At 42.4% G+C, this 61266-nt stretch overlaps 2 protein-coding genes across 4 annotated transcripts; one reads left to right on the forward strand and one right to left on the reverse strand.

The window, feature by feature from the left end:
• Positions 1-17077: 17077 nt before the first annotated feature.
• Positions 17078-30775, forward strand: LOC106606950 (hepatic leukemia factor). The gene is made up of 4 exons (XM_014203446.2): positions 17078-17427; positions 20502-20849; positions 26806-27023; positions 27577-30775. Exons 1-4 carry the CDS (start codon positions 17313-17315, stop codon positions 27790-27792), a joined length of 897 nt encoding a protein of 298 aa, XP_014058921.1. The 5' UTR covers positions 17078-17312; the 3' UTR covers positions 27793-30775.
• Positions 30776-31955: 1180 nt separating this feature from the next.
• On the reverse strand, positions 31956-51981 carry mmd (monocyte to macrophage differentiation-associated). Of its 3 annotated transcripts, XM_045720256.2 has the most exons (8): positions 51394-51980; positions 49706-49803; positions 43939-44020; positions 43533-43693; positions 42821-42895; positions 35029-35130; positions 34748-34817; positions 31956-33630 (listed from the first exon to the last, which is right to left on the reverse strand). In XM_045720256.2, the coding sequence occupies exons 2-8, from the start codon at positions 49717-49719 to the stop codon at positions 33427-33429; spliced, it is 708 nt and encodes a 235-aa protein (XP_045576212.1). In that variant the 5' UTR covers positions 49720-49803; positions 51394-51980; the 3' UTR covers positions 31956-33426. The 3 variants fall into 3 exon arrangements, with proteins under 3 accessions (XP_045576212.1, XP_045576210.1, XP_045576211.1); XM_045720254.2 differs by lacking the exon at positions 49706-49803 and having other exon boundaries at positions 51394-51981; XM_045720255.2 differs by lacking the exons at positions 49706-49803; positions 51394-51980 and adding an exon at positions 45560-45965.
• Positions 51982-61266: the final 9285 nt, after the last annotated feature.

The following is a 61266-nucleotide window of genomic DNA, read 5'->3' on the forward strand; positions in this document are numbered from 1 at the left end:
ATCTACTGCAGAGACAGCCTGCAGCGTTCTGTCATGCTAACCAGGTCTGTGCCCAAACAGTTAGAGCTTCTACTTTTAAAAATCCACCTTTCCAGAAATAAGTCTCTCACTGTTGCCGCTTGTCACAGACCCCACCCCCCCCAGCACCCAGCTGTGCCCTGGACACCATATGTAAATTAGTTGCCCCTCCCATTTATCTTCAGAGTTTGTACTGTTAGGTGACCTAAACTGGGATATGCTTAGCACCCCGGCCGTCCTACAATCTAAGCTAGATGCCCTCAATCTCACCCAAATTATCATGGAACCTACCAGGTACAACCCCAAATCCGTAACACGGCACCCTCATAGATATCATCCTGACCAACCTGCCCTCTAAATACACCTCTGCTGTCTTCATCCAGGACCTCAGCGATCACTACCTCATTGCCTGAGTCAGTAATAGGTCCACGGTCAAATGACCACCCCTCATCACTGTCAAACGCTCCCTAAAACACTTCAGCGAGCAGGCCTTTCAAATCGACCTGGCCCGGGTATCCTGGAAGGATATTGACCTCATTCCGTCAGTAGAGGATGCCTGGTTATTCTTTAAAAGTGCTTTCCTCACCATCTTAACTAAGCATGCCCCATTAAAAAAATGTAGAACCAAGAACAGATATAGCCCTTGGTTCACTCCAGACCTGACTGCCCTTGACCAGCACAAAAACATCCTGTGGTGTACTGCATTAGCATCGAATAGCCCCCGCGATATGCAACTTTTAAGGGAATTTAGGAACCAATATACACAGGCAGTTAGGAAAGCAAAGGCTAGCTTTTTCAAACAGAAATTTGCATCCTGTAGCACAAACTCCAAAAAGTCCTGGGACATGGAGAATAAGAGCACCTCCTCCCAGCTGCCCACTGCCCTGAGGGTAGGAAACACTGTCACCACCGATAAATCCACGATAATTGAGAATTTCAATAAGCATTTTTCTACGGCTGGCCATGCTTTCCACCTGGCTACCCCTAACCCGGTCAACAGCTCTGCACCCCCCACAGCAACTTTCCCAAGCCTCCCCCATTTCTCCTTCACCCAAATCCAGATAGCTGATGTTCTGAAAGAGCTGCAAAATCTGGACCCCTACAAATCAGTTGGGCTAGATAATCTGTCACCTTTCTTTCTAAAATTATCCATTGCAATTGTTGCAACCACTATTACTAGCCTGTTCAACCTCTCTTTTGTATCGTCTGAGATCCCCAAAGATTGGAAAGCTGCCGCGGTCATCCCCCCTCTTCAAAGGGGGAGACACTCTAGACCCAAAGTGTTACAGACCTATATCTATCCTACCTTGCCTTTCTAAGGTCTTCGAAAGCCAAGTTAACAAGCAGATCTCCGACCTTTTCGAATACCACCGTACCTTCTCCGCTATGCAATCTGGCTTCCAAGCTGGTCATGGGTGCACCTCAGCCACACTCAAGGTCCTAAATGACATCATAACCGCCATCGATAAAAGACAATACTGTGCAGCCGTATTCATCGACCTGGCCAAGGCTTTCGACTCTGTCAATCACCGCATTCTTATCGGCAGACTCAACGGCCTTGGTTTCTCAAATGACTGCCTCACCTGGTTCACCAACTACTTCTCAGACAGAGTTCAGTGTGTCAAATCGGAGGGCCTGTTGTCCGAACCTCTGGCAGTCTCTATGGGGTTGCCACAGGGTTCAATTCTCGGGCCGACTCTTTTCTCTGTATACATCAATGATGTCGCTCTTGCTGCTGGTGATTCTCTGATCCACCTCTATGCAGACGACACCATTCTGTATACTTCTGGCCCTTCTTTGGACACTTTGTTAACTAACCTCCAGATGAGCTTCAATGCCATACAACTCTCCTTCCATGGCCTCCAACTGCTCTTAAATGCAAGTAAAACTAAGTGCATGCTCTTCAACCGATCGCTGCCCGCACCTGCCCTCCCGTCTAGCATCACTACTCTGGACGGTTCTGACTTAGAATATGTGGACAACTACAAATAACTAGGTGTCTGGCTAGACTGTAAACTCTCCTTCCAGACTCACATTAAGCATCATCAATACAAAATTAAATCTAGAATCGGCTTCCTATTTCGCAACAAAGCATCCTTCACTCATGCTGCCAAACATACCCTCGTAAAACGGACTATCCTACCGATCCTTGACTTCGGCGATGTCATTTACAAAATAGCCTCCAACACTCTACTCAGTAAATTGGATGCAGTCTATCACAGTGCTATCCGTTTTGTCACCAAAACTCCATATCCTACCCACCATTGGACCTGTATGCTCTCGTTGGCTGGCCCTCGCTTCATATTCATCGCCAAACCCAGTGGCACCAGGTCATCTACAAGTCTTTGCTAGGTAAAGCCCCGTCTTAGCTCACTGGTCACCATAGCAGCACCCACCCGTAGCACGCATTCCAGCAGGTATATTTCACTGGTCACCCCCAAAGCCAATTCTTCTTTTGGCCGCCTTTCCTTCCAGTTCTCTGCTGCTAATAACTGGAATGAATTGCAAAAATCACTGAAGCTGGAGACTCATATCTCCCTCACGAACTTTAAGCATCAGCTGTCAGAGCAGCTTACAGATCATTGCACCTGTACATAACCCATCTGTAAATAGCCCACCAGACTACCTCATCCCCATATTGTTATTATTTATTTTTGCTCCTTTGCACCCCAGTATCTCTACTTGCACATTCATCTTCTGCACATCTATCACTCCAGTGTATAATTGCTAAATTGTAATTATTTTGCCACTATGGCCTATTTATTGCCTTACCTCCCTAATCTTACCTCATTTGCACACACTGTATATAGACTTTTCAATTGTGTTATTGACTGTACGTTTGTTTATTCCATGTCTAACTCTGTGTTGTTGTTTGTGTCGCACTGCTTTGCTTTATCTTGGTCAGGTCACAGTTGTAAATGAGAACTTGTTCTCAACTGTTCTACCTGGTTAAATAAAGGGGAAATATATATATTTTTTAACAGATGCTGTATCTTAATTTGATCGTCCTGTTGTTGCAGACGTTTTCCTGCACAGCAGAAAATGCAAGCATGTTGTGTATTCAAGGTTAAAAAAGGCTTATAAGGTTTGTAATTTACACTTTAACATTTCTGACTTGATTTGCCCTAACGGAAAACATTTCTTAAAATATCTTCCATTAATTATAATCCACATTATAATCAGTGGTGACAGTTGTACAACTGACTAGGTATCCCCCTTTCCCTTTCTCTGACACATCATTCAGGGCAGGTGGGGCAGAGCCTGTTTTGAGCCCCACCTGTTTAGCTAAAAAATACATATATTTTTGCATTAGTACGTGTCACATGTCAGTTTGCAAACAAAGTATTTCGCTACACTCGCAATAACATCTGCTAACCATGTGTATGTGACCAATACAATTTGATTTGATTTGAAATAATCTTTGAGTTAATAAAGCCGCATATAAATATGGTCTCTTTTTTGCTTTCTTGAGTAAGGCAGCTCCAAAATGCAGGTGTTTCAGGCTAGCTCAGTGCTTTCTGTGGTGGTGATGCAGCCAGCAGAAAATACAGAGTGTAGCGGTTGGTAATGTTCTCTAGTTGCGCTGTGATTGGCTCAGCGTTCTGTCACTCATGGGGACACTACTTCACCGCAAAATCTACAGGGACAGGGAAATCTAGCTCTCCCTAGATTTACATTAGAAGTGCCCATCCAAGAAGGCTCAAGGTCATTGGCCACAGATAAAATGACATCAAATTACATTATATCTACCATAGCTTTGATTGGACTGATCATGTCAACATCATACTTTCAAAATGTTAGCTAGCAAGCTGGACAAGCAGCCATTATCATGAATCAAGTCGACAATCTACTGGCAAATCCTTTTTAATTCTTGTCGTATGGAGAGAAATTATAGATAAAACATATCAGGGCTCATCAGCCATTGGACATAAACATTACACAACAAGTTGGAAATCGCAAATTAAAAAATGAGTGGTTTGGAAGGAATCAGTGGCTAACTGCAGGCGTTGCAAAGCAATCACTAGCCTGCTATTCAGTGGAAAGGTTGTATGGCATGCATCACATTTTTGTTGTTGTTGAATTTGCCCCACAAGATTTACATGCTAAAATTGCCACTGATTATAATTCACATTTCCTGTTTCTGCAGGATTCTTTTCCTGCTCTGAGAAACTGGATCAAATTAAGATATGGCATCTGTATGAGTGAACTCAGTGTATTCACCATAATTTACAATATCTGTGGAGTTTGCTAAAACTTCTAAATATTATTCATGAAAAATGTAATAATTTCCATAGTGATTGTCCGATTGGTGTATGCCTGGTCATTACTATTTAGTCTGTTGCTTGTTCTCCTTCTGACATGAGTGTCTGTGAGAGCACTTCACACTCTGTACTGTAACTGGGTCTAAAGGGTGGCTGGAATCCATCCAAGGGGCTTCCGTGACAAACGCAGACGGCTGGGGTCCACTTCCTCCGGCACAGGCTGTTCTCTCAGGCGCCGGCCGGGCCGCCCTTCTGGGGCCAGATTAGGGGACGTGGACCAGGGAGCACACAGGCCCGGGCCTGCAGGGGAGCCATCCCTACCACTGGGACAACATATGTTGTCGTTGTCCTATCCTAGTACACAGGAAATAACAGAAATCTATGGAATGCCTTTCACTTCATACACTAAAATGCATATCAAGATGCCCTTTGGGGATTCCTTTAATAGGTTGGATGACCTGTGTCTACAATAACTTTGCCATTCATAATGGCAAAGTAGCTCAGTTGGTAGAGCATGGTGTTTGCAACGCTAGGGTTGTGGGTTCGATTCCCACGGGGGGCCAGCAAAAAAAAATGTATGAAATGTATGCATTCACTACTGTAAGTCGCTCTGGATAAGAGCGTCTGCTAAATGACTAAAATGTAAAAATGTAAATTTCAGAGGGTTATATAATTGAAACCTTCACTGTATTACGACATGGCTGAATGTACACATCTCTGTAGGCCTAAATCAATTTCACAGTGGAGGCTGCAGACATTGGGTGTATCTCCTCTCAGGCTTGCAGAGTCACTGCAGATGGTCATGGTCCCTTACCCTCTATCCTTCTCCCCTACCCTCTCCCCTCTACCCCCTCCATCCTCTATACTGTACTCATGTTCAGCTAGAGCTGCAGGTCATTTCTTTCTCTGTCAGATAGAGCATTGTGTTTGGCTGATGGTAAAAGGACTACAGTGCTGTCAGTGCATGAGTCTATCACATCTAAACAGTGCATGATTCTATCACATCTAAACAGTGCATGAGTCTATCACATCTAAACAGTGCATGAGTCTATCACATCTAAACAGTGCATGATTCTATCACATCTAAACAGTGCATGATTCTATCACATCTAAACAGTGCATGATTCTATCACTGTCCCAGTGGTCCAGTGCTGCAAGGAAAGACCTAATTAAGCTGCAGCTGGCCCAGAATAGAGCGGCAAGTTTTGCTCTTAATTGTAATCAGAGGGCTGATATAAATACTATGCATGCCAGTCTCTCTTGGCTAAGAGTTGAGGAGAGACTGACTGCATCCCTTCTTCTTTTTATAAGAAACATTAATGTGTTGAAAATCCCAAATTGTTTGCATAGTCAACTTACACACAGCTCTGACACACACACTTATCCCACCAGACTTGCCACCAGGGGTCTTTTCACAGTCCCCAAATCCCGAACAAATTCAAGAAAGCATACAGTATTATATAGAGCCCTAATTGCATGGAACTTCCTTCCATCTCATATTGCTCAAATAAACAGCAAACCTGGTTTAAAAAAAAACAGATGAAGCAACCCCTCGTGGCACAACGCCTCTCCCCTATTTGACCTAGATAGTTTGTGTGTATGTATTGATATGTAGGCTACATGTGCCTTTTAAAGAATGTATGTAGTTCTGTCTTTGAGCTGTTCTTGTCGATTGATGTTCTGTATTATGTCATTTTGTATTGTGTTTCGTGTTTTGTGTGGACCTCAGGAAGAGTAGCTGTTGCTTTAGCAACAGCTAATGGGGATCCTAATAAAATACCAAATACCAAATCTGAACAGTGCATGATGCTCACTTAGCACTTTTTCATGGTGTGAAGCCGCGGGGCCACACGGATTACCAGAACGTGTACTCAAAGCATGCGCGGACCAACTGGCAAGTGTCTTCACTGACATTTTCAACCTCTCCCTGACCAAGTCCGTAATACCTACATGTTTCAAGCAGGCCACCATAGTCCCTGTGTCCAAGAAAGTGAAGGTAACCTGCCTAAATGACTACCGCCCCATAGCACTCACGTCAGTAGCCATGAAGTGCTTTGAAAGGCTGGTCTGGGCTCACATCAACAGCATCCTCCCGGATACCCTAGACCCACTCCAATTCACATACCGCCCCAACAGATCCACAGATGACGCAATCTCAATCGCACTCCACACTGCCCTTTCCCACCTGGACAAAAGGAACACCTATGTGAGAATGCTCTTCATTGACTACAGCTCAGCGTTCAACACCATAGTGCCCACAAAACTCATCTTTTAGCTAAGGACCCTGGGACTAAACACCTCCCTCTGCAACTGGATCCTGGACTTCCTGACGGGCCGCCCCCAGGTGGTAAGGGTAGGCAACAACATGTCTGCCACGCTGATCCTCAACACTGTTGCCCCTCAGGGGTGTGTGCTTTGTTCCTTCCTGTACTCCGTTCACCCACGACTGCATGGCCAAGCACGACTCCAACACCATCATTAAGTTTGCTGACGACACAACAGTGGTAGGCCTGATCACCGACAACAATGAGACAGCCTATAGGGAGGAGGTCAGAGACCTCTCCAACCTCTCCCTCAATGTGAGCAAGACAAAGGAGCTGATCGTGGACTACAGGAGAAGGAGGGCCGAACAGGCCCCCATTAACATCGACGGGGCTGTAGTGGAGCGGGTCGAGAGTTTCAAGTTCCTTAGTGTCCACATCCCCAACAAACACACCAAGACAGTCATGAAGAGCGCACGACAACACCTTTTCCCCCTCAGGAGACTGAAAAGATTTGTCATGGGTCCCCAGATCCTCAAAAAGTTCTACAGCTGCACCATCGAGAGCATCCTGACTGGTTGCATCACCACCTGGTATGACAACTGTCGGCATCTGACCGTAAGGCGCTACAGAGGGTAATGCGTATGGCCCAGTACATCACTGGGACCAAGCTTCCTGCCATCCAGGACCTATGTAATAGGCGGTGTCAGAGGAAAGCCCAAAGAATTGTCAGAGACTCCAGTCACCCAAGTCATAGACTGTTTTCTCTGCTACCGCATGGCAAGCGGTACCGGAGCACCAAGTCTAGGACCAAAAGTCTCCTTAACAGCTTCTAACCCCAAGACATAAGACTGCTGAACAATTAATCAAATGGCCACCGGACTATATACATTGACCCCCCCCCCCCCCCCCCCACACACACATTTGTTCTGTACACTATGCATAGTCACTTCACCCCTACCTACATGAACAATTACCTTGACTAACCTGTACCCACGCACATAGACTCGGTACCGGTCCCCTCTGTATATAGCCTCATTACTGTTATTTTGTGTTACTTTTTATAATTTTTTCCTTTAGTTTCTTTGATAAATATTACCTTAACTCTTCTTGATCTGCACTGTTGGTTAACGGCTTGTAAGTAAGCATTTCACTGTAAGGTCTACACTTGTTGTATTCGGCGCATGTGACAAATAAAGTTTGATTTGATTATATATCTCAAAATAGCACTACAGTCACTACCCTCAGTCTATAATCTAACGTTAACCTTCAGCTACTCTCCCTCCTCTCCATCTCAACCTGTCAACTATCATACCATTGCAGGGCCAAAGACAAGCGCACACCGGTAGACTCTAAGCAGATTGGTGTGTTAGGATGGCCAACCAACCACACTTCTCCATAGAGAGAGAGAGAGAGAGAGAGAGTTTGAGTTTGAGATTGAGTTGCAATGCTGTGGTAAAGAACAAGCTCCCTGAAGTGCTTCCATTTGGAGAAGGAGGAGCAGGGTTCCAGGTAGGTCAGATGTCTCCATAATCTGGGATTATCTTTGAGGACGCCTCACTCAAATTGACTCAAAACTATATATAAGCACAGAACATCTTGACGACTACACTCCTCTAAAAATAACCAACCCTAAATAAGGTTTATTTTAGCGTTGGCCCAGGCCACTTGGATTCCCCTTGGGAATATAACGAAATCCGAAGGATTAACATCAGCCACTGTACGTATATGATGTGCCTGAAATAGCCAGGGGTCGAGAGATCAACAATGTCACGTCATCTTTCTGTGAAAAAGGATAATGTGAATGAATAAACACGATGAGATAAAAAGCTGTACTGTAATACCCCAGCAGGCCAGAATGTCTAGGGTAGCATACTGCAGAAGCTGAAATTAAGCTGAAGCTCTTTTCAACAGAAAACTATTCATGTTATGTAACATTTCACAGAGTAATTACATGCGGACTCAGGCCGTTATCCCTAGCTCACCGTGCTGCAGGATTCTGTGTGCCACATCTTGCCCAAAACCACATCTGAACCCTCAGTGTGAATTCTTGTCAGGGGAGCATTGGGAGGGGGATGTTGCATTGAATTAGACTCTGCATGTATTTCACAGAACAGTACTGTCGGGCACTTACATAACAAAATAAATAGAAAATGGAGGGGACCAACACTTTATGAACAATTAATAAATTATATATTCCTTGAGTAACATGCACTTAAGCCACAGCAGTGACATTGAAAATACACGGTGGCATATCTGCATTGCATGGAGCAGAGTAAGGAGGGCCAACTGTGAAATGTAGAAGTCTACTCTCAGCTGTACTTTAAAAGCCAGTCAAATTGACTGCATTTATCAACACTTACACTTGTATTACTGGTAATCCATCACTTTTACTTGTAAAAAAACACAGAGGATAGAGCTATGCTATGGTCCAGTTGAAACATAACAAAGAGAATGTTGAAATGTGACCCTTCTCACAGGCTCAACTTCAAGTTGAAGTGCACTGCATATTTAAAAGTACAAAATACACAGTGCACAAAGAAGTTGGAATTAAAACAATGAATACTTCCAGCTTGAGTAGCTTGCCACTACTGAGGAGAGGATTCTAAACCCTTCTGGGCTTAGTCTCCCATCTAGCTCCTCAGACAGGCCGAGTGAGATCTGTCATGTTTTCTTTTTCAGGCCCAGTAGTTTCACAGGAAGCCTACGCCCAGGTGGGGAGCCATGGGGAACATGACACAGCGAGCACGTAAGGCGGAGGTCTAACCATCATGACCAGAGCTTGTACAGGGTTGGTAGACCTCTATGAGATCAAATACACACAACATCCTTCGAGATGGCAAGTGCCCCTCACTGATTTGTAATATGTCTACACTAGGCCACTGAAACTGATTTAAATGTATAATAATTGCAAATAAAATCAATAATTTTGAATGGTAAATATACTGCTCAAAAAAATAAAGGGAACACTTAAACAACACAATGTAACTCCAAGTCAATCACACTTCTGTGAAATCAAACTGTCCACTTAGGAAGCAACACTGATTGACAATAAATTTCACATGCTGTTGTGCAAATGGAATAGACAACAGGTGGAAATTATAGGGAATTAGCAAGACACCCCCAATAAAGGAGTGGTTCTGCAGGTGGTAACCACAGACCACTTCTCAGTTCCTATGCTTCCTGGCTGATGTTTTGGTCACTTTTGAATGCTGGCGGTGCTTTCACTCTAGTGGTAGCATGAGACGGAGTCTACAACCCACACAAGTGGCTCAGGTAGTGCAGCTCATCCAGGATGGCACATCAATGCGAGCTGTGGCAAGAAAGTTTGCTGTGTCTGTCAGCGTAGTGTCCAGAGCATGGAGGCGCTACCAGGAGACAGGCCAGTACATCAGGAGACGTGGAGGAGGCCGTAGGAGGGCAACAACCCAGCAGCAGGACCGCTACCTCCGCCTTTGTGCAAGGAGGAGCAGGAGGAGCACTGCCAGAGCCCTGCAAAATGACCTCCAGCAGGCCACAAATGTGCATGTGTCTGCTCAAACGGTCAGAAACAGACTCCATGAGGGTGGTATGAGGGCCCGACGTCCACAGGTAGGGGTTGTGCTTACAGCCCAACACCGTGCAGGGCGTTTGGCATTTGCCAGGGAACACCAAGATTGGCAAATTCGCCACTGGCGCCCTGTGCTCTTCACAGATGAAAGCAGGTTCACACTGAGCACATGTGACAGACGTGACAGAGTCTGGAGACGCCGTGGAGAACGTTCTGCTGACTGCAACATCCTCCAGCATGACCGGTTTGGCGGTGGGTCAGTCATGGTGTGGGGTGGCATTTCTTTGGGGGGCCGCACAGCCCTCCATGTGCTCGCCAGAGGTAGCCTGACTGCCATTAGGTACCGAGATGAGATCCTCAGACCCCTTGTGAGACCATATGCTGGTGCGGTTGGCCCTGGGTTCCTCCTAATGCAAGACAATGCTAGACCTCATGTGGCTGGAGTGTGTCAGCAGTTCCTGCAAGAGGAAGGCACTGATGCTATGGACTGGCCCGCCCGTTCCCCAGACCTGAATCCAATTGAGCACATCTGGGACATCATGTCTCGCTCCATCCACCAACGCCACGTTGCACCACAGACTGTCCAGGAGTTGGCGGATGCTTTAGTCCAGGTCTGGGAGGAGATCCCTCAGGAGACCATCCGCCACCTCATCAGGAGCATGCCCAGGCATTGTAGGGAGGTCATACAGGCACGTGGAGGCCACACACACTACTGAGCCTCATTTTGACTTGTTTTAAGGACATTACATCAAAGTTGGATCAGCCTGTAGTGTGGTTTTCCACTTTAATTTTGAGTGTGACTCCAAATCCAGACCTCCATGGGTTGATAAATTGGATTTCCATTGATTATTTTTGTGTGATTTTGTTGTCAGCACATTCAACTATGTAAAGAAAAAAGTATTTAATAAGATTATTTCATTCATTCAGATCTAGGATGTGTTATTTTAGTATTCCCTTTATTTTTTTGAGCAGTGTATAATTTTCATTGGCTGTGGTGGACAATAAATCATGTCAAGTGGTTCTAAGCAATAGCTGCACATGATGCTAAGTCCCAAAATAGTTGGTCAATATCAAGGGTTCTCAAGGAATGTTTTAAGACCCATATTATCCATATCATGTATATTAAAGGTACTTAGTGGGCCTCACCCAGTAGTCCCTTCCACAGGCCTTTAACTGCTGTACTGTGGCTCGTTTCAGTCCCTTCCACAGGCCTTTAACTGCTGTACTGTGGCTCGTTTCAGTCCCTTCCACAGGCCTTTAACTGCTGTACTGTGGCTCGTTTCAGTCCCTTCCACAGGCCTTTAACTGCTGTACTGTGGCTCGTTTCAGTCCCTTCCACAGGCCTTTAACTGCTGTACTGTGGCTCGTTTCAGTCCCTTCCACAGGCCTTTAACTGCTGTACTGTGGCTCGTTTCAGTCCCTTCCACAGGCCTTTAACTGCTGTACTGTGGCTCATTTCAGTCCCTTCCACAGGCCTTTAACTGCTGTACTGTGGCTCGTTTCAGTCCCTTCCACAGGCCTTTAACTGCTGTACTGTGGCTCGTTTCAGTGAGTTGTTATTTTTCCGTCCAGCCCCTGAATTCTTAATCACATGACTTCCACGGCTAAGTGAGACAATCTTCTTGAAAAACCATAGTCTCCTCTCTGTCGGTACAGTTCAAATTAAGCTGTGGGTTTCATTTTACACATTTCAACCAGCTGAATCTTCAATTCTATATTTTGGTTGTGGGGGAGTGAGGGGGAAAGGTCCATGGTAGTGTGTTTGGATATACTGATCATACAACCCTATTCACAAGAACCCTAAAAACGGCTGCAGGCAAAGTCAGGTTCTCACAAACAGTATTTGTGATCTCTATACTCCCACTCTGGTGTGCTGTGTAGAATGGTGCAGTTTTAGTCAGAACTACTCTATCTGAGTAATACATCCATCTCAACCACCACCACCACTACCACCCACAACAAGCCATGACTGAAATATGGCCTGAATTTACTTCTTTTTTTTAAGCAACTTAGCCAGTAAAACAAAATATTTATTTATGTTTTATCAAGTTGTTAGACTCAGCTCCTCTGTTGAGGTGAACTGAGGTTGTTGCCCTACTTTCAGATATTGGGATCCCAACATAGGCCAATCATTCACTTGATATGGACCCAATTTGGGACATACATTTGACTTCTAATATACAGTACCAGTCAAAAGTTTGGACACATTTACTCATTCCAGGGTTTTTCTTTATTTTTACTATTTTCTACATTGTAGAATAATAGTGAAGGCATCAAAACTATGAAATAACACATATGGAATCATGTAATAACCCAAAAGGTGATAAACAAATCAAAATGAATTTTATATTTAAGATTCTTCAAAGTAGCCACCCTTTGCCTTGATGACAGCTTTGCACACTCTTGGCATTCTCTCAACCAGCTTCATTAGTTAGTCCCGTGGAATGCATTTCATTTAACAGGTGTGCCTTGTTAAATGTTAATTTGAGGAATTCCTTTCCTTCTTAATGTGTCTTAGCCAATCACTTGTGTTGTGACAAGGTAGGGGTGGTATACAGAAGATAGCCTTATTTGGTAAAAGACCAAGTCCATATTATGGCAAGAACAGCTCAAATAAGCAAAGAGAGTCCATCATTACTTTAAGACATAAAGGTCAGTCAATCTGGAAAATGTCAAGAACTTTGAATGTTTCTTCAAGCGCTATGATGAAACTGGCTCTCATGAGGACCGCCTCAGGAAAGGAAAACCCAGAGTTACCTCTGCTGCAGACTCAGAGGATAAGTTCGAGTTACCAGCCTCAGAAATTGCAGCCCAAATAAATGCTTCACAGAGTTCAAGTAACAGACACATCTCAACATCAACTGTTCAGAGGAGACTGTGTGAATCAGGCCTTCATGGTCGAATTGCTGCAAAGAAACTACTACTAAAGGACACCAATAATAAGAAGAGACTTGCTTTGGCCAGGAAACATGAGCAATGGACATTAGAACGGTGAAAATCTGTCCTTTAGTCTGGTGAGTCCAAATTTGAGATTTTTGGTTCCAACCGCCGTGTCTTTGTGAGACGCATAGTAGGTGAATGGAGGATTTCCGCATGTGTAATTCCCACCGTGAAGCATGGAGGAGGTGGTGTGATGGTGTGGGGGTGCTTTGCTGGTGACACTGTCTGTGATTTATTTAGAATTCAAGGCACACTTAACCAGCATGGCTACCACAACATTCTTCAGAAATACGCCATCCCATCTGGTTTGCGTTAGGTGGGACTATCATTTATTTTTCTACAGGACAATGACCCAACACACCTCCAGGTTGTGTAAGGGCTATTTGACCAAGAAGGAGAGTGATGGAGTGCTGCGTCAGATGACATGGCATCCACAATCACCCGACCTCAACACAATTGAGATGGTTAGGGATGAGTTGGACCGCAGAGTGAAGGAAAAGCAGCCAACAAGTGTTCAACATGTGGGAACTCCTTCAAGATGTTGGAAAAGCATTCCAGGTGAAGCTGGTTGAGAGAATGCCAAGAGTGTGTAAAGCTGTCATCAAGGCAAAGGGTGGCGACTTTGAAGAATCTCAAATATAAAGTGTATTTTGATTTGTTAAACACGTTTTTGGTTACTACATGATTCCATATGTGTTATTTCATAGTTTTGACTTCTTCACTATTAATGTACAATGTAGAAAATTGTGAAAAATAAAGAAAAACCCTGGAATGAGTAGTTGTGTCCAAACTTTTGATGTGTAACCCTCCAAAAGTCTGGTTCATCCATGGGAGCAATTTCCAAACGCCTGAAGGTACCACGTTCATCTGTACAAACAATAGTATGTTTGTTTAACAAGAAATGTGTGGGTTGGTTGAAAAATTCATTTTAATGACTCCAACCTAACTAACTGTATGTAAACTTCCGACTGTACATAGGACTGCGGTCTCTAAGATGCATGGTAGAGTAACCGGGTGGTAGTCGGCTAGTGACAGTGACTAAGTTCAGGGCAGGGTACTGGGTGAGGGCCGGCTAGTGATGTCTGATGGCCTTGAGATGGGTGTTTTTCAGTCTCTCCATCCCAGCTTTGATGCACCTGTACTGACCTCAACTTCTGGATGACAGCAGGGTGAACAGGCCGTCCAAGCACACCAAGACAGTTGTGAAGAGGGCACGACAAAACCTATTCCCCCTCGGGAGACTGAAAAGATTTGGCATGGGTCCTCAGATCCTTAAAAGGTTCTACAGCTGCTCCATCGAGAGATGTCCTGGGCATTTTTTGTACTAACATCATTTTAATTGATTGGTTTTAAGAAATGCAATGAGTGTAGATGGCTGTTGTAGACCATAGGTTAAATGTTTTTAGGACATAATAGAGAGATAAAATAAATGTTTGTATAATTCAATTACTCTGTGGCCAATAGTAGGCCTATAGATCTAAGGTTAAGAAATGTGCAGTTGGCACACCTGTTATAAGCCTACTCATTTTAGTAGCCTAGCGGTTAGCACGTTGGGCCAGTAACTGAAAGGTCACTGGTTTGAATATCTGAGCTGACAAGGTGAAAAGTCTGTCGCTGTGCCCTTGAGCAAGGCACTTAACCCTAATTTACTCCAAGGGTGCCGTACTACTATGGGTGACCCTGTAAAACAACACATTTCACTACAACTATAGGGTGTGTGTGTGTGTGTGACAAAAAATTATTAGAGTTGAATAGTTACCAGTTTGGTGGAAACAAGCTTTAAATTATCTATTGAATGTACAGGAGAGAGAGCTATGATGGGGGCTTGATCCATATCCTATTGCTGAGCACCTAATAACACAGGACTCTGTGTAGATGTATATGTCCAACGAAGCTCACTACACCACATTGCAGTAGGCCTAAATTACAATATTCCCCCTCTTTAAAGAAGGGTTGTATGTCCTCACACTCAAAACTTCACATGCTTACAAGGCCCTGAGAGAACACCACAATGATCCCACTGCTGCCACCAGTGTTTTATTTATTTCACCTTTATTTAAAGAGGTAGGCCAGTTAAGAACAAATTCTCATTTACAACTGCGACCTGGCCAAGATAAAGCAAAGCAGTGCGACACAAACAACAACACAGAGTTACACATGGAATGAACAAACGTTCAGTCAATAACACAGAAGTGTAGCCTAACAGGGAGAGAGAGAGAACTGTATGGGGGCTCAATCTATGGATCTTGCACTACATACCAAGGATAATGGATGTGGGCAGGGGCGGAAGTCGCGGGGGGGACGAGGGGGACACGACCCCCCCATCCTGGGAAAAATATGATTTGTCCCCCCCCAATATATCACTGAAACATAACTATGTAATTTAAATAATATTAATAATACGCAATGAAAGCAATTGTGCTGATTATAGACACTTAATAGCGCGTTTTTAAGTTTCAAAAGATTGCGACCCCCCACCCTTTTCCTCACAATGGTTTGATCCACTGGCAAGGTAACAGAGGGGTCGTATCTACTGTCTGAAAGGCACTCAATGAACGTAACTGACGTGAGGTTAATCCAGTCAATCGCGCACACACACTAGCTGAATATGCAGAGCTAGCGCGCAAATATGAACTATTAAGCTAGCTAGTACCTATTCCATTTATGTGGCCTCGTCAAAGATGGAATCTTTGCTATCGTCAATTTATTCCGAGATCAGCATGCAGATGATGTAAGTTAGTGCTTCAAAGTCCCTGTGATAAGGTTAGCGATAAACTGAAGTCCAAACTGAACAGAACTACACTCTCTTCTACCATTGTCTTAAATATATTTAATGGTCTCGTTGCAAAAGCTAAATTGTCGCAAGGGAACTTTTATTTATTTATTTTATTTAACCCGGGTAGCAAAGATTATAGCAAACACCACTGAAACTGAATTGGTGCTCGCTAGCTTTGCAAATTCAACTATTGTTGGAAGCCAGCCAATATGAAACAAACTATTAAAATTACAAAAGGTTGCAGCATATGTTGTGTAAATGGTGAACTCATACAGCTGTCAACTCTTGTCATTTTAATCCGTTTCACATTTGCTAGCTACCTTTTAGATCGAAGCCCAAATAGAATGATAAAAGATAAGATGATAGACGCCCATCTCCTACTGTAAATAGCCTACACACTGTGTGTGTGTGTAGCCAGCCAGCCAGGTAGAAAAATGGCAGAAAAATAAAAGACGGACATCAGAGTATTTTTCAGTACACCAAAACGCAAAGTAAGAACCCTAGTAGCCTAATATCTCAAAGACTAGTTGATAAAATGTTCATAAGAAAGAAATGAAATTCTAATGGAAATGTTTCACAATGATGTCATTAGGCAGATTAGGCAACAGCTGGCACACAGACAGCAGAGTTGGGGACAGATATGCAGGGACAGACTGGCAGAGACAGGGAGTTTCAGGTAAGTTTGTTGAGTCTTTGTTTGGCAACATTATGAAAGGTTCTCCATTTTTTTAACTTGTAAAATAGGAACATAATTGGAAAATGCCATGGATACCCCCACTCTCAACTTAAACTGGTGACTGAACTAAGATTTGTTAAAGGCAATGGTATTGCTGTTGTGAGTAGTTGTGTAGTTTTGGGTACCGGTAGTTAGGAGTACGGCAAACACCTTATTTCTTTGGTTCCTCAATATACATTTACCATATTACAATGTAGGCTATGTGTTACAGCACTACTTTTGGTGTCCCCCTCAGGAATTGCTCTTGAGAAAATTTCATGTAATTGTCCCCCCCAAAGTTGATATCAGATTTTCGCCCCTGGATGTGGGTAGTACAACGATCACATACGCCATGTCGGAGTAATCTGTCAATTAACATGATTGACATATATATTTTCAAGGAGAAAAGGGCTGAGAAAAAAATGATAGGGAAAAAAACGTGAAACAAATAAGTTCCCTATTCAGCAGTGGTCAGTCCCTCCTTCCCTCCATCTCATTCGCAGAGTCGGTATTCAAGTGTTTGCCAAAGGTTTGACGTCATGTACATCGGTTTCCACAAATGGATTGTGAACCATCTTGAGCTTCACATCCAGTTAGTGCTCTGCCTTCTCGAACTAGCGTCGTTCGACGAAAACCGTAATTGTTATTTTCTGCGCGGATATCAATTTCTCGGTCAGAACTCCAGGTTGGGTCAAGCATTGAGGTTTGGTGTTTGTTTAACATATTTTCAAACGTGGGTCTTCTTTTGGAATAACAGCAATTGTACGCTATACTATCGTCCTCCAGACCAATGGAGAAAATGGCCAGACCTGTTCCTTTAAACTCATCTTTCCAACCTCCAACTAATGGCGTACTGAAATCCCTGTTGGAGAATCCAATGAAGCTGCCATTTCATCATGAAGAAGGTAAACAAAACGCAGACATCAAATCATTTGTTACGTTGTAGTTTACATTCTTTTTTTGAGACGATTGTTTTGTCGTTCTCGCTTTCAAGCATGATCTGTCAGTGTTGCAGCGCGTTAGCAAACAAGATACAATGCAGAAAAAACAGAACGTCTCCGATGGCTATAATATTTCGGTAGCCCGGTGTTTCTCACCTTTGGTTACTAAGAATTGGCGTTGATTCAAGTGTAAATTAAAGGGACAATCACTTTCTACATCCATTTTTGGACTTATAAATTAATTGATTCTTGAAGAGTAGAACTTATAAATGCCTCATAAGCTTAGTTCAACTGTCATACCCAAAATATAAGATTGTTTTACTCCAATGTTTGTAAACAATGAAAATGTAAACACAATATAGTCTCAACATGGTTAAAACTATAATTTTGATATCATGGACGGTCAATCCTTGTATCCATAACTCAAACTCTCCATGTCTATGCATTTGAGTGGTTACATTTCTCTAGCCCCATCCCTCAGCTTTTTACCGAACCAGTGTCGGGGGATTCGCTTTGTTATTGTTTATACTGCTGATTGCCGCATTAAGTGTAATGGATTAGTACTACTACATCTAGCCAGATCGGGAAGGAGTACAGTATGATCCATGATGGTTGCAATTTGTCGTTAAATGTACAAAAAAAATACATTCCTGGTATGCCAGCTCCAGCCTGATAAGGATACAGTGTAGCAACTATCCCATTAATTCATGTGACTCACGACAGAAAACGTCCCACTGTAAGTGTTTGTCATACATTTATTATTTGGAATGCTATTTTTCGTACACCGTTTAAGCTAGAAACGTCATTCAAACTTTTTTTTTAACGTGCAGAGTGGTCAGGACCAGTGTGCTTGTATACAACTTTTGGATGTCCTTTACACTTTATAAACTATAAAGCTTGTTGCCCTTCGTTTTGTCCTCCATCCACTTTAAAGGGATTTCAACATTCTAAAGGTCCCATTGTGACATCATTACATCCAACATTCTATGCACTGTGAACAATGTAACTTGTGACAACAATCAGCTACATTGATACTTTGCCAACCAGTTAGACAAAAGTTAGGACGTATGGAATCTTCCTCTACTTCTCTGCTATTGAAATCTGAACTCGTAACAAAAATATATTCTTGCGATAAAACGGTATAGCTGATTTAGTAACCGCATCAACTGCATTTTCTGTATTTAAAAAAAATAAAATAAATTGCCGACCTCCCCAGCACTTTAGACAAAAAACGTAGAGGGTATGAGATCTTGGTCTACTTCTCTGCTATTCAAATGCGTGTTTCACGATATGCCGAAATGTCAGTACTTTTTCTATACTAGAACCTGAAAAACGGCTGGGTACCAGAATTGTTGTTTTATTTTGTACTTCTGTCAAATGTCTCACGTCGTCTACGAATTGAGAGAGGATCAAGTCTGTCTATCAGCGTAGCCGATGTCCCCTTATAGCGCTAGCCCAAGCCTGTCAGGAGGAACCACTGGGAGTCTGTGCTGCATCACCACTTATGTTGCACATAAGTTAACACACTTGAATAATGAAAAACAGCATGTAGAAATGTTGAAACTGTTAATAAATGTTTTCAAGTGTGTGTGTGTGTGTGTGTGTGTGTGTGTGTGTGTGTGTGTATGTGAATGACGTCATGGGTTTTAAAGAGAACGCGCATACTTTAAAATAAGTCCCAAATGGAAGGGGAACAGATTGGTTTTCATCTGTAGCCCAATGAAATCAGCCAAAACAAGGTCAATAACTCAATGCATGCACACACTCCTATTGAATATGCATTCACTTGTATTGTAAATAGGCCTAGGCTACATCTTGATTTACCCAGTTTATCAATAGACTAGAGATTTACCATTCAAATAAATGATGACCATAATGTTATGTAGTTTGATTGGTTAAAAAAAAGGTGACATTTATTTGATAATTTATTAATTAATGGATACATTAAAACATTTTTCAAATGTAATGATAATGAACTCAAAAGATCCATCTGGATCAATTACCATTCTGTGACTTTGGCTAATACGCTTTCTTTTTTTCAATTGGTATCATTTTGGTATCGAGTATCGTAATACTAAACCTGGTATCGAAATCAGAACTCTGGTGTCGTGACAACACATTGAAATCAGAACAGAATTATCTTCTTCTGATCAAAAGTGGCAGATGTTTTAGTAACGGTTATCCACTGCATTCGTTAAGCTAACTTCCCACTGTTGAATTAACTGTCATATAACTTTCAGAAATGTAACATTTATAGCACTGGGTGAGCACATTTCTAGCATGAGACAATGAGTAAACATTTAGACTTTTGACACATCAGCTACTTTGACCACTTTCCCAACAACTTAGGCAAAAACTTAGAGGACGATATGGCATCTTGGTCTACTTCTCTGCTATTTAAATCAGAACAGAAATATCTTCTACCAATCAAACAACCGCTGTTTTATTAACCACATCAACTTTTAAAAAGAACTGACATTTTGACAACTTTCCCAACAACTTAGACAAAAATCTGAACACTATTACAAAAATACTTTTAAAGGGCAAAAGCAAGTCCAACAGTAGTACATTGTGGAAAGTTTGTAATCTACTGTAAATACACTATAATTAGTATTCCGAAGACTAGCCAGTCTAGAAACCATTTAGTACTTATTTGTCAACAACTTGATGGGGAATATATAGATAAAGTTTTTTCAAATCTATTTTAAAACTTCTGGAAATAGGTAGAAGAGAAATGAAAATATATTTCCTGAGACTGGAGGTTGTCCCCTAGAGGGTGCTTTTGCTATTGGAGTTGATGGGGTGTTTACTGTAGTTTGGTTATTTATCTATTTGCATCAAGTATATAAACATTCAAATACGCCTCAAGTAAGATCTATGTTACACGTTTTAATCAACAATCAGGGGCTGTAGATATTGTGTGTGTATATAAATAAATTAAAACTTTGGCCTTTTATTGGCTTAGCCGTTTTGATATTGTAAAGGCATTGTTTGGCTGTTTTGGTCTAACAGTGATGTGACTCTCCAAATATTTGCAGGTTTTGGAAAAGAGAAGAATGACAAAGAGAAAAAGTTGGATGAGGAAGGCGGTGCCAATACTCCACAGTCGGCCTTCCTAGGGCCAACCCTGTGGGACAAGACCTTGCCATATGATGGGGACAACTTTCAGCTAGAGTACATGGACCTGGAAGAGTTTCTGTCAGAGAATGGCATCCCCGCAAACTCAGCTCAGAATAACCAAAACCAGCCCCGGCAGCCCACTATCCAGCAGGTTTCCCCTGCACCCCCCTTACCCTCTGTGGTCGACCTCAGCAGCCATGCCACTACCTCCGTTCATACAGCCATGGTCTCCCAGAACTGTCTCCAGAGCCCCCCAGCCAGAGCAGGTAAAAGACCATATCACACACACTCAACACACAGCACAGGAACACTCTCAAATGAGGGCTAACATCTGCAAGGTCAACCAAACGCACACGCACAACCCTCCTATAGCTCTCAAATTAGGGCAAATCTCTATGGTCAAAACCTTAGTTGTTATGCTTTCTAATAATATGCCCTGGGCGCTGTTTGTCCACCTGGTGTACTCAGCACGCACATCATGACCAGGTTGTCTTCTCAACACTGAACTTTCTCCTTTACTGTATACCCCATTCCACTCTGACAAAAAGCACAGATAGAGGTTTCTCAGTATTTAGGCTACTTCAGGGGCTTTGAGTATGATAGGACATTTCTTCTACAATTCTGGCCCTGGACTTTGGAGCTTGAGTGGCATTGTGCCAAGTACTAGAAAGTTAAACTGGAGGAACAGTAGTTGTACAACTTGGGTGGGTTATAGTTTTGATCCCTCAACTGTGTAGTTTTTGTCAACAAACATTTACAGTTTTACTACATACCCGATGAAATTCCAATATTGATTTAGATTAGGCTCATTTTGTTGCTTGGCCCGCAATGCTCCATTTTGCTTTGTTTGCCTAAGGTGAATCCTGACGTATCTGTTTCTGCCTACTGAAGAGACAACCAGAAAAAAGTAAAACGTTCCTCCTTATTGAAACACACATTCCTGGTACCCAGTTATTTAGAGGTGTGAGGATAACATACCTTATTTACAGGCATCACCAAGGCAAACATCTTTCATAAGGCTAGTTGTCATGGTTTCAGCCTCTTGAAAGTGGGGGAGTGAATAGAGGTTCAGTGTAATTGGTGTGTTTGTTGGAGCAGGCAGATGTGATCTGGTTTGTGCTAGCCAGTTCTTTGTTGCTAAATAATGGACATCCTATCTGAATCTTCTAGTCGAGGGCAAAACAGTGATTCTATTGCCTGTAATTGTTTTATTTTGAAACTAGTTAATTAATGATGAGGATGGTAGTTGTCTTTATGACCCTATTTTATTTAATCAAGTATATGTAAATAAGGTGTTATCACATCAGTTATAAGTATGTTATATGTTTTAAAGGGAATATTTCTGTGTGCCCATTGGTTTGTGTTATATAGTAACTTTTTGGAATGTATTTTGGTTGGTATGTGTGATATCTTTTCATTACCATAGTTGGTAGAGCACAGTGTGTCAAATGCTGGGAATTGCCAGGTCTCCTCACGATACAATATTATCACGATACTTAGGTGCCAATACGATATTTATTGCGATTCTATGTCTATCACGGTTCTATATGTATTCTGATTTGATACTGCGATTATTATTATTTTTTATTATAATTTTTTTTTTTTTTGTGATTCGATGTTCATGACATATTGCTCACTATGTCTGCTGCAGGGGGACACGAGAGAGCCATGATAAAAACTAGTTTTGATCCATCATGGAAATAAGTGCTGAAAACATGTTGGCTCACCATTTTTAATAGAAGATTGAGGCCAAAGCTATAGGAGAAATACCAACGTTTTGGCACAGGTACAGCCGACTAGCGCCAGCTAACGTCAACTAGCTAGCAGGAAATATACAAAACGTTTGTTGTTGAGAATCGATACTTGGAGTCATAAAATGTATATAATATTGTCATAAATAGTATTAATATTACGATACTCTACTGTATCAATTCCCCCCCACTTACTCTGATCCACCCAGCATGCTTTTACTGTGATTTGCAATTACATTTGAAGGAATTGCAAATGCCCTAAATTCCCATCCATTACAAAAATTACCTCACAATTGCCATGGTAAAAAAGAAACATTCACAACTTCTTTTGATATGTGGCATTCTGTTTGACACATTTTAATATGATTTAGCTTGTACCTTGAAAGTAGTCGCAGACAGAAGTGTAATAGTTTGTTTCTAATGATGACATTATTACTCATGCCAAATATACCCATATGTATGTCCTTCGTCAGTGTACGTACAGTTACCACAATGTTTCTCTCAGTATTTATTTCCCCACTGCTTTCACAAAGTGAAAAAAAAGCTGGGAACAAACCTTGGCGTGGTACTGTAAGTAGTTTTTGGCCTCACCACAGGGAGTAATAGTACATCCAGACACAAGTCTGTCACTCAGTCTCAAAGAATTACATCTACATTTACAGTACACAGAATCCCAGCATGTGAGGGTGTATGTGTACGTGCGTGTATATTTGTCTCAGTGCGAGTGTGTGTGTTTTGTCTGGTACAGTTTCACAGGGCCTGTCCTCTCGACGTTATGCACATCCCCTCTCACGAGAGTACGGCTAGGTCTTTCTGACAGACACATGCATCCGCCATGTGTAGCCCCAATGCTAAAGGGAGCTTGTCATGGCATGAGCATCTCCTCCTTCCTTTAATTCTCCCTCACCAGACAGATCCCAGTCGGAGCCATAGCAGAGGCACAGGCTGAACCCTGATGAGATCACATGGTCAAGGCTATACTGCTGTCACATACACCTCCAGCCTAGCCCGCCCCACCAACCTCCCAATTTCATATTGCATGCAAGCACAATGCAGCCTGAGGTATCTTTGTTATCACAGCAGATATCCAGTGGAGTTAGCGATGGGCTGGTCCCACTGCTGGTTCAATAAGGGGCCTAAGGTGTATTGTTGGCAGGGGCCAAAAGGGAAGTGGAGCGTAGACAAGGTCAAAGGTCATGTCTAAACTTGTGTGCCATGGAAGTGACTGTCTGATAAGGTGTGTGGTACCTATGGAAATCCTCTCCCTATAGTAAACAGATAAAGGGGAGGCGTGGTTAGTTCTCCTGTTGACTCTATGTTTAGCATCACATTCATATACAGTAAACACTTAACACAATAATATGAATCCCCGACTAGCTCACACTTCATTTTGAAGATTGGTTGGAAAAGGCACAGACTCGATGTTGTTATTCCTTAGGGTTCGAGCTTAAAATGTTAATGAAAATCAAACCAGTTTAAAGAGGGTTTGAGTTTCTTTCCTGACTGTCCAGCGGTCAGAGGAAGAACATGCAGGTGAGAGTCAGGTCAGAAGTCATCTTAGCCCGCCGTCCCATCTGCACTGGTTCTACTACCACCCCACACAATGCAAATCTGATCATTTACCTACAGGAGAAGGAACAAGACGCAGAGCTCTTACCTTCTATCTATGTTTGGTGGACGTTGAACATGTTGTCAGACGGGTGTGTGTTGTCTCTTCCTATTGGAGGTTCGTAGAGGAGAGGTCACAGCCAAATACTATAGGGCACTATCAGCCAGGCTTTTCACCAGGCCACTCTTAGCCAGTAAAGCATGTCACTGTATTTTTACTCCAGTAATCTGGTCAGAATGAATGGTTAAAGTGATAAGACGTTTGGGCCACAGTGCTTGTTATTTATACAGGTGATATACTTTTGACAGATTGTTTTGGACAGCGTCTGATTTAGCCCTTGTAAGTAGCTTGGCACTAAGCTGACAGTGTTAGTCAGTGGCCTGTCGTTGTTGGGGACTAACATGCAGCCAACGTGTTCTTGACAATTCGCTAAAATGAGGCATTGAATTGGACCCCTGCTGAAGTACCACTTTGGATGGCCAGCCATTTTAGCTTAATGTGTCAGTGACTACTGATGCAATGATTCACTGGTGACGCCAGAGTGTAGTTGTCACGCTTGCGTGTCTACATTTCAGTAATTTAGCAGATGCTCATATCCAGAGCGACTTATAGTACTGAGTGCATTCATATTCATCCACATTTTTTTTTCTCTAAATTCATACATGTGTTTTCTCTTGTGAAAGGGCTGGAGTAGCTGTCTTACCTCCTTCTGCATAACGTACAAGCAGGTCAGACCTGTATGTTGGCCTCGGCTTAAATCTCAACCAGGACTGGGTGGAGCTAGAAATGCTGCTGTGACCAAAGGTCAGAAGGCTTAAGGCCGTAGCCAGCTTAAAGCACAGAGAAGCTGGGTCATGACGTAGGAAGTGACCTAAAATGTCGGCCTTTGAATTCTGTTTGAGTGAAATGTTTTCACCGCCAGCAGGAAGAATTTGTATTTCTTTCATTCCTCATTAAGTTTTCAAACCAACTACAAAAGACTACAGTCTTTTGATTGTGATTGGTTGTAATTGTCAAGCTGTTTTAAGTGGATGAATCTCAGGTAAATACACTGACATTGGGCTCTATTAGCTTACTGTCATAAGATGCTCACCGCCAGCCACCAATCAAATTACAGCTGATTTGATGAAGCCATCCAATTAAGTTCTTCAGTTCTGCTTGCTAATCCACTGAATGATGAAGGGTAGAATGTGAAACCGTGTCAACTGCTGACCTGCTGCTCTGTGCCATAGAAATCTATTAGGTGTTACGTAACATCCACAGAGAGATTGCAGAGGCACATGTTGAGGCTGGCTGACGAGGAGGTTGCCTTAAGTCAATTTACAGACAAAATGTTGTTGTCTGCCTGAGCTCAGCTGACTAGAGGCACTGATAACAGGGCCCCAGAAAAGCTTAAATAACACATCTTCTGTGTTTGTGAGAGTGTCTGTCTCTGTGTGTCGTGTTCTCTGTGCTCCACCTGTTGGTTAAAAGGTGCAACCACAGTTGTTTTGCTTCCCTGTGGGCAAGGCCAGTTGTAGAATTATTTAGATGAAATAGTCATTGACTTGATGGGCATGTATAGAATAAGACGGACATAAGAATATAGTCCGTCTTCACTTGCAAGGCTGGTATTGATTCTAGAGCAGGGGTGTCAAACTAATCTTTCCCCGGGGGCCACATACGGTCGTCAACGAGGTCCGGAGGGCCGCAAATTTTTTTTTGTTATATTTCCTTGCTGTCAAATAAATAGTCTTGTAGTACTCTGTTTTCTGAAATTCCGATGCTCCCTGACTGTCAAGCTTTCATTTCGGTGATTATTAGCGAGCTGGACACAGTCAAGAAACTATATGAATGTAGGTCCATTATCATTTCTACACATTTTCAATTTGGTTTTAGACATTTTAAAGTGTGTATACATGCATGCATGCATGCATGCATGCATGCAGACATGCAGACAGACATACAGTTCCAGGGTTTGTCTTTATTTTTACTATTTTCTACATTGTAGAATAATAGTGGACATCAACTATGAAATAACACATGGAATCATGTAGTAACCAAAAAAAGTGTTAAACAAATCAAAATATATTTGAGATTCTTCGAAGTAGCCACCCTTTGCCTTGATGAAAGCTTTGCACACTCTTGGCATTCTCTCAACCAGCTTCACCTGGAATGCTTTTCCAACAGTCTTGAAGGAGTTCCCACATATGCTGAGCACTTGTTGGCTGCTTTTCCTTCACTCTGCGGTCCAACTCATCCCAAACCAGTTCAGGTGATTGTGGAGGCCAGGTCATCTGATGCAGCACTCCATCACTCTCCTTCTTGGTCAAATAGCCCTTACACAGTAAGGAGGTGTGTTGGGTCATTGTCCTGTTGAAAAACAAATGAGAGAGATTTTTTTTTTTTTTTTACTCAAACCACCCGTAGGCCGCATTGGACCTGGCTGTATGTTTGACACCCCTGTTCTAGAGGATCAGCTTTGTAAAGCACAACCATGTTAAAGAAGAGAATGGCACAATACTATGATGTAAACAGGCACACGTGTGTTAGTTTCCCCATAAGTGCCCTCCTAGGGACTTTTTAAAGGGGGCTTTCTAGAGAACTCAAAAGTACCCCTAGTATGGGGTAGGAGATGAGGGGGGGGGTACTAATGACTGCCACATTTGTCATAGCTTTTATATTACATTTAATGGCAGATTCTAGAACCTTCATTTTAAGGAAACCAGTTGATCTAATAAGGCCTAATTTCTAACCATTACTTTCTCAAGGACCATTGCACCTCAAAGCCTGCTCTTGCAGAGAGTACAGTCTCTTCTAAACATTTCCCAGACGTAATTCAGCAGACCCTCTAACCTGTTTTCCTTTGCCTTTCTCCTGCAGTGCTGCCCTCAGCTGCCAGGAACACCCCCAGCCCCATCGATCCAGAGTCTATTCAAGTTCCAGTGGGCTACGAGCCCGACCCTGCAGACCTGGCTCTGTCCAGCGTGCCCGGACAGGAGATGTTTGACCCCCGAAAACGCAAGTTTGCCCCAGAGGAGCTCAAACCACAGCCCATGATCAAAAAGGCACGCAAGATCTTCATCCCCGAAGATCTCAAGGTAACCTACCTGGAGCCTACTTATGTGGAAGGTTGAAAGGGTTTGCCACTTGTTTGGCCAAAAACTTTAAGCACCATGTTGCCTTATGTTATGTAAGCAGCAAGTGGACTTATTCCACCTAAATAACCAGAAGTATTTTTAAACCACAATATAAGGAGGAGCGTTGGTGCAAACCCAAACCGGCAGCTTTTTCAGTATTGATAGGGAGGAGGCGAACTTGGCCAGGATTTAGCTTGACAGGTTTAGCCGTGGTCATTCACCCTTAACCCGAGTCATAAGATGTTGTTGGAAGAGGTGTATCACATGTACTATTTTGTTTGTTGAGGTAAGATGGCTTCCTGCAGGGTGCAAAGGAGGTTGAACGTTTCAGGCAGTTATAAATAACATTATGGAAATGTAATAAGTGAAAATGAGATACATGATGACATAAATAATAGGTCACATTCGGAATACTGTTTATTACTCAGGTGAATCACTTTATATTTTTACAATACCACAGGTAGTGTGAAAAGAAAATATGAATCACATCAGTGTGTTTCACATCCCTTTCCAGGATGACAAGTACTGGGCCAGACGCAGAAAGAACAACGTAGCAGCCAAAAGATCACGGGATGCCAGGCGACTGAAGGAGAACCAAATTGCCATCCGGGCTGGATTCCTAGAGAAAGAGAACGGTGCGCTTCGCTCAGAGGTGGCCGACTTGAGGAAGGAACTGGGTCGCACCAAGAACATTGTGGCCAAATACGAGGCTCGGCATGGGCCCCTGTGAACCTCCCCAAACCAACGTCCACGCCACACCCTTCCCTCTCACCCCCTCACCCAACAGTTTGAAGGACAATGTGCCTCCCTTTTGGCGGCACTGGCCCCCCCACACACCAACCCCTCACCCCTGTACATGATAATCCTATAGGATTCTATCATTTGGAATTTGAATTCTGTCACTGGCATCCGTTTTGTTTGTTCCTTCTGTTTTCTCACTCATCCTTTATGTACAAACATGTACATGGGGTATGAGTATGTATGTACAGTATGCACACACACTTTCCTCCAAGTACTACAAGGCACTTTGAGTATTAATGAGCCAACAACCTACTCTCCCGGATCCCTACCCTGTCCCCTCCTTCCATTGTTCATTTTGTAAATGATGCCATTGTGTTTTGTTTTTTTCCCCCTTTTCTCACCTGTTTTATACGTGTGATCAGGACTGAGAACTGTTGTAATGTATCTCCCTCCCCATCCTTCTAGTGCTGTTTTCAGAGGGATCATCCTCCTACCCAAGACCCTGTTCCTGTCTGTTATGTCCTGTACCTTCCTGTAGCATCCTTTCTCAAACGGTTTGTACTGCGCCTACATTCATATTGCAATTTTTTTTTGTTATTGTACTTCCGTTAATATTATACATTTTCGTGTCCATTGTTCTATTGCAGCGCTGTAACATCAGTTCATCACATCAGGACTATAAGCTACTCTTGTGATTTTAATATTTTCTTGTTAGCACTTAACCTCTCTCTCAAACCTCAGTATAACTGTACAGTTGAAAAGAAAAACCAGTGATTCTTTTCTATCACACATTGAGCAATAATCTTTTCCAAATCTATATTAATTCATGCTACCAAGTATTTCCTCCCACACCGATCCCCCAATCAGAGCACCTCTTGGTCTCCAGTAGAACCCACAACCCTCTTGTCTCTCGTTGCATGATCATTTTCTGTTGGGAGTTGCGCTAGTTAGCATGGTGATGGTGAACAGATTTCCCACCCCGTGCTCAGTGGTTTCTCTGCTGCAGCCTGTTCCACAACTCAGCTAACCCTCTCTGCACTAATCTTCTAACACGTGTCACAATCTGACCTGGTGCAATGATCCTCAGTCTAATCTGCCTGATATTTATGTATCTTTTCTGTTAAGGACAGATACATTTTTTTTAAATATTCAATTGTTATTATTATGACTTCTATTTGTCTCGTTGATATTGTTATTCTTATTATTATCATCTCATTGTTTTTATTTGAATATTTCAGCATGATTTCTCAGAACACAAACCTCAAGCTAATCGCAAAATGGTTTAATTATTTCCTTTTTATTTAGCATGATTAACAAGAGTGGTTCTTCTTTTAATAATCAATAGAGATATCTGTATTTTTGTAGCTATGTGTTTGCCTTCTTCTGTAAGATGGCTGTATGACTGTAAAAGATGTTGTAAAAATAGTTGGATGGTGTTGTCCAGTACTGTGGTTATCCCAAACAATTAGTTTACTACAAACCAAAATATTCAGTACAGAGGTGATATATTGGTTATAAGAGATGTTTATATAAAGCTATTCTATATGGGGTTTTTTGTACAGTATTTTTTCGATACATTACTGGCTATGTATTTTAAAGGCACAGAATCCAGAATATTATTATTAAAGAATACAAATACATTACTCAAAGAAAACAACCAATATAGTAGTGTTTTGATATCTTAACCATAATAATGTGGTAGTTTTACAGAGATTCCTCCAAATCCAGCAGCAGTAATGGATACTTTTGGGCATTATTGGAAAGACACTCCTGTATCCTGGTTATATACTATAGATTTAGCCATTAGTAACCTTTAGTTCCTTGTGTCATAGAATCGTAGTACTTTAAGCTCTCACCAACGTTAACATGAAATAAAGTCGTGAGGATGGAATGTATGGAATGATCTTTAATTGGTTTCTGAAGAGACCCACTATTGCAAAGGAGATGCCAACACTTGCTTGCTATTGATTGTCATCGATGTCACCACTAGGTGTCTCAAGAAGACTCCTGTTATGGGTCCCTTCACTCAGATGACCAAAATATGTCACTGGAGTCCTTTGATGGTAAAACTGAAAAGGTTTACCTTTAGTCATATTCTGATATAAACTAATATTACTAACATTTGGAGCCATCTCTATGTTCACTAGTTAGAATGATGTTACTATGAAGGGGGAGGGCAATTTCAGGTTACTGTAGCTGCTGTTTGTTTGTTAGACCTTTGTGGTTCTAGTAAGCCCCACTGCCTGAGTGATATTACTCTCAATGACACTGCATAGCTTACTGTGTTCTCTATTTCTGCTATAATACTTTTAAATTCACAATTGACCAAATACAGTGTAGTGTTCCTTACCTGTTGCAGATCATGGTCCAGCCAAGGTGAGAGTAGAGATGATGATGTTTTGGCTGTAGAGAAATGGCTGGAGGTGGTTTTCCTTATTCACATTTCTATAGCCCATCTGTACAGATATGGGTTTTGTTAGTTGTGTGTGTCTATGTACTTTAACATGCTATTCTGTACCATGGATGTACCATATGAAAGAATAGGATAAAGCCATTACCAGTCCACACATTTCCCACATACCTCCCTGTAGAGTGACTTCACTACCTCACCCATGAATGGAAGAAAGTAACCATAATTCTGAGTCTATTCCAGTGCCTTGAATACACTGACTGTTCTCAGTCTCTCAGCGATGTAATGTCATTATCACCACTTGAATAGGTTCAGATCTAATGCAGCAAATATTCTATATATTTACAATTGTCTTTTTACTTATTTAAAACACAATTAACTAATTACCATTGTATTAATGGCAACACCAATGGACTGTTTCACAGAGGGTACATAGATGCACAATGAAAGGAGTATTCTGTCTTGTCTGTCATGGAATGAATGCATAACATATGATATTCAGTCCTTGGTCTCCCTTTCTGTAATTTGTAGTGTCTAATAAAGTATTTTCTGTTTCTTTCAATGAGTGTCACACTTATTTCTGCTAGTGTCAAACATTTTTAAACTGTTTACACTGAGTCTATATAGTACTTAGGCACAACAACACCTCCTCGGGCCTTATTGCTTAAGAACAGCCTTACTGCTATTAAACTGGTTACCAATGTAATTAGACCAGTAAATAGTCATTTTTAGTCATACCCATGGTATACCATGGCATTCAGCCAATCAGCATTCAGGGCCCGAACCACCCAGTTTATAAAAAAAACATTAACACCTGCTCTTTCTATGACATAGACTGACCAGGTGTGTCCAGGTGAAAGCCAAGATCCCTTATTGATGTCATCTGTTACATCCACTTCAATCAGTGTAGATGAAGGGGAGGAGACAGGTTAAATAAGGATTTTTAAGCCTCAAGACAACAGACATGGATTGTGTATCTGTGCTGTTCAGAGGGTGAATGGATAAGACAAAAGATTTAAGGTCTTTGAAGGGGTATGGTGCCGGGCGCAACGGTTTTGGATTTTTCACGCTCAACAGTTTGCCGTGTGTATCAAGAATGGTCCACCACCCAAAGGACATCCAACCAACTTGACAACTGTGGGAAGCTTTGGTGTCAACATGGGCCAACATCCCTGTGGAAAGCATTCGACACCTTGTAGAGTCCATGCCCCAGCAAATTGAGGCAGTTCTGAGGGCAAATGGGTGCAACTCAATATTAGGAAGTTGTTCCTAATGTTTAGCATACATTTAGGAAAGCAATGTCACATAACTAGTATTTCTAAAGGAGTAAAAAACATTTACAGGGGGCTGGGTTAAGGTCAGTTGTGGCATGTTCAGGACATGGTACTAAATGAATGAAACCGCTGGTATCAACATTTCAGCGGCTTGTGTGTTTTCATCATCCACCTGCCAGACTGATTGATCAAAAAGCTCCCAGGCCCAGCAGCTGTCTCAAGCATCAAGGTCAGTGATTGGAAGGTCTCTTGCTGGGACTCTGTCTGGCTACCATTCTGTCCATGGAGGAAATGAGCTAAGGGGAAATGCAACTCCTTTAATGAAGGTTTGGTTTCCTACACAGAACAATGGAGAAATGTGTTTTCTGTCTGTTTGAAGTGCTGTGACAAGCCCCCAGAGGTCAGCTATAGTTTCAACCTATAGATCTAGTACACATTTACAAGACATGGACAAACAGAAGAAAGGAACGATGTTGAGGGCATTTATTTTTCATCGACACATTAGTAACCTATTTCTTACAGAGTGAACATTGTTTTCTATATGTACAGCACCAATACACCCAATGGATAAAGTAGAGAGTTAACGAGCAGATGTGTTCCCTAAAAAAGGCCAGAATGGGATCATGTGCCAAAACAGAATATACAAATATTACAAAACATTGTGGTAAAGGGAGCAAGACATTTCAGAATGGCTACAATCCATAACAAAATCATCTGATTTCTCCACTTAGCATAGCTAACAAAATGTCAGGGAGGGGAAAAACAAAGGCATGCTCACCAAGGGCTGTACAGTGTTTTACACAAGGAAAATCTGTGAACACCTGTTCCAAAAACTGTCTCTGGCAATTTGAGAAACAAGTGAGAAAGCTAAAAATGGATAAATTTACCAACCATTAAAAATCATTATAGGGTTGGTTGTACATGACACGTTTCTCAATCAATTCAACTTCATAGTATAATGGTCTTCATAGTTACTCAACTGAAATGGCAAATACTCCTCAAAAGAAAGGTAGGGAATGCAGTACCATTGAAGACCCAAAAACACATAACAGGTGAAAATTAATACAAAGAACAGAAGGGTAATTTAGGATGTGAGGAGAGTTTTTAAAATCAGGAAGTGTGTGATATAATGGAACTATCTACTATACCATAAAAGTGGCAGCGGTGATAATATGTGCAGAAGTACAGGACATCTCAGATGTACTGTAGATACTGTATCCTTCTGGAAGTTCAGTCCAATCACAGAGACCCTTTTTTAAAAGCTATACCAACTCAAATACTCACCTTCTGAAGGCTCCATATTTGTGCGAAAGAATACAATTACACAAATCAGAGTACTTATTAAACATCATATCCAATGGTTCTTTGTGGTTCTTGTCATACAAAAGTGCTTCCGAAAAATAAGACTGCACTTAGATACTGATAAATACTGATTCAGACATTGTGTCCAATGTGTACAGTGCACATTTACCTCAGAGTGAAAATAACCAACTCAATTGAATGTCCTTCCCATCTGCTTTCCAATCAATACGATGACTGACAAAATCACTACAAATGACAGATGATACTAAGTATGGAATGTGAAGTGATACAAAACACATATCAATACAGCCCAACGTATCATTATGTAGAAGATGAGAACAATTTCCAAATGGAAGTCAAAAGTTGATCATTTTAATTGTTTTGGGGGTTCCAACTGAATAACAGTTGTACAAAAACAGAATTACCTTTGTTCAAAGTTTGTACAGTCAAAGTTAAACCGGAAAAACAAATGTTCCCTACCTGGAAACAGTAAACAATGCATGGTCGTTTTGGTAAACCTTCCGGCTGTGGTTGCATCCTCGGTGGGCAGTTGTGGGAGTCTTTATTTGCTGGTGCCTATGTCGAGAGGCACTGGAGGGCACTGTGTTTTCAGTTAGCCTACTTGACGCGGTGGGGGTCAGGCATCCCGAATAGTATTAGCAGGGGGACTCCTGTAGAGGTACTTCCAGATAGCGTAGTAGTGCACGGCTGCAGCCAGCGCCACAAACACGTGCCAGATGGCATGGGCAAACGGGATGACCCCGTCCGACTTGAAGAAGATCACGCCCAGGCAATAGATGAGTCCCCCACAGGCCAACTCGAACAGTCCATCCGTGTTGTTCTGTGGAAAATTTCGGGAAAATCTCATGTAAAGGACTAGAATATTATTCTCCAAGGTTCAGCATATAGTACAGTAATACAAACCCTTTGGAGTCTGAGTGAACTACCACAAGAAGTCCACAAGGGGGCATAGGAAGCTGAACAACAGATATTCTGCTGCTCATATAGCGCAGGGATATTCAACTCTCACCCTACGAGGTCCGGAGCCTGCTGGTTTTCTGTCCTACCTAATAATTAATTGCACACAGCTGGTGTCCCAGGTCTAAATCAGTCCCTGATTAGAGGGAAATAATACAAAAATGCAGTGGGACTGGCTTCAAGGTCCAGAGTTGAGTTTGGGGGATATTGTGGTACACAAGTGAAGGGTGCTGATGGAGGCTGTGATCACTACGCCTTGGTGATGGATGCTACTGATAATGTATAGTATGTCGCTAATACACACATTAACAAATTCATTAACTTGATGTTTTTGCAAGAATACCTGATGACGGTAGGCATTACAACGGTGCAAAACGATAGAGCACCTTAGAACAACTCCACCTCTTTTCAACCTCATTTTCACTATCTCCAGCACAACTCCACCACTTTTCAACCTCATTTTCACTATCTCCAGTGTCAACGGCCCATTTCTACGTTTTATAGAAAAAATGAAGCGAAAAGTTCCACCCGATGACATCATCAAAAGTTGAACCATTTTAAAAACAATGATTTTCAAACACTATGAGATTGACGGAGACGTGGGGAGCAAGAAAATACCCTCCCTGGGGCAAGAAACTCATTGCAGGTTTTGAAAATCAGTTTTTCCCTTTTAATCCTACCTTGTGGGGTCGCAGAGAAGCATTTTTTAACCACAGATCATAGAAATGCGCTGTTTTCACATATGTAGACCCTGGTTTGGTGGAATTGACAGATTCCAGATTTTCTAGGGCCATTTTAATTAAGTTATGTAAAATCGGTCATGTTTAATGCGTCTGCCAGATAGCGCGAAACAGTGTCAAAGCAAACAGTAAGCAGCAGATGCAAATGTAAGCATCACTGCCACTACCGCTGTGAGTGTGGGTGGTGGCTGAGTAAGGAGATTACAGCAGAAAGTCAATATGTAAAACTGAGTACGTTACCATTGATGTCACAACCAACGCAGGGAAAAAACCCATAGTCAAATAGAAGGCGAGCTCAACAACTTTATACCTAGAACAAAAAAAACACACAATATTCTATATAAAAAAAGACCTACTTTATCACCAGAAAAACTACAAAATTGAGAACAAAAGTGATGATGGTTAGCAGATATAACAATGGCCCTGTTCATCAGCTTCATTGTTATAAGATTCATTGAGACTGTAGCCTGGACATATGCAAAAAAGGCACCATTAAAATGCAGAAAGGTTATTATACTGACTTTTCGTGGTAGTTGAAGACGTATATTGTTCCTGCAGCAGCCATTAGCCATACAAACCAACGCATGTGAACTGCGAGTGGGCCAAGCTCACGAAGATTCAACCTGGCAGGAGAGAAAGATGATGTTCATTCCACACTTTAGCCTAGGGAAACATACCAACTACATGATCCTCATCACATACATGAGTTCATTTTGAATTACTTGTGTAACCCCGGTTCTATGAGAATACCAGTGACATGTGTCACTTACGGGATATGCCTAAGGGTCGGGTCACAGGCTCCAATTATCCAATCACACAGCGTCTGTTGAAGACAGACTGGCGAATGAGGTGTGCCCCTCTCCTCCATAAAGGGAGCCACTCGCCAGCCAACTGGTCATTTTCAATCATGCCTCTAGTCCTTGCGCTCTTGCGAAAAGTGGTGACACATCTCACTCACAAGTAACCCAAAGTTTTATTTCTTATACTTGTTTCGATGTGTCACTTATGGGATATGGTCAACTCCCATAACACAGACAGGCTCTCTGAAGCCAGGGTAGCTCCAACAGCATCACCCCTCAGAGGCTCCGACACCACGAAGGTGCAGTGACATCCAGTCGGTGAAGACCACAAACATATGAGGGGTGGCACAACACGCTAATAGCACAAATCTCCCCTAAGGAGATGCCTTAGACCAGTGCCCAAGAGGTAGCCATATCTCTAGTGGAATGAGCCCTTCCGGGCTGTAACCTTGCTATTATATTTTCCAATACCATAGCCTACACTATCTCAATATAGCCGTTAACAATGTAGGGGCGTGCCCCCCAAAAAAAACGCAGAGGTTGGCTGCCAGTGAGTGCAGCCCGCTTATTCGTTTTACAGGCATAGGGCAGACGGTAAAGCGGGTTAGAAAGAGAAGTATAACATCCGTCGAGGTCTGTGTGACAGGCGAGATAGCAGTCAACTGGACGTTTGGAGATCTTCCCTCGGTCCAAAAAAAGTCCTGCAATGAAGCATACGGAGCATTTAAGGAATCATCTGTGTAGGTTACACCACTTCTCCAAAAAAACGCATGGTCTGTTTCTCCAAACAATGGGCATGTAAGTGGGGCACTGGCACTCTGGATTGTGAAAGATCTTGCGTGGCCGGCTTGTCGCATTCAGATTTATCCTCCCACGGGCTATGCTCAGAGGGTCACGGCTACAGGGTGAGGGTGCAAATCTTTCCGTATGTTAGGGTCTGTGGAACCCTGCATAACGGTGGCTACCAGGACTGGTTATAGAGCAGGAGAGTGGTCTCCGCTAACCAGGGTGCACCTGGTCATTGCGGGGGTCGAAGATCAGGGATAAGCCTGTTACCTCGCTCTGCTTAGAGTGGGGGTGTCAGGCCTAGGAGAGAGAAAAAGCATAGGGCATTACCCTTGAGAGGGTGTGCCATTGCTTCCACCCCTAGTGGTGCCATTATAGGGTTGACGCTTCTAACAGTGTCTTCTCGAGTCAGTCTGGATAGATGGGGAGGCCGGGTTCTCAGGGACTGGTTTAAAGTGCCAGCACGCAAGTGTCATACTCACCCCGGGGCATAATAACCCCACTGGGGGGAGAGCAAAGAGTGTCCCAGTTAACTAGGATATCTAGGATACCTCGTAATGGGTTGAAGGCATAGGAGCATGAATGTTTCTTGCAAAACCTGCTTGATCCTCTTGGACTGCAGGTGGCAATAGGTATGGCTATACCGTGTCCCGGAGCGGGGTTCTTTGCGCGAGAGAGACCGGCCAATGGAATGACTAACAAGGGCAACCCTGTAGCCGAAAGAAGGAAACATGATGGTTACCCAGATCCTAATCCTAAGCAATAGATCAGCTACAGGTAACTGCCAAAATAAAGGAAACACTTGAGAAAATTAGGTATACAAAGTATATTGAAATCAGGTGCTTCCACACAGGTGTGGTTCCTGAGTTAATTAAGCAATTAACATCCCATCATGCTCATGTATAAAAATGCCCAGTTGCCCATTAGTTCATTGTCTTTGAAAGAGGGGTCTCAAAGAAGCATAGGGGGTTTAAAGCGTGTGTGTGTGTGTGTGTGTGAGCGAGTCACCAGATCTACACCCAATATGGGAGATTCTGGAGTGGCGCCTGAGACCGTGGTTTCCACCACCATTAAAGCCTCTCGTGGAAGAATTGTGTCGCATCCCTTCAGTTCCAGACACTTGCAGAAACTATGCCAAGGCACATTGAAGCTGTTCTGGCGGCTCGTGGTGGCCCAACGCCCTATTAAGACCCTTTATGTTGGTGTTTCCTTTATTTTGGCAGTTGCCTGTATGTGTCTGGTCTGTTTTGGCCCTACACCGGAAGGGAGGGTTAGAATGAGCGAAGATCTCCTCAGCCGCTCGTTCAGAAAGCAAAGGTGGAGCTGACCTAATCTCAAATCTGCAAACCAAGCGCAGGTAAGAACGGGACAAGGGAAAAAAAACGCCAGAGCGTGTTGGACTTGGTGTACCAGATTGCTGTCTGGGGCCCAGCAAAGGTAACCATTTCCCCCCTCTTATTTTTGGAATATGGAATACTGTACTACTGACTGTCCTATAGCTCAACAAAAATAGTTTTCTATCAATAGAGCTAAGTTGCCATAAAATTGCCTCAAAAAAAGACTGTGGTTCTTAAAGTGAACCCCAGAAACCCGATTTCCTGTTTGTCGCTATGAAAACAGAGCAAGGTGCAAGGTTTCTCCCCTGCCCTGCTCAGTTCGTGATGGCGCCTCCTGGTGGTAGTACCGAGGAGGTGCCCACATGAGCCTGTTTTTACTGTGTTGCTAGTGCAAAAGACAGAGGCAACAATGCCGTAAGGCAAGGAAAAATAAGGAAGCCATGGTATAATAGCAAAAGGCAACCTGTCATCCAGCTCCGTATGTCAGAAGAGATCGGCGGGAGAACGGACATGCTAACTTTTTCATCCCTGGCTAAAACCTGAGAAGGTGCCAAGCAGAGTCCAAGGGGGATGGCACTTGTGGTAAGAGTGCACATCCTCCATCTCCCATGTGAGCAATGTCACGAAAGTGCGCTGTTGCAAAAGGGAATAGTGTATACATATTCTTATTTTTTTTTACAGATGTGCCTCACCACTGTCACGCGAGGGACAGCTTACGTTAAACCCAAGAGAGAGGCCGTAGGCTTTGCACACTGTCCTCCTCTGCCACTTAGGGCTGTGACCTAGTTTGACTGGCACTTCTTGCCCCCCTTAGGGGGGGTAGGAGGGCGGAACCTTGCTGAGGCCGCAGAAAAGGATTGTTTGGCTTCAGGTTTGCCTTGATTCAAGGGCTTAGCCTGGGTATTGGCAGTCTGCTGTATCGCTGGGGTTTAGGGCCCCTAAGGCCAGCTTGCTGCCCTGTCCTAAGACGAGTTGCAGTGACCAACGGGCTGCCAAAGGGCCTGGTTTGCGGGGCAGGCAGAAGTTGAAGGTTTCACCTTCTTCCATACACGTTGCACTTCTGCTACATGGCGGTGACAGCGGGCCGAACAACTCCTTGGGTATCACAGGGGCATCAGGAGGTCCACTTTTTCTTTGTCTGTCAAGCTGGATAAGCTTAGCCAAAGAGCCCATTCTCCCACCACCGCCAGACTCATAATATGACCACAGCCTTGGATGGCATTATGGGAGGCACAGAGGTTTAGATCTGTAGCCATACAGATCTCATCCCAAGAAACTGGATTCAGAGTACCTGAATCCAGTTGCTTCCCCCACATCCTCCTGTAACTCTCTGTATGTCTTATGGAAAATGGAGGCAATAAAGTGATCCATCTTTCCAGGGAGGGAAGTGCCAGTAGTGCTAGCAGCACAGAGTGTGGGGTGGAGGTGGTCAGCCAGTGACGGCTCCACCTTGGGAGGGAAAACCAGATCATACATGTCCTTGCTAGGGAACCCCGATTCAGGATGCTGCTGGTTAGGGGCTTATTCCATGAGCTCCTAGCCTCTCTTAGGCAGGCTGTCACCGTGGGAAGCAGTTTCTTAGCAGGGCCATGCGAGATAGGAGTATTTTTTCAGAGCTGGCCAATCGATACAGACATCGGGACTTGAGCTACTACTAAGCTATATGGAATTATTTTAAAGAAGGTCATACCAAGGATCATTTTGCTATTTGATTTGGAATTGTAAGACCCCTTTAGTTATCAAAAAAATATATAAAAAAATGTATTTAATTAAAAATTATTTTGGGCCTTACTGCTATTGGCCCATACAAACGCATTGACTACATGGTACAACAGATAGTCCCAGATAAATGTATTTAACCCCTTATTTTTGGCACTAAACAGTCTCCATATACAGTGCATTCAGAAAGTATTCAGAACCCTTCACTTTTTCCACTTTGTTACGTTACAGCCTTATTCTAAAATTGATTAAATAGTCCCCCCCTCACCAACTACACACAATACCCCACAATGACAAAGCAAAAACAGGTTCAGAAAATGTTAGCAAATATATTAAAAATACAAAACTGAAATCTAACATTTACGTAAGTATTCAGACCATGTACTCAGTACTTTGGCAGCGATTACAGCCTTCTTGGGTATGACGATACAAGCTTGGCACACCTGTGTTTGGGGAGTGTCTCCCATTCTTATCCGTAGAGCCTCAAGCTCTGTCAGGTTGGATGGGGAGCGTCGCTGCAGAACTATTTTCAGGTCTCTCCAGAGATGTTAGATCGGGTTCAAGTCCGGGCTCTGGCTGGCCCACTCAAGGACATTCAGAGCATTGTCTTGAAGCCACTCCTGCGTTGTCTTGGCTGTGTGCTTAGGGTCATTGTCCTGCTGGAAGGTGAACCTTTGCCCTTGTCTGAGGTCCTAACCTGCTCCAGAGCACTTTTCATCAAGGATCTCTCTGTACTTTGCTCCAATCATCTTTCCCTCAATCTTGACTAGTCTCCCAGTCCCTGCCGCTAAAAAACATCCCCACAGCATGATGCTGCCACCACCATGCTTCATCGTAGGGATGGTGCCAGGTTTCCTCCAGACATGACACTTGGCATTCAGGCCAAAGAGTTCAATTTTGGTTTCATCAGACGAGAGAATCTTATTTCTCATGTTCTGAGTCCTTTACGAGCTTTTTTGCAAACAGTCATGTGCCTTTTACTGAGGAGTTGCTTCCGTCTGGCCACTCAACCATAAATGCCTAATTGGTGGTGCTGCAGAGATGGTTATCCTTCTGGAAGGTTGTCACATCTCCACATAGGAACTCTGGAGCTCTGTCAGAGTGACCATCAGGACCTTGGTCACCTCCCTGACCAAGGCCCTTCTCCCCCGATTGCTCAGTTTGGCTGGGAGGCCATCTCTAGGAAGAGTCACGGTGGACTCCAATCAAGTTGTAGAAACATCTCAAGGATGATCAATGGAAACAGGATGCACCTGAGCTCAATTTTGAGTCTCATAGCAAAGGGTCTGAATACTTATGTAAATAAGGTATTATTATTTTTTTTTTATATATACATTTGCAAGCATTTCGAAAAAAAAGAGTTCTCTTTGTCATTCAATTTTTTTTTTAACTAGGCAAGTCAGTTAAGAACCTGGACGACTCTGGGCCAATTGTGCGCTGCCTTATGGGACTACCAATCACAGCCGATTGTGATACAGACTGGATTCTAACCAGGGTATCTGTAGTGACGCCTCTAGCACTGAGATGCAGTGTCTTAGACTGCTGCGCCACTCAGGAGCCCATTATGGGGTATTGTGTGTAGCTTGATGAGGATTTTTATTTTATTTAATCCATTTTAGAATAAGGCTGTAACGTAACAAAATGTGGAAAAAGAGTGAACACTTTTCGAATGCACTGTATATACACTACATGATCAAAAGTATGTGGACACCTGCTCGTCAAACATCTCATTCCAAAATCATGGGCATTAATATGGAGTTTGTCCACCTTTTACTGCTATAACAGCCTCCACTCTTCTGGGAATGATTTCCACTAGATGTTGGAACATTGCTGCGAGGACTTGCTTCCATTCAGCCACAAGAGCATTAGTGAGGTCTGGCACTGATGTTGGATGATTAGGCCTGGCTCGCTGTCGGCATTCCAATTCATCCCAAAGATGTTCAATGGGGCTGAGGTCAGGGCTCAAGTTCTTCAACACCGATCTCAACAAACCGTTTCTGTATAGATGTCGCTTTGTGCACAGGGGCATTGTCATGCTGTAACAGGAAAGGGCCTTCCCCAAACTGTTGCCACAAAATTGGGAGCACAGAATCTTCTAGAATGGCATTGTATGCTGTAGCGTTAAGATTTCCCTTCACTGGAACTAAGGGGCCCGAACCATGAAAAACAGCCCCAGACCATTATTCTTCCTCCACCAAACTTTAAAGTTGTCACTATGCATTCACTATGCCATGGAAACCCATTTCATGAAGCTCCCGACAAAGTTATTTTGCTGACATTGCTTCCAGTAGCAGTTTTGACTTCGGTAGTGAGTGTTGCAACAGAGGACAGACGATTTTTATGGTCTGCCACTTCAAGGCTGACCAGTTGTTTTTCCTAGATGTTTCCACTTCACAATAACAGCACTTCCAGTTGCTATTCAGTAAGGCCATTCTACTGCCAATGTTTGTCTATGGAGAGTGCATGGCTGTGTGGTCGATTTTATACACGTCAGCAAATTTGAAGGGGTGTCTACATACTTTTGTATATATAATTTACTTCCATACATTTTTCCGACTGCTACAGGAGACCCTCAGACGATTCTTGTGAGGCCTGTGGGCGTCCTAGAGCAAAACAACGGACATGTACGTTAGATTAGTGTGTAGCCCAAACTGTTCGGACGCTACAGACAGAAGTTGGCATATCGGCAGTACCGACTTCAGACGAGTCACAAGATGCTTGTGGAGGTCGTAGCCAATAATAGTTTGTAACCCAAACCGTTCGGACATTACAAACGAGAGAAGACCGATTTTCGGGATGTCTTATGGTCTGACAAACACTGCTCTAGCTCGGTCACCTTTCAACGCCGATGCGGAAGTGTTACGTCGGCGGATGCGATAGTTTGATACGCATCCTATGCACAAAAAAAACATCTCTAGCTTAAACTGACAGATTTTTATGGGGATATTTTTATTATGCAAATTCGATTTCCGCGGGGGTGAAGACATCAACATTTGGGTGTTAATACAAACGTGTAAAAGTAGATTTGAACCAGACAAGGGAAGAGAGCTAGCAATAGTAGTGTTGCTGGGAGTAAGGCTGGTGTGGTTAGCTTGCTTTGTAGCTAGCTAGCCAGGTTAGCTTAAGCATTGCGGCGGGAGCTAGACATGTGTTAGTGGTTTGTGAAAGCCTTACGGTGTGTGCTAACCTAGTTAGCCGACGCGAGGGCTAACCGAGTCTCAGTAGCTAGCCGTGTGGCACTATCTGAAAACCGGAGGCTGAACGAGTAGAAAGTGACTTCTACTCGAAGCAAAATTCTTTCGGTCAGTACTCAACACTATAGACAAGAGCTGAGGTTCTAAGTTCAGCAGCGTTAACCTCACGGTTCGCCTGAGAACAGTTCACTAGAAAGACAGGAATCTAGTTGTGCTGAGGAGAGATTTTAGTGAATGCGGTCACTTCCGCAAGGTAGATGCGAGAATGACCAGTTGGCGGGCGAGTGGCCACCTTTATGAAGGAGAGGGCTCAACTCATTCGCCACTGTCTCCAACAGACGATGTGTGATTGGATACTTCGACCTTGCGATCCGCCCCTTAAGTGCATTCCATAAGTGACATATGGAAATTGCTATTAGAAATAGAACTTACCATGTCATGGTGTGTAGGAGGCAGCGATGAAGAAATAGAACTTACCATGGTGTGTAGGAGGCAGCGATGAAGAAATAGATGACCACTCTATCACACATATGAAAGCAGTGCTCCACAGACCTAGAATCAAGACCAAGCATTCAGTATTTCTCTCTTTGGCTTTTCTTGTGTCTGCCCACTCATACCTAGTATGCAATTCAAATTATTATGTGCTGGGTGCTGTATAATATAACTCAGGTAGTCAGACCGGTTACTGTAATCAGACCTGGTAAGCTCTTGGCTTGGACATTCATTTTTGCCAACACATGGCTAACCTTTGTTTAACCAGCTAAACAGCTGCTCTTAGCGAAAATGAGTTTGGAGTTACCTTTCTAACTAATAGGCTATGAGTTTACACTTCCTCTTTCAATTATAATGTGGGGAGGTCAAAATAATCAAACAAATCTATTCATTTTAAAATGTTGATTACTTCTCCTTTCCATTCACCTGATGATTTTTATTGATTTATTTCACCTTTATTTAACCAGGTAGGCAAGTTGAGAACAAGTTCTCATTTACAATTACGACCTGGCCAAGATAAAGCAAAGCAGTTCGACACATACAACAACATGACAAGACATGTAAAACATTTTTTTTTAAAATTGCTAACTTATGATGGGGTCCCTGGGTCACCGTTTTGCCTGGGAGGGGGTGCCTTGGCAAGAAAAGGTTGAAGACTCCTGGTCTAGTGTGATAGAACATTCCTCTGCCTCCTCACCTCATGTGGCTCTTCTTCCAGGTGATGATGTGGAACACTGTGGAGACCAGGAAGAGGGCACACAGACCCATGCCGTACACCCAGGCTGTGATCTTCTCCCAGCGGTCGTCTGAGAGCCGGTGCAGCAGGGCCATGCCCACAACGGCTGGTACGATGAGGAGCTGCAGGGTACAGACAGAGGGAGACAGATTAACATCACCAACTGTTGAAAATTATCCTTGTAACATACACTCGGTGTAGTCTACATTGATAGTGTTTTTGGTCAAATGTGTTTTCTCCATAACCCTATCAACACCAGATAGGATTCTGTCAATAGAATTAAGCATGGGAAAAAGAGCAATTGAGGTCTGACATTTGAAAACCCATCTTTGAACAGTAGGCCTACACTTAGGGAAGGTGAACTCACCGCGTGAGTATAGCAGTTTGCAGCATGCTCATAGCAGGTGGGCTGGTAGCGGCAGTTAGCAGAGGCCCGCCTGTTCATGAACCTGAAACATACAGCAACATGCAGCAAGTGTTAGTGGGGCAGGTAGCGGGGAGGACTAGGGGCTGTTACAATACTGGTGTTAGAGGTTATCCTGATTCAGGGCTGTTCCCACACTGTTTCTGGGTTGTTCATGCAACAGTATGCCATGCCAATTGAAGCAGGAAAATAACACGAGAAGACCAGAAACTGACATACAGTACATCTCAAAGAAAAATAGCATATAACTAACACAAGAAGGCCTACTGGTACATTCACATTTCAGTGATTGACCGATGAAAAAAAAAGAAAAGTTGTTTAGTTTCAGGTCATTTCCATGTAAAAGGACCCATCAGCACATAACATTTTGTTCCAAATGAAAGCTGAGTGATACATTTTTCAACCATTTTAAATCCCAAAAAATGTGGAATATGCAAAAGCTTTGATTTCTGGTCACCGAGATGAAAGTAGAGTTCAGTACAGTAGAGCACATGAGTAGAGTACCATATAATGTAATATACTCTTCTGGACTGAACTATACTGTGCTGTATTGAACTATATACTCTACATGGCAGTACTATACCTTTAATTTACTGTAATGTCCAAACTTGTGAAACATAGACATCGATGATTGGTAGAGATTTGGTCAAGTATGGAGGCAGAGCTCATTAGGGTTAAATAGAAAATACATTTTGAATAATAGCCAGTGTGTAGAATAATACTCAAACATGCAAAGGAGAATATTACATTTTTCTACCTTTGTATAGGACACATCACCATGAAGAGAATGATATTCATAATTATACATTTCTGTATAATACAGACCCATGATGTCAATCTGTTACAGTCATACTGTTACCGGGTATTGATCCACTTCACTTAGTTCAATAACCAAAACAGATTTGTTCATTCTCAAGGTGTCATATCATAGCTGAAACCTAATTCTTAATGCAATCATCTTTGAATCTTAATTCGAAGTACTTATTTAGAGTTTTTGAAAAACGTGGTCACATAAAAAACTGAGGGAGATTTTACTGTCATTCTGATACCAAACCTGTTCCTCAAATAAGTATTTTTGTCAAATGTTCAGTGGCAATTATTAAAACTATACTTTTGCATATAGGTGTATGTTTTTTTTAAACTTTGCAATCAATCGTTTTTGTTTGCCACACATTTTAAAGTGAGTCTCAGCGTCACTCTGATAACATGGAATTACCCTTCATCAAGGACATATACCCATTATTTACAAAGCCATGATTGGACAATTATGGCGACTTGTTTTACCGGATTCCATCTACCTGTGCTATATCGTATTTCCTGGTGGTAAACATTGTAGCTAGTACGCTATAGTACTGCATGCTACAATAACAATGTTTCTGCTTCATTCATGGCTACAAAGAAACAATCCATCTAAGAATAAGGCTCAGTAAAATGCCAATAGCTAGGTTCACTTACGTTAACAAGACCACTTGCCTGAAAAAATGAACGTCAGCTATCTATCTATAGCTGAATTCATCATAATGCAAACATTGGATGATGTCTGCCACATTTTTAGCTAACCCACCTTTGAAGGCTGTTCACTCTCTTCATTTCAATGCCTTCACGCAAAACGAAGGGAGGAAATCACGAAGCAAGATTTAGCTAGCGAGCTATAGTCAAAAATAGGAAATCAGCAAGCTAGCCAAGTGGGAAATTAGAAAGCTAGCCAAAACAAGAGAACGTGAAGGCCCAGCTATCGTCATCAACTAATCAGTCATCTGTACACATAATAAGATACCCCCAGTCCAAATCAATACATCAAGACACTATTTTAGTATTTTCCTTAATACCATTGTGCTGCAAATATAAACTAGCTTCAATCGATTACATTAATACTATCATTTAGCAAAGACATATCCTCCTGACACTTGTGTCCCCTTGTAGACACCGGCGTTGTTCCCTTTTTCACGACTGAAATGTGTTTAGTTCATGCAAAGAGATTTTGAATGACGGATGCTTGAACCAATAATAGCACTAAAAGTGTGGGACGTCGTCCTATCAGACCAATCAAGCATCTGATGACAGTGTGGGTAGCTGGAGGAAGTCTCAAAATCGGCCCAACATGATAGACAGATGTAACAGTAGTAGTTACTTTTGTTTTTCAACCAGCGACCCTGAATATGGGTTTCCACTAGTTACTACAACCCTAAAGTTAAAACGCTTTATCGAAAAAATTCATGAGAACCAAAAGTAGCTTTTTGGTCTTAAATTAAGGTTCGGGTTGGGGATAAGGTTAGCAGTGTGGTTAATGTTAATGTTAGCGTTAGTTTTGAAATCAGATTTTAATTTCAAGATATAAATTGTATAAATTGCCGGGGTTTATGACTTTGTAGGTGTGGCAACTAGTGACGAAAACCTGAATATGCATAAAAAAATATTTTTGTATTCTGTTCAGTGTCGAATATCATGTCCTGTGTCATGAATGAATCATTTATTTTTCCAAATTCAGCCTTTTAGTATTGACTTTTTATCTCAGTGTCAATAAACTTGAGCAAATAAACTGATATTACATCATAGGCCTGTTTCAACAGATGCATACTTGCATGCAAAGAGATTAGTTCACAATGTTATCAGATGCAAACATGTCCCTATGGGTAATTGTGTTGTGCTGTATGTGGACAGGACACAAAACAATGTGCTGCTAGCCTATGTTGAATTGCACATCAGCAATGTATCTGATGAGCACTCTCTAACCCATAGAGTTACATAACAGTGACAGTAATGTAACTGGATCATTCAGGAACAGCATTAGATAACACAACACATAGCTGTTTACATAAGACTTTAAGTGCGATAATGAGTTTCAGACAGACAAATGCCTGCAGTTTTTTTTTCTCTTTGGACTATTACAACCAGAGTGAAACATAAGCCCATACTGACTCAACTTCAACACAGTGGCATTGCAAAATACTTTTCAGAACCATTAATAACCAGCACATTTATGCATGAGAAGATAACATTCCCAAATGTATCCATTTAAAATGTTTGCATTGGTAAACTCAGAATAAGATGTATAATCAACCCCTTAGAGAAAGATTTCACATGTTATATTTGGACAGACGGGTAAGCCTCTAAGTATGAATTCATCTCTCTGGTTTTATATGTTGTGATGCCAAAGGATTACAAAAGTAGCCCTAGCCTAATGTGTATTGTAGTTCATGAAAGTAAAATCCACTTTTTGCACAAGATCCTATCCCTAGGGTACACCATGCACCGGACAGTTCAAATGTGGTTTATCCAGCCCAGGAGGAGCTCATGGTTTACGAGCTGTGGAAGTACATCTGAGATGGTGGGTGGCAGGCAGGCAGGGTTTTTAAGAATGACATTAGCAGAGACAACGGGAGGATGCGAGCAGCCATATGTTAGGGTTTAGCGTTTCCTTGTTCTTGCTGCAAGGCTGCAGTTCCCCCATGGTGCCATGCTAACACCCCTAATGTGATACAGGACTGAGACATGGAGGTTGGCATTCTGTCATACAAACACAGGGTTTAGCAGCTCAGCATAGTGTCCCTGTGTTTCTAAATATGCTACAAAACAGTGTTTAGCTCATTCTATTTCTGACACTGTTACATGTTAGAGGCACATGCAGAGTTCATCCGTTACACCACTCTGCTCACAGTCAACAACCTGAAGACCAATTTCACTTACTCCACTAGCCACAATGGCAGTGCAAGTGGAAGTGCTCATGTTACAGAGGAAGTGCGGTTAAAGGTCCCTCAGGTCAGGTATTATGTTAAGCATCAGACAAGAATCACCCTCTGTGTTACAATATAGCTACACATACTGTAAAGGCGGTGTGTGACCTATTTTCATTGATTGCTTTTAAACACTCAAAGCTTGCCCAACAAAGCCCTCTGCCAGGATGTAAAAGCTCTCTACACCATGTAGATCAACAGAACTAAACAATGCTCCATACTGCCCAACAACAATGTACTGTACTGTACATGCACACAGCAGGCCATGCTGTTAATATGACATCTTTAGTGGCTACTGTAAGACAGACACTGGTGGGACTACCCACAGGATAACAGAGGCTTTGTGAAGACACGTGATGCCAGGGTTAAACAGCTCTGTAATTGGTTTACTGCTTCATGCTGGAATGCAGTACCTCTAAAAAGGGAAGACATGGGAATCCCAATACTGTGAATTACAATAGGCCGGAAACACCTCTAGGAAAAGCCACGGAATATTCCCATCCTCGCACTTAGAATAACAACAACGCTAATTCTGTCTGACAAAGATGACAAGAAATGTAAAGCTGTGATATTCAGATGCTTGATGAATCAATGTTGTCAATGTGAAAAGGCTAAACATCTAAATACATAGCTATGCCCTTCGAGGTTTCAGTAAAGAGATGGAAATAAAATGGCTGCTTTTTGCAATTCATGGCATGGTGGATATATTAGTGTATGTTATAGCCATGCTGTCAATGCCCATTTCAATCAATAAATCAAACTGCTGTAAAGTAAGTTAGAGCCTGTGTTGTGTCCCAGCCTCAACAGAGTTCAGAATTGATCTAGTAGCTAACAAGCTGAGTATGGTGTGTTCTTAACCTGTAAAGCACATTTCCCCCTGTAGCAAAGGATTACTGGTGTAGTGTCTGCTTAGAGGCATGACAGCCGGCCTGCACCCAGCTAATACATTGGTGCAACATTGCTCTTCACTGTTGACAAAAATACTGCAAGCATTTTCAGATATTTGTGACATTTGGATTTATGTTCACATTAGACCTTAGTGGCCCCATTGTCCTGCAACATGTTGCCTTTTCTAAATGGTACAATTATTTGTTCCCATACAGTATATTCTTAGACGGGATTCCGTGGTATTCTATCTTAGTGGTAATTATTTTTACATCTTAATACTCAGCAGAACAGGATCCTTTCAGATTGCTAGTTTCTCATCAGTTGGAATCTCTTGATTCCAGCTTTTGTGATTCCCTAGTTGTTGATGCTGTTGTACTGTAATCTTCTGTTGGTACTGTAGGTGTTGATGCTGTTGTACTGTAATCTTCTATTGGTACTGTAGGTGTTGTTGATGTACTGTAATCTTCTATTGGTACTGTAGGTGTTGATGTTGCTGTACTGTAATCTTCTGTTGGTACTGTAGGTGTTGATGTTGTTGTACTGTAATCTTCTGTTGGTACTGTAGGTGTTGTTGATGTACTGTAATCTTCTATTGGTACTGTAGGTGTTGATGTTGCTGTACTGTAATCTTCTGTTGGTACTGTAGGTGTTGATGTTGTACTGTAATCAAGCTATTGGAGCTGCTTTGCCAGGTGTGTCAGCTCAGGGCAAGGTGCATACATGTAGCGTTTCTAAGTATAAGGACTAAAACAGCTTAATTTGTTTATGCTCCAGGTAAGACGGCATGGGCAAAGCTATTTCGGTGTGTACAGGTGCTAGTTTTGGCAGTGACTACTACGGGTTTCCGTCACACCTTCGAGTGAATGTATGATTACTGGCGTTTAATTATATTACATGCAAGGGCTTAATTCAGTTTATAGCCTCAGCTTGCACTCTCTTTTAGAGATCCTAATTCAAGCAGATTGACTGAATAATTGGATAAGTGTTAGCCACAACCTCTGTCCCACAATATACTGTAGTCGTTCAATGGAGTCTGTGATGACCTAGTGAGTTTCGGGAGGGGAATGTATGGCCATGACAATCCATACCTGCGAGTCCTCATGAGGTCTGCATTGTGGATGCATTGTCCCCTTTCAGCATTAGGACAACAGGACAAAAGACAGACCCTCTCTAGCGTCTCATATACCTATAACACAGATGCCAAATGGAAACACTGCCAGTCAGAATAAAAGAGGAAACACATTGGAATCAGACCACATCAAGTCAAGGAATCTGTGCATAGATTTGGCTATTTAGTGAATCATATACTGCACATTAGGCAAAGTCAGGACTCAGGACCTACAGTAACAGCCCTGCATCACATCAATAAATATCTATAGGACTTTGCTCGTTTCCTGTGTACACTGCAGAGCTGCACTACATTATGACTGGTGTGGACTTGGGAATACAATGTTCCCATCGTATCTGTGTCACGAGAGATACAGGTTTATCCGGGCAATGCATGGTGTGCTCTCTGTATCACCAACAAGGGAAGTGCCCTGGGCAGTCTGGACCCTACAGTCAGGAAATAGCCATGCGTGAGCTGCGGACACCTTTATCAGTATTAGATACTGCAGCTCTTTATTGGAACAGTCCATGTAATATTTACATGCACTGATAGGATTCAGCAATTCTCAAAGTAAAACACTATTTAGAAAGTATGTTTATTTTTGCTTGATGATAGGAGTAGTCTGTATCAAGCGTCTGTAGTTTCATTATTCATAAGGGAACATTTGCACAGGAAGCTACTACTCATACAGGTAAATTATACAAAACAATAAGCACTTCAGAAAAAGTACACAGTATGCAACATTGATTGATTGATGTGTTACTCTGACCATTTGTATGTTCAATACAGCTTGTAATTAATGAGTTAACTGTATATAAACAGTTACATAGCATTTGTTAATATATTTATTTACATGTATCAACTTGTGTTGGCTGAATCAAGTCACATGTCTTGACATCAAAGGGTTAGCAGGTACATATCTGAAATTGGCTCCATAAATGACCTGTTTCTCATGGCGGGTGGGAGAGCGATTAAAGAAGCAAGTCTCAAAATAGCAGAATAATCTGGGCCTCACAGGTCATGACCATGGTTGGACAGCACTTGGCTGAACTGTGGTTGGTTACTTCATAGAGACTCAACACTGTCAAGTTATGTAATTGGCTAATGGCTACCTTAGTTTGCCTATAAACAATACGAGGAAATGTTGGGCAATCTCCTAATCTGAAAATGCCAGGGCACACTTTGTAATACACTCCTCCTGAGTCCTGATTGAGATAGGGCAACAAGTCTGTCATCGATGAAAACATTACACTAGCAGAGCATCATACAAATGTCTATCAAGTAACATTTGACAAAGTAGTGAAGCAAGATGACAATGAACGCTCACTGAGAGGGGACAGACCTGTCTCTCTTTAAAAATGAAAAATTATAACTGGTAATACTTTGTATCAAATTTAAACCCTGAGGCATTTTGTGATGTAATAAATAGTTGAGCTACGTGCAAAGATAAGGTTTGAAAACTGTAACCATTTTTCAGTCAATTGCATTTCCCTCTCATGTCGTGTAACACAAACCACTGTTAAGAGTACAGCTCCTGACTTCCATGTTGATTATCAGTTGTGACATTTCTTCTTTTAGAACAGGCTGTAGGCTTCTGTGATCCACCAGAGCTTTCTAAAAGACGGATTTCATGTGCATCAACACTGCACACACATGCCTCTCTCTTACCGTCTCAGACTGGTCTTCTGCAGGTCCAATCCTAGCATTGTCCTGGCCACCAGGGAAAAATACAGTCTAAAAAATAAATGTAGAAACAGATTTTAAAAAACATGTATGTACAAAAGTTTATCCCGCTGCGATAATTCCAACGGGTGGTGGACTGAGTTATTCAGCACCACAGTAGTCCTTCTAGAATCTAGACCATGGTGCTCTTCTTCTCCCTGAAGTCTGGACTGGGCTGAGGCTCATATGAGGTGACCATATTGGTCTGGTCCCAGCGTTGATGTTGCGGAGAAGGGGTGGTCTGCTGCATTACCACCAGTCTGATGGGGGATTGGGTAGGCACAGGGTCCGGCGCGTATTCCTTGGTTGGATCCTTGCCCCGGCAGTCATACATTATACAAGATATCAGGAAAACCAGAAGCAAGATAACATAGCTGGCGATAAGGATGCAGAGGTTCAAAGTGACAGGATCAATCTCCGAGAAGTTTTCCTTAAAGCCCATGGTAGCTGCCTCATACTGTGCGGCCCACAGGCCCAGAAGAAACAGCTGGTGGATGGGACGGAGAATGGAAGACGGTCGCCTTCAGTGGAGCTGGAATCACTAAACTAGCAAGTGACAGCAGGGCTTTCTCTCTATCCTCGTCAATCTATCCTCGTCAATCTCCTCTCTCTCTCTCTCTCTCTCTCTCTCTCTCTCTCTGCCTCTCTCTCTCTCTCTCTCTCTCTCTCTCTCTCTCTCTCTCTCTCTCTCTCTCTCTCTCTCTCTCTCTCTCTCTCTCTCTCTCTCTCTCTCTCTCTCTCTCTCTCTCTCTCTCTCTCTCTCTCTCAGATCACAGTGGATATGTGGCTTTGTGGTAAAAATACTTTAATCCATGCCATTCCTCCAACCTTGAATTTCTGTGATCAATGATTAAAGCTGCTCTGTTTAATAACTTAAGCCTCAGTTGTAATTTCAACAACTGAATCTCGTATAGGATTCTGCCCTTTTAAAAAGGCCATTTTTGAAAGCCTGTGTTATATCACCAGAATCTGTTTATCAAGGGCATATTAATGTCGGAAACAGCACGGATTTAGAGAATTAACAGAAAAAGCAGGGTGGGGACGGACAGTCTGTCGTTAGTATGAACATGTGTATGACGCATTTATGAGTACTGTGTTCTGTGTGTCTGTCTCTCTGTGTGTTGTGTGTATGTGTTGTGTGTGTGTGTATGTGTGAATGTGTGTGTGTGTGTGTAATATTGTAATCTTAATCTTGATTGTGAGTGGGGATTGAGAGAGGGAGCCATCTGGCTAAATAGAGACCCGCGATAGCAACTTAAAAAGCTACTCAGATGTGAAAGAGGGGTCTTTGACTTTCATATTTTCAATGTTAAATATCAATGCAGGCATATTTATTGTGGTAAATATGTGTGATCAGTACTCTTCTGTTCACTTTGTGTAGCAGAGGATTGACACAGTCGTTGTAGGCTGCCACTGCACAGATATCAGAGGGCGGATTAACGGAATTGAAAGCGTTCCTATGAGGTCAATAATCTGTGCTGACGCATGTCAATTAAGGCAGTGCCATTTTTCAATTTCAAATACACATGCTCTGTGGAAGAGAAAACTTCCACCACAAGGACATTTCTTTACCATATATATTTACTGATATATTTTTACTGAGTGAAGCTAATGTTGTTCCTGTGGTATGGTTTTCATCCTTTTGCTTTCAAGCGAGAGGGTTAGATGAGCAGCAGAGGGCAGTCATCATCGTCAACATGAGCTGCGCAGTAGGAACAGCACCATCTATAGGATGATAATCTGAACTTTGACCCAGACTGCCATCACACACACACACACACACACACACACACACACACACACACACACACACACACACACACACACACACACACACACAAAAACACACACACACACACACACACAAAACACACACACACACACACACACACTCCTGTGTCTGTCATGTATGGGGACAGGCAAACTGTAATGTTCTACTTGATGTTGTTGGCAATCAATATTTGTTTATTAGGCACTTCAATACAAAGAGATGAGATTTGATTGGTGCACTTTTATGAGTGCATACATGAGTTTCAGATTGTATTCTTGAACAAAGATAAAAGCAGATAGATCCTATGTGAATTGATGAACTTCTAACAGCTCTGTTTTTAGAGTTCGTGTTCCTCTGGATCAACTGGTCATTTATCAGGATGATTGTCTACAATGGACAAGCCCCAAACAGATGACATGGGTTTTTAGAACAAAGGACAGAGCAGTTTTAATTCGAAAAAGTAAGAATTTCTTTGAAAAAGAGGTTTAGTTAAGATTCACTGTTACTTCATAGCAGAACTGGAATTTCATGCCTTTAATACGTTTTTAATGTTCTTGTGATCAATGTCAAAGGTTACAAAGATTTTTCATAGCCACACCAAAATGTCATGATCTAACTGTCCATTTGGACATTGATTTAAACAAGAGGGTTATTTTGGCCTCTGAAAGACAATCAGCACAATATTTCATGAAACTTATGAAGAAGACTAATGCCTTCTCTGTCTTTGAGTAAAAAGTCCTCATTGAGCAACCATGTCCTCTGACAGTCCTCTGCACGTCATCAGTTCGTCATCACTTGTTAATCTGGTCAAATTCCAAAAATGAGCATCTGGAAAAGGCTACGCCCTTGTGTGGAGGCCTCAGCATTAATACAGTCAGCCTGTCTGTTTGTGGATTGATATGCAGAACATTTTCAACCTGCATTTTTTTGCAAACATCAACCTTATTTTTGGAGGCCAGAATTTCCTTCTGGGAAATGGTACATTTTGGCAATGAGATGACATTGTGGGTATGGATTAATATTGGTAAGCATCAGTAAGATTACTTTGTGCGTTGCAATCCATATAGCTTCATTTTCAAGATTACTAAACAAAAAATAGCACATTGACATTGGGTTGAAGGAAAAGCTGAGGGATGTTTTTGTTGAGTTCTTTGGAAGTGATTACAGGAGAGGATATGTCAGGTTTGTCTGTCTGTCCCATGCCCATGGGTGGGGTCTCTCTCCTGTTTATATCTGGGCCGACGATCTTTCCCAGCTTCAGACCTGGTGCCAGGGTGTCCAGCCGTCTCCACGGGACTGGAAGCAGACAGACGCCCTGAGAGAGCTGGGGAGAAATGATATGTAGAGAAACCTGCCAGAGGGCCTTGGGCCTTCACATCTGTCGTTTCTGTCTGGATGGAGCCTTTCTGTGTGTGGATGTCTGAGGACGCTAGGGGAGTTAGTCTTTTCTTTGACTTTTCCGTCAACAAAAGCCTCACTTTCTGCTAGAGCCCAAAGACTTTACCTCCAAGGGAAAGAGACACAACTCTGCTCAATGTTTGTTTATTTTCCCAGCATGCCACTAATACTCGGTGGTGTCCCTCCCTCCATCAGACATATCCTGACCCCCCACCCTCACCCCTCCAAGTCCACAACAAATGAGTTACAAGGCATACACATTCAAAAGGTCCTTCCCTCTCTGCAATCCAACACAATGTGATAAATCGGCACTACAGGGCCCCAAGAGCCTTTCTCGCCTATACTAGCTTCACGTTAAAATACTGAACAGCATAGACCTTTGTCTTGACATGTATGTATTCAAGCACTCTTGTCTTTGTTGCCATGGTGTCTCTATGGGCAACCATGTGGGTGTGCCAAATGTAGAAAGTTGTTACAACTTAACTGACATCAATCAAAAGGCAGCATGTTTACATTTGAGGTTTAAATGCTCTGTTTTACAGATCTGATAATAATGAAATTCAATCGGCGGACACTGGAGTACACTGTGTTCTTTCTACTACTAACGAATGGAACAAGCTCCCTCACGACGCCAGGACAGCGGAGTCAATCACCACCTTCCGGAGACACCTGAAACCCCACCTCTTTAAGGAATACCTAGGATAGGATAAAGTAATCCTTCTAACCCCCCCCCCCCCCCCCCCCTTAAAATATTTAGATGCACTATTGTAAAGTGGTTGTTCCACTGGATATCATAAGGTGAATGCACCATTTTGTAAGTCGCTCTGGATAAGAGTGTCTGCTAAATGACTTAAATGTAAATGTAAATGGAAGATATATTTTATACAAGTTTGGAGAGTTTAGCCATGCCAGTAAAAAAGATTGCAGAGGTTTCAGGCGCAGGTTTAAAAAAGAAAAAAAATTAAACCAGAGTGCTAATTTTGTAATGCGTTAGCGTATCAATTTCTCGCAACAACCTATAAAATCGAGACCTCCTTGATGTGGCAAAGGTTTCCCTATGATGTTAGTAGGATATCATCTACTCCCAGTCCCTATACTACATGACTGTTGCTGAGATCTGTTTCTATCTAAAGAATGGAGGAGTCAACCAAGTTGCTGAAAGGTTTAACTAAACTGAAGTTTCAAAGTATCAAAGTTTCCTTCCCCCATTAAATATTCCGTTCCACATCCGGTTCCTTTTCATAAGGGTTTAGTAAGTTTAGAAAAAAGATCAACGTAGACACAGCCCCCTTTACTGGACATAAGGGAACTATTACTCACTTGGAGCTGCCCAAGCGGCATACACAGTCATGAGGTGCTGAAGCCAGCAGATGTTGTTCTCTGTGTCTTCAGTCTCCATGAGTTACTCCAGAGATGTTCCATGAGGTAAGCAAAGAGGCAGGGTTATGCAATCAAAAGACAGCTGAGGGCAGCTCCTGTTCGGCCGCAATGTGTACGAATACCACAGGAGAGACATACTGGTCCATGGGTACAGAGAGTAGAGGGGATCTAGACTGAGGAACCAGGGGGTTGAGGATTTGTTTCGTGTTGTGTTTATTTCCTTCAGAATTGTTTTTATGAATAGAATAACTTGTTTGATAAGGAAATTAGACCTGAACGGGAAGGAAACAATGTGTGGTGTGGTAAACCAAGCTTACCCAAACTCTACCCACAGGTCTATTATTTTGTTCATTCTATAGTAATTGTTACCACATTGCTGTATCCCATTGGCCAGACCTTCCTGAACACGTGTGATGGGGTGTAGGCCTATCGTGCACAGGTCATCACATATTGCACTGCCGGTCTAGCCCTATCTGATAGTGTTGCCATTAGCCTGCATTCTTGAAATTGGTCCCAAAACTCACAGACTAGTTCCACACTTTACCTCTGTATGCACTGTGTCCTCAGACCCAAATAAGGGAGTGACCTAGCAGCTAGCCTGATATATTAGTAGTGCATTATGATGACTGATTATTTCAGAGTAAAGGGACCATTAAATTGGACCAGGGTGGAGCCGTACCTCTCGGGGGGACAGCAGCTGGCAGGCGACTGGCGGACTGAGGCGCTCGCAGATCTGATAAAGGCCTAAAGGGAGCCTTTTCCTTCCTGAAAGGCGGACTGTTTGTGTTAGCCTGTCCTCCGTCTCTTCTTCTGGGTGTGGGAACCTGCTCCTCCCAGAGCTCAGGGCTTCCTCTAGTCAAGGACCCCACAAAGGGGCAGCAGGGTAGCCTAGTGGTTAGAGTGTTGGACTAATAATCGAAAGGTTGCAAGTTTGAATCCCAGAGCTGACAAGGTACAAATCTGTTGTTCTGCCCCTGAACAAGGCAGTTAACCCACTGTTCCTAGGCTGTCATTGAAAATAAGAATATGTTCTTAACTGACTTGCCTAGTTAAATAAACAAAGCACAACCAGTCTGTGTACCATGTGACTTACATTTAAAGCCCAGCCTGCGAGAGTAGTGCTTTTACAGTGGTGTTAAACCGCACGGAGAGTATGTGACACATGTAAAGACCCTTACCGAAACACCACATGAATCATTGAAATGGTTTTTAGACAGCACTAAATTACAGATGTAGGATTTTAATTTGATCACTCTTTTGTTGCTGAGAATTTTCTTGCACAGGAGGAAATGCAAACTTGTAGTGTATTCAAGGTTTTAAAAGGATTCTACAGTTTGTCATTTCCACTTGAAAATATCAGACTTTATATGCATGATTTGCCCTAACAAAAATGTATCAACCTCTACAAAACATTTACATTAATTATAATCCACATAATAATTCACATTTCCTGTTCCTTCAGAATTTTCCTGCTGTACTAAACTGGCTCAAATTAAAATCCTACATCTGTAGCCTACTTAGACATCTATGTAATATGGAGTAATAGGATTTCAATTAACTGTTTTACTCTATATGAAGCCTGTGTACTCCTTTGTAACACTCTTCTCTGGCCATATGTCTCAGAACACATTGCAACCTATAGCAATGTTCTACATACTCAGGAGGACAGAGAGCTGTCGACAAGGGTTTTCTTTCTCCATCTAATGCATTGTTGACTTGTTTTATTTGCTTTAAATCTCACTCAGCATCAAAGAGACTTTTGCCTTTCAGCTCCAAAGGAGCTCAGATTTACACGTGGGTCCCATTGGCCACAGTAATAAGTCATTGGGGCACTACAAAACAGATGCCCTGACTGTGTCCCCTCTCCATTGTCCTGCATACGTCATCAGAAATGCTGCTATTCTCTTCCCTAGGCAGCGCTCAGAAGAACGTCCAGAGCTGATTAAAAGCATGCCGAATTACACCACGAGACCACATTAAACGCTCCCCCACTGTTTCCCACAGTAAACTATTCACACTTGTTCAAGATGAGGTGATGCTTGGAGCTGGGGTCCCACTACTCTCAGCTGGGCCACATTCCTTGCTGTGCTCTGTGTGACCAGGTCTGACCAAGTCCTAGGCTCCCAGGCTGGTTTATGGGGCCATAGCTTCTGGGTGTGAAAGTTACCTGACAGAGCGTGGCAAATAGGAGAGCCTCTGGGCTTTCACTTCATGTCATATAAGGGCAGAAAAAGGTAAATAAATATACATTTCTATCTTGGTCTCCATTAATACATTCAAGGATGAAGCGTTTAGATTATTCCCTCGATATTGTTTCATTTCCCCCCAAAGATCAATACATTTATAGCATAACTGTATTAGTTTATCTGTTGAGGAATATCAAGGTGGTTACCTAACCAACAGCAAAAGTAGAAGTTTCTACTTACCATTCAAAAAGATCTATGCAATGGAGTTTCTGAACGCCTATAGAGGAAAATCCAACCCTTTACAAAGTAGCTCAGCTGTTCAGATGAAAGGAAACCAAGTGCTGTGAAGAAGCTACTTCCCATGACATCACTGTGTTTGTTAAATGACCTCTGCAGCTGTGTCAGACACACCTTGTCATTTCCTCCCTAAACCATTCCAATTATTTAGTTCATTTACTTAGGGGAAAAAGACTGGCCATGCTTGCCAAGATGTTTCTTGGCACACATGCAAGAATATGGTACTGGAAAGAGTGAACACCTTGCATGTATTATTGCAGTCTAACCAATTACACTTGAGGTCTTCCAGCATTAACTCACTGTCCACATTGTTTCTTTACAGTAAACTGATATTCTAGACACAGGAGACATGTTAATCATTGAGTTTTTATCCACTGTTTTGTGATTTAAAAATATCCTTTTGCAGCACATGTACTTTGGCATATTGTCTCTTATTTGATCAATTTTTCTCAAATACTTCTGTAATGAGAATTTGCATACATGCATGCACACACACACACACACACACACACACACACACACACACACACACACACACACACACACACACACACACACACACACACACACACACACACACACACACACACACACACACACACACACACGCACTTTTATTAAGGTAGAAGTGCAAAAAAGAAACACTGATTAATAGATAACTCTTCAATTACAGCTGTTTCCCAATCCCTGGTTTCAAAGGAGAACTTGCAGATTACAAACAGATTTCCTGAGGCAGAGTTGGTAAACACTGTGGAAGTCGCTTTTTTCCTGTTGGTGTCAGAGATTGACATGAAACAGCTCTGTTGGTCTTTTACACCATGACAGGAGTGATTGTTCCTCTGTTGTTCCAACAAGGGTACAAGGATTCGATTGTTTCAGGGTGAGAACTTCTTTCAAGATCAACATTGAGCCAACATATTGACCATGAATAACATATCCGTCACTGCCTTGTTCATACTATTTATCTCTCTAAGCTTTTTGCAATGTATTGTACATCACAAGATACAACATACACCATGGTCCAACAGAAATTCGGCCAAGTATCCTGTATTATGTATCACAGTGAAACCAAACTCTGACCGTGTGTTCTCATTCCTCTTTTCAGACAAATGGATTAAATGTCTCTTCATGCTTGACGGAGTCAACAATACAGTCACGATAGGATGTCACTTTTGTGGTTTCCCTTTGTGCCGTTTTGACGTCCTTCCGTCTTTGTTGCATGATGGGAATCATTTTCACCCTTTTCCAGCAGGCAGCTGGTTGAGGCTCACTATGTTTGAAAGAGGTCTTGATGAGGAAAGAGAAACAAAGGGAAAACACTGTTAGCAGTACACTCCTTGGTTTAATTAGGAAGTCTGTGGGGAGAGAGACAGAAGGGTGGCTGGCTACAAGGAGACAAGAGGTAGGGAATTGGCAGGGTAGCCTAGTAGTGGTTAGAGTGTTGGGTTAGTGTGTTGGGTTAGAGTGTTGCAAGTTCGCATCCCTGAGCTGACAAGGTACAAATCTGTTGTTCTGCCCCTGAACAAGGCAGTTAACCCACTGTTCCTAGGCCGTCATTGAAAATAAGAATTTGTTCTTAACTGACTTGCCAAGGGGGAAATAAAAGGTAAAATACTACACAGCACAATTGATTAGAAGATTAATGTGCTAGTTGAACAGTTGGGCATTGGGGGAGCTGCAGCTGCTTCAATCATCAAGATTGTATCAGTCAAGATGGCCTTTTGTTATGGCTGAAGAAAGCCCTGTAGTCTGAATAAGAATTTAGGGAAATAATACAAAACAAAAATATTTGTTTCTAGAGGCCCTGACCCACCACCCTTCCAAGGGTCTACACAATGTCCAGACTCAATAATGTCACTGCATTGTTAGTTGTTCAGACTTATTTTACTCTGCTGAGAGTTGTTCATGTCAAGTTGAATCAAGATTCAAAACTCAAGTTATACTGCCAGATACAAGAGGGTGAAGAACTTTACAGTTTTAAAATAGGCTTTAAAAAGCAGTGCTTAAGTTTTTCTTTTAAAACAACAGTGGGAAATGTTGGGTTGAACTGAGATTTAATGGTGATCCAGTGCATCCTCTATCCCTCTGAGTTGTTGAGTTTGTCAGGAAGGGCTTTACCTCCAGTGTGCATGGGAATGAGGACATGCCATGGGTTAGGACCCCAGAGGCAGCGGGCAGGCAGCACTTCAGACACCTCTTTGAGAGCTGTTGGCACAGCATGAAAGAAAAGACAGTCTTGGGCAGTGCCAGTGAAGATAACTGTTGTGAATGCCATAGTGGCTTTTCTGTTCCTTTTAAGGTAAAATGTGCTTCTTGGATAATGGATGTAGTCTGGATTTCTTCCAATAAAAAGTAATTAATATGTTTATCCTCTCCCAGCTATCACAATAATAATTTGTTTAAGAGAACTACCACCATAATTGTGGTTAACGATTGCCTTGAAATACTTTTTGATAAGCAATTTATTTATCTTGGAGGGTGTGCACTTAGTACCTTTCAGAAGGAGCAGGAAGAAAACATTGCTTGACGAGGAGCTTGAAATATAGATTGGAATTTTTGAAGGGCTGAACCAATACATGGAATTTAGCAGTGCTTCTGTGGTTGCTCTTTCAGTTATCAAGAACATGGGCCAATGTTGGAATTCAGCAGAGGCACAAGCTTAAAAGTTTGAAACTCCAAGTGAACAAATATTTCTGACAGTGAAAATTTGGGAAGGCAAGCATTATTACAAGCGACTGCTGCAACAATCTAATCAAAACCCTTTCCTGATTGCCAAGGTTCCACTTT

This window comes from Salmo salar, chromosome 06 (assembly GCF_965601325.2).
Source record: "Salmo salar chromosome 06, fSalSal1, whole genome shotgun sequence".
Taxonomy (NCBI): Eukaryota; Metazoa; Chordata; class Actinopteri; order Salmoniformes; family Salmonidae; genus Salmo; species Salmo salar.

Excerpts from the sequence above, each read along its gene's own strand:
- LOC106606950 (XM_014203446.2), top strand. The coding sequence starts at position 17,313 with ATGGAGAAAATGGCCAGACCTGTTCCTTTAAACTCATCTTTCCAACCT. Across the intron at positions 17,428-20,501 it reads GCCATTTCATCATGAAGAAG|GTTTTGGAAAAGAGAAGAAT; the intron begins GTAAACAAAACG and ends AAATATTTGCAG. Across the intron at positions 20,850-26,805 it reads GAGCCCCCCAGCCAGAGCAG|TGCTGCCCTCAGCTGCCAGG; the intron begins GTAAAAGACCAT and ends TTTCTCCTGCAG.
- mmd (XM_045720254.2), bottom strand. The coding sequence starts at position 51,431 with ATGCTAGGATTGGACCTGCAGAAGACCAGTCTGAGACG. Across the intron at positions 44,021-51,393 it reads CAGAAGACCAGTCTGAGACG|GTTCATGAACAGGCGGGCCT; the intron begins GTAAGAGAGAGG and ends TGTATGTTTCAG. Across the intron at positions 35,131-42,820 it reads GCTGCCTCCTACACACCATG|GTTGAATCTTCGTGAGCTTG; the intron begins GTAAGTTCTATT and ends CTCTCCTGCCAG.